The sequence below is a fragment of the Wolffia australiana genome, chromosome 3 (assembly GCF_029677425.1).
Source record: "Wolffia australiana isolate 7733 chromosome 3, ASM2967742v1".
Taxonomy (NCBI): domain Eukaryota; kingdom Viridiplantae; phylum Streptophyta; class Magnoliopsida; order Alismatales; family Araceae; genus Wolffia; species Wolffia australiana.
The window spans coordinates 8,496,635-8,568,723 of NC_135837.1; the positions used below are offsets into that span (position 1 = coordinate 8,496,635).

The 72,089-nt window shown below is 42.4% G+C and overlaps 2 protein-coding genes across 4 annotated transcripts; both read right to left on the reverse strand.

Moving 5' to 3' along the window:
- Positions 1–43,201: 43,201 nt before the first annotated feature.
- On the reverse strand, positions 43,202–48,545 carry LOC144700859 (glucose-1-phosphate adenylyltransferase large subunit 1-like). Of its 3 annotated transcripts, none has more exons than XM_078572416.1 (17): positions 48,392–48,545; positions 48,170–48,274; positions 47,820–48,065; positions 47,619–47,741; positions 47,314–47,487; positions 47,032–47,124; positions 46,863–46,946; positions 46,362–46,417; positions 46,165–46,258; positions 45,748–45,860; positions 45,594–45,666; positions 45,430–45,510; positions 45,266–45,352; positions 44,418–44,522; positions 44,219–44,325; positions 43,667–43,727; positions 43,202–43,421 (listed from the first exon to the last, which is right to left on the reverse strand). In XM_078572416.1, exons 3-17 carry the CDS (start codon positions 48,042–48,044, stop codon positions 43,320–43,322), a joined length of 1,578 nt encoding a protein of 525 aa, XP_078428542.1. In that variant the 5' UTR covers positions 48,045–48,065; positions 48,170–48,274; positions 48,392–48,545; the 3' UTR covers positions 43,202–43,319. The 3 variants fall into 3 exon arrangements, with proteins under 3 accessions (XP_078428542.1, XP_078428543.1, XP_078428540.1); XM_078572417.1 differs by having other exon boundaries at positions 47,619–47,732; positions 48,355–48,541; XM_078572414.1 differs by having other exon boundaries at positions 48,355–48,538.
- A 354-nt stretch (positions 48,546–48,899) lies between these two features.
- On the reverse strand, positions 48,900–55,579 carry MTK (S-methyl-5-thioribose kinase). Its single transcript, XM_078572418.1, has 6 exons — positions 55,193–55,579; positions 53,281–53,590; positions 52,116–52,290; positions 51,836–52,037; positions 50,271–50,482; positions 48,900–49,177 (listed from the first exon to the last, which is right to left on the reverse strand). The coding sequence occupies exons 1-6, from the start codon at positions 55,400–55,402 to the stop codon at positions 49,012–49,014; spliced, it is 1,275 nt and encodes a 424-aa protein (XP_078428544.1). The 5' UTR covers positions 55,403–55,579; the 3' UTR covers positions 48,900–49,011.
- Positions 55,580–72,089: the final 16,510 nt, after the last annotated feature.

Genomic DNA, 72,089 nt, shown 5'->3' on the forward strand with positions numbered 1-72,089 from the left:
ACCTAAGGTCAACAAAGATATTGTCATCATATTGCCTTTCAGGGAAGTGCACTAAAGGGAGGAATATCACATCCATTTGGACACGGGAAGGAGGCAGAGATGTGAGGACTTTGTCAGCACAATGTGGACTGAGGGGGAGACTCATAACGTAGCTGGAAGCTGAGAAGGCACTCGATTGAAGTCGAGGGAGATGTCGGCACCGAGCAAGTGTTTTAGTGTGTGATTACTCGAGATTAGTGTGAGCGATTGTACATTGCGAACAGTTTTTTTTCCCCTCACTTTGCATTTGCCAAAGTGATTAGTGACGTCAGGGCGACTCCTCAGGAGAGGCGCGCTGCAGTAAGGGCAAATTAGTGCCCCAAAGCAGGGTAAAAATTTATTGTCCTTTGAGTGAAGTAAGAGAGATTTAAACAAGGAATCTATATAAGTAAAAAGAAGTGGAACTAATTCACCCCCTCTTAGTCCAACAACTATGGTTCAAAAGCTCCCAACAGTCATACTAGCCCTGGGTGAATTCTGGGAATACACTTCTTTCCACCTTCTCAATAACGATGGTACCACCATCACAGATACGAAGTTTCAACAGCAAAGGGATTGAACGTGGTATCCTTTAATTAATCTGAAATCCGGTTCCTTGATGAAGCCGATGGTATTGAAAAAAGGAAAAAATAAAATAAAATAGAAAACCAGAGACTGGCCTTTGGCAACTAATCCCAACGATCTGACCGTCGACAGTCGGCGGTCATGAGGGCAACCAATGGATTATAAGTCGAGACAACTGAATACAACAACAGAAAGTGAATATAGACCGCGGACGGAGTGATCAATCTTGTCCAATCTTCGATGAAGGCACTGATAGCCCGAAACAATAATTCATAGATAGTGAAATCCCCAACGTGAACATACCTTTTCGAACGGTAACACAATACAATTGTTTAACTGATGACGGACTTTAGGGAACAGGATATAGGACGATTGATTGCAGGTCAGGAACGATATAATTTTAACATGGGAGGGCGCTGATTCAGCCTTTCAATTGGAGTGCCAGGATTTGTCAGGAAGAAAGGCCTGGTAGACCAATCGTTGATTGATGACCGAGAGGGAAGCCACCCTCTTCGAATTTGATGTAGAAGAGCAGTTCACCATTGTCTGTTCCGTTAATGAACAAAGAATCGATCTTCACCAATGCACTCAACCGTCCACTTCTTCTCCTTCTGATACACTTCTTCTTCTTCTTTTGCAACCAGGTAGAACGATGAACAACCAAAGTAACTGCTATAAGCTAGAAAAATGAGATCTGAAAGTTCCTCAACAATACAATCCTCCTCTCCATGTCAACTCTTCCCATTCTGATAACAGGAAGTGGCAGCTGTGGAAGGGGAGGTCGGCCTATTGGGCCCCCTCTTAAGGGGGAGCCTATTGGGCTTCCTTTAAGAGGACTCTTTAGGAGAGGAGAAACCCATCGAGGTTTTCTTCCCCTAAAGATGACACTTACTCATAATTTAAATAAATGAAAACATTAAGGAGGCTGGTACTCACGCAGGAGGGGCCTCCCGATAATCCAAAGACGACGGAAGAAAGAAGGAACGTCAAGATACATGACGCGAAGCGATAAGACGATGTTGCTTCTCAAGCTTGGTAGTGGAACTGTAGATTCTTCACGTCGGCTCAGGCTTCATGATGTGGCTGGCAATGGATCAGGGTGTGACCGACCGGATGGTCATCCATCAATACGTTCTTGAAAGAGTTAGATTGATGATGAATGCTCAAGAAGACAAGGGGTGGGCACAGTGTACAAGGTTGGAAGCTGATGCTGAGCTTCTTGCGGGCTGACAATTTGATGATACAAATATTCTTGAATGATTCCAAGAACTCAAAAGAACGAAGTGGAGTGGCTTCATTGACGGCAGTTCTTCCACGTAGTGGTCTCAACATGGTGAAGCTGGCATGTGCAACGAGGGCACCGTGATCTCTCCTTGATCTAGATTTAGGGAATGATGACTGCTACTCTCTAGAAGGGAAAGATGAGAAAAGTCAAAGAAGATAACTTTCAAATCTCAATGATAGCCTAAGGCATCATTGGGCATGCCATCACTTTATATGGGGGAGGGAGGATGCCCAAATAGGCCAACATAGGGGAAAACCATTATGAGATGATGTTTCCCCTTAAACACATAGATGAGAAAAACAATGGACAAGGCCCAAAATAGGGCGGCCCATCCAAATCGTTCAGAAAAACATAAAATACAAGCAAATGAAATTCAATAGTTACGAGCATCAGCTACGCCGGGTATTGAAGCCAGGGTCACGAACATCAGCTCGAGCTGCGTGGCATGGTTGAAGTTGTCCCGTGTTGAGGCAGGTGCGATAGTCCCCCATCTGATGTGATGATGTCCTTGGCTAAGGTAGTAAATATCCTACAAAAGTTCTTCAATGATTTCCAAATGCATCATTACTTACTTTGAAAACTGATTATGATTTCAAAGTTGTCCTAGAAGCATCAACTAGATGAGGAAATATAAGTATACAGTAAGCGATGACATACAAGTTCCATGAGTGACTCAATACCTAGTCCTTTCTAGCGTCTGGAGCACAAGGTGTACCTTGGCACCCCATGGGCTAGAGAGTCCACCTATAAATTGGCTTAAATCAAACCCATATCACTGATTCTATGTGATGACATTGTCAATTAATTTGTAAGCCCCATAGCGGTAATTAGGTCATGGAGCATGAATAGAGCTCTTAATGGCGATGGAGGAAACTTGAAATACCATTGTAATGGTGATGGAAGAAATCATGGTTTGGATCCATGTCTAGGTGATTCAATTCAATGTTCCCTTGATGCCATTTGGACTCCATTTCAGTCTTCCGCAACAAACTGTTATAGGTTTTCATCCATATCAAGGCCTCTAGAGCCCAAGTGTTTTAAACGTAGTTAAGCTACATGGACCAAATTTCAAAATGTATATTTTCTCACTCATTCTAAAATTTAGAATGGCTTTTTCATATGGTAGAGATCATTATCTAGACATTTACTCGACTTGTGATGTACAAGTTGAGTACTCCTCTCTAGGAGTCAAATGAAGTTGTTTGGTATACTTCTAAATACTATTTTTACTCCCACTACCTCTTCATAAAAGATAAGTTTCTGTCATGAAGACATACATTTTTCCAACCAAACACCTTTTGGTCATCTAGATGACAAAATTAGTATCCAAACTTTCTAACTTGGACATAAATAAAATCCATATCTCATAGTCCCCAACTCTACCTTATATGAGATGAGCCTTACCTAATGGGATAGACTCACTGGATAGATATCTTAGTTCCTTATTGTGTAGTGTAGTATGTCTACCAAAGTACAACTCCACCTTTTTATTCAACCATCGATCTTAGATGTAAGTTGTTGAATTTGGATAACATTATCCAAGATGAACTTTGTGAACTCCACAATCAAGCATTCTTATATTGAAATATAAGAACTTTGAGTACCCTTTCTTGAGTAGGTTGTACTTACATCATTAATCATTGACTCTGATCGGTCACTATCATTTTCTCTACATTTTACATTTTGAGACTTGATAGTTTACTTATACCATATTATTAGTAGCCAAAATATAATTCAAAAAAAAAATACTAATCATAACTCCCATGCATCTTCCGTTTTCCACTTTCTGCAATTTTTCTATAAACATATTAAGATGAGCATTTTTAGATTAAGTGGCTAAGAAATAAACTTAGAGGGGGCATTGAATCAGTTTCCCTATTTATATTTACTTTTTATTTGTTACATAATCTAGGATTTGTCTAAGTAGGAACTGATGTAGAGTGATGCAGGATGGCTAGGACTTTGATAACACCCTAAATTTGGTACTTATGTCAAGATATTAGCACCATTTTATGCATTTAAAGAGTTTAAAATGGGGTTGTTATCATATATTTACATGTAATTAATGTATCCAAGTGATTTCTGATTTTTCCCTAATTTTCTGTTAATTTTATGAATTTTCTGGGATTTTTTTAAGCTTGAAATAGTTTTTTTAAAATGAAAATGGCAGGTTCAAAATTTAATTTCGAGGTTAATTAGTGTGGGGATGAATTAAAGAATTTTCTAGCATTTTAAAGAATTTTCTTGGATTTTTCTGGGATTTATTTGAGGAAGAAATAAACTTTTAAAGAGCAAAAGGATATATTTGTAAAGCAAAAACATGTTTTAAAGTAATTTGCAAACTTTCAGAAACTTTTCGTAAATTCATGTTGCAGTTATATCCCTAAAAACAGCTCTCGATAGGGGCATAGACACAATTATGTAAAAGTTCCAGGGATTTAATTGCAAATTATCATGGTGTTTTTGTGGTTCCATGAAAATTCGTAGGAGAGAGAGTGCGTAAGGGGGCACATACTCAAATACCTTTCGGCGGCATTAGGGGGCAATTTCATACTTTAAAATGGACTTAAATGCAACACTGCAAAAGAGCACTTTCGGGCGATCGACGTGGCCCCATCGCGGCCGTCGGATGAGAATTGGATGGCCCATGAAGATAGGGGCCACTCGGCGGTAAGATCATCCCTGTGTGGTGCATACAACGCCGCACGCACAGGCGATGACGTGGTGCATTTTTGTTTGCCTGCGCAGAAAAAGAAACACACCTTAAGTGCATTGCAAAATGTACAAAGTCTATTTTTCTGACCTTTTCTCTTTAGTTTTTTTTTTCGCCAAGGGATACCGGGCACTCACAGATCAAACCCAAAAAATGAAATTCAAACTGCGCCAGCCAATGAAAAAGCAACATGACATTGCATGTGAAAGAAAAAAATAAAAAAATAAATGAATTTAAATCCAATGGCTAACATTGGTTTAAATTCATTTATTCATAACTTTTGATCCTGAAGTCAGATTGAGATGATTTTTTTATGGATTTTCTCATTTTGACTTCCTCTTTCTATCTTATAGTTGGATAATTCTGATCTAGCATACATTGATGGATAAAAATTAATTATTAAATGAGGGCAGAATGGTAATTTTTACTATGTAACCTAAGTATAAAAGCCGAATTTTGAGAGGAGAAGTTCACTCTTGATGGTACTCTATCACAGCTGCAAGACAGAGAATCCAGCTTGGATCAACCTATTTGGTACCTTTTTCTTCTTTATATTTGAACTTTTACTGTATTTTGGATGATGTTTTATTTTAAATTTCTTCTGCCTTCTTCTTGATCTTGGTCTGAACTTCTAAATCGCTAGGCTTGAGCAAAATGTACAAGCCCTTACTGAGATTGAGAGGAGAGATTGTGAGATTTACCCAGCTATTCCAAGTGCACAGTAAAAAAACTATAAAAAAAAACTTCAATTTCTAGGAGATTAAATTTCCCTTTTTATTATCTAATAGTGCAGTTATTTCTGAATTATCAAACCTACGAAACCAACTAAACCAAATCAAAATTTCCCTCTCAACCTATCTAATTGACCCCTTTGACCCTTCTCTTTAGATCAAAGAAGCCAATCTAGAGCCCTTATTTCTTCTATTCCTCTCTTCCCTTCTAGCCCCCTTTCTAACTTCCTTGTCTACTTACGTTGATTTGATCTTCATTGAATATCAAATTAACGGTAATTGGGGTTAAATTACTCAAGCAGATCATCAAATTGGATTCCTTACTAGCTTCCCTTGGACGATACATTTACTTATCACTATACATCTTAAGTTAAGGTTTTATAAATTTTATTGTATAAGCTGAATTTGACAACTAGAAGGGATTAAATTCTTGGAAAATTTACCCCTGTTTTTGGCTTATCAGACTTATGCAGGTAGGATAGACTAAAGGTCAACTAAGGATGGATAAACAAACAAGAAATCAACACAATTGAGTTTTGAACATTTAAATCTGGAGAAAAGGTGATGGTGCAGCCCCTTCCTTGGTCGAGGGTGAGAGGAGTATCTTACAACCACCGTAGTGACAACAAAGCTCCAAAACCAGTGTCTCGAATGAGCTACTATGTGAAGCCACAAAACCTATTCCACTAGCCTATTCTACTAAGTTCAATGGTGGTGGAACACACAAGAAAACACTGGATAAAATAATGAAGATCACTAAAGGGGAAATAGTGGATCTTTAGTGCATGTGTAGCGTGATAGGGTGATGCAAGAAGTTGTGTACACGTTTGATGGTAGAAGCCATTGATGTGCGCTTCGACGAGGTCATACGCGGACGCCAAATAATTGACTCTAATGAGTTGACGTTTGGGATTTTGTGTGGGATTAGCAGGTCTGGATGTACCGTGCTAAATGTTCTTCCGTGATCCATGAATCATCTGTCAAAGTTCTACCCTGACAATGAACAAGAAACTTCCACACCGTTCCATGCTTGGTGAAGGTGATTACTTCATCCAATATCTCCTAAATGTTTTCATGCCAGTTGGAGGACAATGCGGCACGAGCAGCGGAAGCTGCCCCAGGTGGTCGCACGGACAGTTGTGCAATGCACGGAGGTGCAGGCGCTGCTCAATTGTCAGGTGGCACAAGAGACAAGGTCTTTCCTTTCAGCAGTGGCAGCAACAATCGGTTGCGGCAGAAACACACCGGAGGCTTCGGGAAATCTTTAAAAAGAAAGATTTAAGTCGAAAAATCACCAATGGTCCATTACAGAAATGGGATATTTTATAGGCCTTGGAAGAAAGATAAAATTACTAGAGGTTTGAAAGAAAATTATGAAATACAATCTAATAATAAATGAAATTTGGATCTGGGGTCCGAGGTTGATGATGTCGACATATCATCCATGAGTCATCTCCCCCTTCAGTTGTGGTGTTGCGTCAGATGATAGGGTATGGTTGTGTACGCCACCATGGAGGAAATGAGAGACGATTTCTTTTACAGCGGATGCTAATCCTACTTGCTGTTTGGTGGTATCTTCCCAAAGTGATGATAAGCCTAAACCGTGTTTGTGTGAATGCCCCAACCAAATTACTTGGAGATGGGGCTGAAAAATTAAACTAAAAAAGGAAAAAGTTGGTGAAGCTTTGTTCTCCTCCACCCCCAACGTATTCTACAAAGTGATTTCTTGATCTAGTTCAACTTGGTCCTTGAAGTCTCCTCTACTTTGGCCTCCAAAACCTTCTACATTGGTCCCTAAAGCCTTCTTATCATGGCCTTAAAATCTTCTTCTTATGGTCCTCAAAGCCTTAGCTTGGCTTACCACAAAGATATAACAAGAATAATTTATCTCTACACGATATGAATTTCTCCTCAACAATATAGAGTATAATCAGTCTTCTTAATATCTAGGACAAGGCATAATTTCAGATATTTCAATAGGTATTTTATTTTATACTGGAATTTCTTCACTCAGAGATAGCAATTAATAAATATGATTATGAATTTCCTGCAGCAACACCCCCTTTTTTTGGTCGCTCTTTCCTCTAGCTCGCTTCGCATGATTTCTCCTCTGATGAAATTTGTTGATACATGCTTCAAACTAGCATATCTTCTTTATCCCTACAAAAGTTAATACAATTCCAACTCATATGGATTCCTTCTATAAAATATTCAAAATTGTATAGAAATGATCTCGGGGGGTCAATCTTTTCACATTCTTAGTCAACTGCCCTATTCTTCTCCATCCAAGTTTGAACCCTCACAACTATTTCAAAGTTTGAAGAAAATATGTAATTCCAAGTTCTACAGATTTTTATGAATGTATGAAATTACTAATGGGTTGAAACATGTCCCAGAATTGACCTAGATATCAGACTTATCACAAGGGTTGAAGAGGTGCAGAATTTGGGGGTCAGCTTTCCCTCTTCAATCATCATGCCCACGAGAACACAAGTTGACTTTCTATAGATTCGGATTGATATTACCAAAAGATATCCTATTGAAGAAATGCTGAAACATGTCTCTTAGGCCTCAGAACTGTATATATGGACATAGAATTTTGAAAGAAAATAATGGTAATTTGTCAATACTCGAACATTCATATATATTTATTATGATTAGACAATTTCAAAGAGTAATCATCTTAGTTAAAAAAAAATTATTACAAACTTGTAGTTACCCTTATTTTAAATATATCATTAGATACTAACATGTTTTTGTATTTTATCTTAATTAAATCCTCGCTAAATTCACAAAGCAGCAATCACACATTTGACAACATTATTAGACCACTCAAACAAGGTAAAATCCAAAACAAAATTAAAATATTTAGAGAATGTGTTTATCTTAATGTGATAGAAAGTGCAAGTTCTAAATCCATGATCTGACTTGTTTACCATATGGTTAAAGTTTCTTTACTACAACTATGGATTCCATTTGGTCCTCACTTATAATCAGTCAACTAGTTGATTCAGGACCTATTATGCTTGGTCACAACTCCTTGTAAGTTTGCATTATACTTTGATTATTAATGAAAATATGTATTAAAGTATTTTACAAAAATCCCTGAAAGCTTAATTTTTAAGCCATCTTCGGAGTTATTGTTCTTCTTTTGAGTACTATCACATTGAGGTGGTGGTACAAAATATCCAATACAGATATTCCCTTATGATGATGAAGCAATCGATCGATTTCTCTAGTAAATAAAAATATTATTGGTCAAAATACTTTGGCAATATCCAATTGTATTCATAACAGATGTGATATTTTTTATGTTATAGGAAGATAATAATCTTCCAAAGATACCAGATCTGTCAAGTGAATACTGAAGTTCATTATTTACATAGTAATCATTGTAACCAATATGATATTTCTTAGCCTTAACTTTAGGTTGCCTTTTTCTTAATATTCTTCCACTTTCAGTCATTAAAACATTACCAGGTGTGAACTCTCTCAAGACTATCTTAAACAGCCATTGCATGCAGCTGCTTATCTAGTGACCTTTCAGACTATAGTAAAATATTTGTTGTTGCATTTGTGTTATTATTATTATAGGGCTACGATAATGTGCTTTGTTCCTTATCCTCTTTAAGGACATGGAGTACCTTCTCATTGATCATACCAACTAATAGATCTCAACATGTTTCGTTGTAAGGGTTTATCTTGGACATTTGTTATCAAGTTAAGTATCCATCATGTATAAATTGAATGATAAGGTCAACAATAATATGAAGAGTGAAACATTCTTTGATTAGATCTGATCTCCTTGTTAATTAAATCATCTTCACAACATTGTTATATAAAGAAGCTTCAGAGATCATTTGAGCCTCAAATAGGCTCTTGAGATTGTACATCCGTACGCTACTTGTATGCATCACATATGAATTGAATGATAGGGTCAACAATAATTTGAGGAGTGAACCATTCTTTGAGTAGATCTGAACTCCTGGAAATTGAATCATCCTAACCACATTGTCCTATGTAGAAGATCCATATATCATGTGACCTTGAATTGACTCTTGAGATTCTACTTGTCAAATTACTATAACGTAGTGTTTCATAGCCTTTAGGTACTCTATGTATATCCTAAGATATCATAGAGGGTGCCTAACATTGAACCATGTCCAAATGAACTTTTGATTTTTAACTCTTTACATGTATATCATCACAGAAATTGAATGCCCACTTACAAGGAGCATCCTCTGTAAACGACAAATGCTAACTATGTATACTTCTATAATATCATCAAGTTATTGAACACATCCTAAGCTATCAACTTTTCAAATGATTTGTCTCAAACATGCAATCAAGTCAGATATTTAAAGATGTGTGTTTGTCGGCAAACCAATTACACATTTCATATCTCGTTCAATGTTCAGTTATAGAACACATTCTTCTTAGGGCACGTGTGATCATTATAATGAGGTCGATGAATACATGATCAAACTAGGTGGATTGTGCTGAGATCATGATACATATATCACTAGTCTTTAAGCATGTGTACTAAATACTCTTATTCAAAGGATACTCGAGAAGGACATCACAATATCCACATAGAATATCATTATCTAACCTCAATCATATGATAAGTATGTCCGGTCTCATAGATATTAATGTCGAGACACATAAGTGTAGATAGTGAGTGCTCTTTAGTGGAATGAGTTCACTGAATTGATACTCAAAATTTCTTGAGCGGTATTATACCAAACTATGAATTAGGTTAAATCACATTAGGATTGTGTAAGTGGTCCTTCTACGTAAGTACGTCTAGATTCTACTCATTAGCAACTTGACTCATCTTGCTCAAGGATACAAAAAATTATGGATCCAATCCGTGGACAGGTGATTTGTTTCAATGATTTTAATGATGTCGTTACAATTGCACTAAAAGATTTCCTCTTCATGGAATCCTTATATTCATCTAAATCAAGGCCTCTATAACCCAACATGAGACTTAGTCAATTAGGATCTTTACATTTTAACAGAATTTATTCCGGGTCCCATTAAAAGTTATCATTCCAAAGAACTTTTAAGTGTATGGAAGCAAAGAAATCAACCTTCTCCTAGAAGGAATCAGAATTTAAAAACACATATTCGGACCTGGAGTATAGCCCCGCCAATCACAATACATATTATTCAGCACCCATCTCATGAGACTCCGAACCAGTTCCAATATTTTATCGTATTGTTTTTGTAACACTCATGCAGCCTCAAGTATACTATGCCAAACTGTAAGTTTGGTATGATGAATACCATCATCACTTCAGAAAAATAGACTTACGTGCAGCCATGGAGCATACCCTTGCTAGCAATATTACTAAAAATTCTAGGGGCATACACTACTACTAAACTCCCCCTTTGTGTCCTACACTTGTACTTAGTTCCTCATCCTAAATAACTGAACCAGGAGCCGACTCGGCCAAATCAGTACGAAGATATATATATCATATGACTATATCCAGAGAGAACCAAAGTTGAGTTCGTTCGTCCCACGCTCACACTCCAAGTTTAATTTGAAGGCATTGAGTTGACCTCAAATATACACATGAACTGGTCATTTCTTAAATTTCATCTCAATTCATCTAGGTCATATTAGAAATATAAATGTCTCATGTGTGCTACAATGATTTGAATGTGAACTTACTAGAAATATTACTCAAAATTCTAGGGGCAATATTTCTCTGTGGTGATCAACAGTAGATTAGGGATCCTACTTTAGGTCCATTTCAATTTTTCAAGGTTGTTATATCCTCCAATACACAATAAAAACATTTTGGAATTTATAAAACAATCCAATAAATGCAGCCTTAATTTTTTTTATTCACATTATGTGGTTGCTAAATTCAAATCATGATAATCATGTAAAAGAAATCATGAAGTAACCATTTCAAACGTTCATTATTGAAATCCTAAATTATTGCATTACAATATTCCAAAATATGTGCCTCCCCCGGGTTAAAACATTTTGTTTATACCAAATAAATTAACAGTTAGTTCACTCAGATAAATAAAATGAACTTTAAATATTAACTTTAAATTATTCCACTCAAATGATGTGACATCTACATATCAAGATTATATTACAATTTGAAATTATTTGTCTAGGAATCAACGCAATAGTTTTATAAAGTTATCAGATGTCTAAAAAATCTATAATATAATTATTTTACTTATTTAAAAATTCACTTTTTTAAAGGAGATCAACATATTCTATCTGCAATAAAGTTCATGAAAAAGATAAGTGGGCTAGTTGCAATTTCACAAAAAGACAGGCGGCGTAGTGGGAATAGGCCTAGTGAAAAATTTATTTTCCATTATCCTCCATTTAAAATTAGGGTGTAGTTGAATGCCTGCACATTATAACTCATAGGACGACATTTTTTATTCAAACCTATAATCCTGGAATCTGTATAAATATGTTGAACTTAAAAAATTCTTTTTGAGTTGATTTTACATCAGGGCTTACGTCTTTTTGAGTTATTAGGTTAGTTCTCCAATCAAAGAATATGCACACAATTTAGCAGTCCTAGTTATCTGTCGAATATACAATCTAACCATTCTAAGGCCTTGATGTACTGTCAATTCTCTGGTTTCTCTTTTATTTTTATCTTTATTAACTAAGCGGTTTTATTTACGGTCCATATTTGCTCTTAATGGTAGTTGAGTCTCTTTATCTGATACTCATGTTCCTTAAACGTGCCTTCATATGATTTTGAGAAAGCGGATATGCTGAATGGGCCATTTTCCTTAAAGTTTGTGGTAAATTAGCTATATCATTGCTCATGGTGATTGATAATATTGTGTTCGAGTTCAAAAGTTCTGAGTTATGCAACAATATTTATTAAAAATTCCTTAAAATAGGGCACGTTAAGATCAAATCCACAAGAAACAGGTAATACGATAGTAAATTGCATTTAAATTAAGTATTTTAGGTGATTCAGGGAAAATAAAAAGTCACAAAATTAAAGTAAACTAGTGAGAACTACTTTAAATAAATACAATAAATACTTTTCTTATATTAGGAGTTATTGAGATATAACTTATAAACGCATTTTAGATCTTCTTGGGAGCATTTACGCGAGAAATCCCCCTACCCGCACTTGGGTCGCCGCATCTGGCATCCGACGATCCTCACACGTGTCTCCTTTTTCCTCTAGAGACTCTCACATCGTGGCCTTCCGACTGAAGATCTGGTGATCCGTATAGGTCACTCCCTCAATTTGTGTTGTCACTGTTGCCCCGCATCACCACAGGCTGAGACTATGGAACATCTATTCTTCCATAGTGAGACAGCCCTAGACTGTTGGCATCACATCACACACCCTTGGTGTCCACTCCTTCCCATCCCACTGACCCCCGTTTGAGTGTTTTGACAAGATGTTTCTCTTGCCAACATGCTCTAAATTGAGCCCCCTCCTACACATCACCATAGCTTACTTACCATGGGAGATATGGAAAGGGTGAAATTCTTCTCATTATGCAGGAACTCCCATGTGCGCCGCAGATATCACGCGTCCAGTCAAGCTCTGGATACGGCGTACCCACCATCTCATCTCATCTCACCTCGCGATCGCATCTCAGCCCTCACGTGCGGCTTCCTTCACCCTTGGGGCATTTCGGTGACCCTTGCCCCTGTCCGCATTCAGCTACAAGTCATCCGTTGGGTTTCACCGCCGCTCGGCATCCTCAAACTGAATGTAGATGGTGCAGCCAAAGGGAACCCGGGGCCAGTAGGGGGAGGTGGTATCCTCCGTGATCATACAAGGAGTATTCTCTTCACTTTTTCCTCTTTGTATGGCATACAAACTAATACAGTAACGGAAGCCATGGCGATACATGATGGTTTACTCCTCTGCGAGGAACGAAACCTTCACCACATCGTCATAGAATCGGACTCATAGGTGTTGGCTCACAAGCTTCGTGCAAGTACATGCTCCTAGTGGCACCTACATTGCGTATGGTAGGACATCGTGCGGTGCGGCCCTCGCACAACTAGTATACGTCACCAGCTGCAAGAAGGCAATCAGACAGCAGATGCCCTGGCCAACCATGTGGTACACACACGATCCCCCTCTCTTTTTTTTTCTTGGTAGGCCCTCCCTCCCTCATCTCGGGGATGGTATCGCGTGGAACGCCTCGGATTGCCGACTCTCCGTATGCATCGCATACTACCAAAGGAGGGCCCGTGGGAGTGGCAGATTGCATGCAATACTTGAGGTGGGCGCGCTCAACCTCTCGCCTGGTTGGATGACTTTTACACCGGTGGGGTGGACTGCGCAAACTTCCACCATCGTAGCTCCTCCGCGGCCACTGCACTCTCCGGCCCACTTTCACTCAGAGGGAGCACAGATGGGTGAGGTCGGCACACGCGAACTTCTCTGAGCTCCTGCTAGGTATCATTTATGTATCTTTTCCTTTCATGCACATTCGCATGGATGAGTGGGATCCGAGCGTAATTAGGATATTTGAGCTCGCTCCATGCCTATAAACAATGATAAACACTCCACTTCATATATAAAATCCCCCTATGATGCGAAACGACGGCAGCCGGGATCGAACGGCGCGTTTCACGTCACAAGTGAAATGATGATATGATATAACTTTGTCAAATTTATGGGACTGAAGTTTATAAACGAGCCGATAAGACGCGGACAAGTAAGCGCAGTAGATTGGGACGTGCCACGGAGTAGAATGATCCGGAAATCAGACCCCCGTTGACCCGCTGAATCTACTAGACGACTAGGACGGGAGGGGCGTATAACGGCCCTGGAGAGTTTGATATTTAAGCAATCATAGACAACCCGTTTACCTCAAAGAATCCTGCTCTCGACGTCGGTGGCTACGCCTATTCCGATGTTCGATCCAGAGGTCTTGGCAGGGAACGCGATAGCGGGCGACGGGACTGCAAGCAGTAATAATACTGGAATAAGAGGGAGGGGAGACGAGCAAACCTGATGGTGGATTAGTCCAAGGCACAGCTGAAATGGCGGATCACAGCACGGCGCGGAGTTGACGAGCCGCGGGAGTGACGAGTCCGCGGCGCGCTATCGGGTCACGGCGGGGTTGGCGGGTCCGCGGCGTGCGGTCGGATCACGGCAGGCGCGTGCGTTCACGATGCTGGCGGAATCGCGACGTGACGCGAGGTCACGGGCTGGGGCGGCTGGGGCGCGACGCGGGCTGTGGCGCGACGCGAGGTCGCGGCGCGGGCGGGCAGGCTGGGGGCGCGACACGGGCTGGGTGCGAGATCGCGCGCGCGGGCAGCGGCGCGGGCGAAGTCGCGGGCTGGCGCGACGCTGGCTGGGGCGCGACGCGAGTCGCGCGCGGCGGGCAGCGGGCGTGACACGGCTGGGGCGCGACGCGGTCGCGGCGCGCGGCGGGCAGCGGCGCGCCCGAGTCGCGGGCTGGGCGCGACGCTGGCTGGGGCGCGACGCGAGGCGCGCGCGGGCAGGCAGCGGCGCGGCGAAGTCGGGCTGGGCGTGGACACGCGGCGCTTCGGTCTCGCGCGGCCAATGCTGAGGCGCGGCAAAGAGAGAGTCGGGAAGCAGGGGCCACGGCGGGAGAGTGTAGAGGTGAGGTGAGAGGGTCCAGAACGGGTTTGGGGATCAAGAATCAAGAAGAAGGGGAAGGGAAGGATCGAGGATGGGGTTCAAGAAACGGATGGGGTTGATGATAAGATCAAGAATGACGAAGGTGAAGGGGGGGGGGGGGGAAAAAGGGATCAAGAAACGTTGGGGGAATGAAGGAAGAAGATCAAGAAATGGCGAGGATGATGAGGAATCAGGAGCCGGGGTAGAAGATGGTCGGGGCGATAGTTGAGAAGGGTGTAGGTGGAGGAGAGAATCAAGAACCTTGGCGACAGAGGTTCTTGATCGTCGCGGGCGAGTCTCCTCGATGAAGACAAATCTCCCGATGCAGCGCAGGTCGACGGCGTCTCGTGTATTCAGATGCCTCCAGAGTAAGCTCGATGCAGGCTTCCGTCCGCGCGAGGCGATGCCGACTTGTCGAATCTTTAAACGTGCCGGAGTGATCTCGACGGCACGATTAGCACGACCCGTCCGGAGTGATCTTGACGGGTGGATCGTGAGCTCTAACCACGGAGTGGTCTCGACGTGGTTGGGGCCAGCCACACCCCCTACGCTACGACTACGATAAGGGGAAGCTCTTTGAAAAATTCAATTCATTCAAAAACTTCCAAATGTTCCTTGGGCATGCCCTCCCCTTATATAGGGAGGAGGGGTGCCAAGAGAACGTGGGGAGAGATCGAACCGTCGTGAAACGTGGTTCGGTCTCTCCTTACAAATTCAAATACAATTCTAAAATATAAAATCAAAGACGAGGACGGGCCCTACGATAATGGCCCAATCCATAATTCGGAAAGAAATACAACATGATGATGAAAATAATAAAATGGTAAAGCCTTGCTTACCCGGAGCACTTAAACCCGGATGACGGACGTCGACTCGAGCGCCTCGGCGTGGCTGGTGGCGCGTCATCGTGGCATCCTCGTGTGGCATCGTCGTCGCTGAGCCGCGATCTGCTGGATGGTCCTCCATCACCCTAGGTGACGTCCAAGGCACGGCTGGATCGAACTACCGGCACAACCACAGGGTTGGCCGTACCCGACACTGTGTTTTTTGCTAATACAAAAAAACTTATGAACGCATTTTAGGAATAATTGATAAAATAACTATTTTATTAGTTATAATTAATAATAGTGACATGATTTTTTAGGAATTATTGGGAATTTTTTAGGGAAAGAAATACAAATTTAACGTTAAAGAAGAGCTTCTACCACAATTTGTGGGCGGCAGTGCTCCAAGATACTATAACTTTTGCTACAAGATGAATTCTTGATTTCTTTTTGATGTGTTGGAAAGCTTGAAGTCTAGGCTACCCATTGGAATCTTTACCTAGACAAATATGAGAAAATGAAAATCAAACATTTAGGAGATAACAGAAACCTTTTTGTCAATTCCCCCAAGGGCCAAGTGGTGTTCTTTCTCCGAGAATCTTAATTACCCTTATACACTCTCTTCCCATAATTTTATAGAACAATAATGGATCAGAGAAATCTGATGCACTAGGCCTCCTACATTAAGATCAGAGCAGAAAGCCAAGATGAATTACAAAGATCGGGGAGAATAGAATAGATAGAAGTGTGCTTACTCTCCTAGCCATTGGATTTAATTCCAATGGTTTGGAAGGCTAGGATTTATCGATTTCCAGCCTGGACCCATGTTCTGTCATTCCCATATTTTCAAACAGGCATTTCAAATTTAAATTTTATGTTTCATGACATGAAAAAGTCAAAACTACTTCTTGATTAAAGCATTTTACAACTAATTTATGCAATCAATATTTTAAAAATTTTGGATATTAAGTTTGCAATTCATATATTTATTTATTTTAGATGTAGGTGACCTCGAAATGAGATCCAAGGGATTATTTTAGATGATAGCGATGTAATTTGATTACATGGCTTTAATTCTGATGGAGCTTTTTATGCAAGCTTTTAGGTAGTGGGTTTTATCCTATAACATATGTTACTTGATCAAGAAAGGGGATGATTGGAAGCAAGTTTCACCTTTCTTGGCTTATGCTAGTGATGCATAGTTTGTAGTGATTTGAGAAAGGCAAGATCAACCAGTAATGCTTAGTTTCTAAGCCAAGATCAGCATAAATGTTCAATAATTCTTTGATTTTGGGATTGTATTGGGTGAGACTTCTAAGGCCTCAGAATGAAGTTCTCATATTGAATTTGTAGAAGTTTCAGATTCTTCTATGAGACCGCTAATGGGAGTAATAATTTAAATTGAGTCTTCAAAGTGTTCTTATAAGCCATTCGAGATACTGTGTGGTAATTGTACCTTAACAAGTTCTAAAATTCTAGGGTCTGATAGAAAACTTGATGATTGTGAGTTGCAAAAAGTTTTTTAAGAAATAAGTAAATGTATTTTCATTGAATGTAACATCTTTGGAAATAAACATTTTAGCTGATTGAAACAATTAGCTAAAGTATCGAAATGTAATCCACTGAATCCCAATAACAGTCATCTTTTAGAACGATATGTTACTTTCTGAATAACATACAGTCGTAGGATATGTAAAAAAAACGTCCAAATATTTTCTAAAACCCATAGTCAGGTGCAAGAGAAAGAAAATCACAATGAGAGTTTTAAGAAAAAGAACTCGGAGTCAATGTATAATAATATATTTTATTACATAAAAATATTTAGCTCCCAATTTCTGAGGTATAGTGGAATAATATTATATAGAAAAACCAGATTGGAGTATATGCATCCTCTGATTTTTTGTATCCTGTTGGGGTGTACATGGACAACCTACACTGCGAGAGATGCAATGAGCTTTTAGGTTTTTTGTCGTGGTTGAAATTCTCCACCCCAGTCATCTTGGAATGGTATAAGCTTATGTAATAATTGAATTTTACACTTAACAAAAAATTCATGAAAAATTGTAGTAATGATATCTATATTTTAAGAGCATAGAGTTATCTATACTTACTACAAAAATTGAAAAATTAACAAATATGAGAAAAAATGGGATAGAATCACTGATGTATCCCACAGAGTGGACTAAATGTAATTGTTTAGATAAATTAGAGATAAACCTGTGACTGATACTCTGGGAACTAGGGGTCTAGGTTAGTGATACTAAAGTATCATTAACCTAGGTTGAGTGAGGAGTTCCCTTGATTAAGCAATAAGTTCATATTCCTCACTGATAGGGGAGTAAGGGTCCAACCACAGAGACCATTAGATCAAATCTGAGAGTAGTTAAGCTAAAAATTGGTGTGTAAGCATTTTACAAATTATATTCTATTTTATTTTATTTAAACAAATTATAAACGACAGTGAATCATTACATTATCCATTCAAATGATTTTTAATGAGAGTAAAAAATTCAGGTAAGTTCAGAATACATTTGAGTGATTTCCAGGTACTTTTATAGATTTGTTCCCAATTTGATATTTCAAAATAAAATTGGGAAGAAATTCATAAGAAAATTAATTTTGAATTGTTCTTCTTGAAGAAATATTGGTCGAAAAATGAATTTTGACCAAGATTTTTAATATTCTGTTTCTCCCAACACTTGTGGGGTCTGTGTAGTATTTTGAATGGAATTGAGTATGTTCTTGGGCCAAGAAGACCCAATTCCCACAAGGCAGGTGGTCTAGAGAGAGAAAGAACCACTAATCTTGATTTTCATCCACCTCCACAAGCCCTGGCTGCTATCACTTCTTGGATCCTTTGGCAGCTCCAATGTAGAGAAAGATAGAGGAGGGAGCGCTTCGGAGAGGGAGTAGAGAGAGGACTTCTCTCTCCCACCTAGGCCTTGTCAGCTCGCCTTCCCCTTGTCCCTCAATAACTCTCTAATAACAACCAAAATTTGGTATTTAACTCAAGTAAGTAGCCCAATTTTATGCATTTAAAGAGTTTAAAATAGGGTTTTTGTCATATATTTACAGTTGATTCATGTTTCCAAGTAATTTCTGATTCTCTAATTTTTTTGTTAACTTTATGAATTTTCTGGAATTTATTTAAGCTTAGAATAATTCTCTTTAAATGAATGGCAGGTATGAAATTTAATCTAATGTTAATTAATATGGGGATGAATTACTGAATTTTCTAGAATTTTCTGAAATTTTATTGAAATGTTTGGGAATTTTTTCGAGGAAAAACTGAATTTTAAGTAGAAAAGGATATATTTGTAAGGAAAATATGAGTTTTAAAGTACTTTCAAAAGTCAGAGGGGTTTTCCTTAAGTTTTTGTTCCAATTATGCCCTCAAAACAGTAGTCGGTTGTGTGTGCATGTGTATATATAATATTAAAATAGTTGCAAGATTTTATTGCAATTAATCAGGATTTTAGGAAAAAATGGGGGAGAGAGAAAGCAAGAGGGGCATAAACACAAATATTTTTTGGGCGGCGTCCATCTGCACGCGACCATTTAATTAGAGACTTTTTTGTAAAAGTTCAGAAATTCTCTCTCCTAGCGGTAAGTTCACCTCGCGTGCGATGCATACACAGCACTCACACGCGGGTTGATGTGGCACCCTCTAATTGGCTGGTTGGAGTACAAGCACACCGGTACCTCGACAATGCTATGTATGATGTTTATTTTTATTTTTTCTTATTTATAGGAGGGGTTAGTGGCGCGCCGAGAGAGGAGGCGCCAAATGAAATTGAAATTTTGTAGCCAATCAGCACTCGACACATCATTGCGTGTAAGAAAAAAATATATATTATAAATAAATATTTATCTAATGGCTATGATTGGTAAAAATTCATCTATGAATAAATTTGTATCCTGAAATCTGATTCAGATGATTTTTTTATGGATTTGCTTGTCTTGACTTCCTCTGATGGCGAGGACGCCAACACTTTAGCATCGAACGCATCACCACGGTCAATCAGAGTCAACACACCCGCTATGGACCACGGTCAACCGGAGTCAACTGAAGTCAACACACCCGCTATGGACCACGGTCAACCGGAGTCAATTTAAGTCAACACGCCGCAACCGTCGACAAGCACGTCTCCACCCACGCACGTCCCTACGCGCGTCATGACACGACGCCAGAGGCAGATCCACAACTGCCCTTTGGCGTGACACGGCGCACGTCTTTATTTTCTCGTCATTTTCTCTTTCCTCCAAGGCCTATATATATAGGCCATTGTTTTCAAGAAACATTAGGCAGTCATTATTTCAAGAACTGAGTTTTGTTAACTCTTCTTGGAGGACTGCCCAGCCTCCCCTATCCCTCTTAACCCTCGCCTTCGTCGCCGCCGTCTCGCGACGTCGGCCTCTCGTCTCCTCTCCATTCTCTCTCTTTCTCTCTCTCTCTCTTTTTCTCCCTCTCACCCTCTCTCTCTCTCGCCCAAGGCTGCCCCGGTAGCCCGCCATGGGGCCACCCAGGCTGCCCGCGCACCGCCCGCGCGCCCCACGCGCCGCCCGCACACCGACCATGCGCCGCCTGCGCCGCCTAGGCAGCCTTCGCCAGGGCCGCCCGAGGCCGCATTCCGGCTGCCCCTGTCCGGACACCGTCGGTGCTTCAAGCCGCGCGTGCTGCGCGTGCTCGGGTGCGCTCCGCCTCACTCAGCGCCCGCGCGCGCTGCTCTGCGCGCTCCGTGCGCTCCGCGCACCCTTCGCGTGCTTCACGCGCGCGGGTGTTCGCCCACGCTTGATGTTGCACCCACGACAACCGCACTCAACCAGGGCCTTTCAACGCCCGGAACGTCCAGCCTCGTCCTCGTTCAGTGGGCCGCTCAACGCCCAGATTCGCCCAGTTTCGTCACGATCAGAATTACCCGCAACCTCTTCACGCACTACGGTGCCGAGGTACGCCTGAAATCTTTGATGTCGAAGTGTTCCTCGTTTAGTGTTTTCCGGAGAAGTTTCCACCGCCGTTAGATTTAGATTTGGTTTGAGATTCTATCTCTTCTCTCCTCTTCTTGAGTATTCCCTTGCGACGTGAATTCGGGTATTGATTTCGGTGCTTAGGCATCGTCGCAGTGGGGGAAGACAATACTCCCGCCCTCAAAAAGGGTCGGAGCTGCACCACCAGATTTTCATCGGTTTTTAAATCCGAATTCAATCGTGAATTTCTGTGGACTGTTTTATCCCTACCTATAATCCACCTATTACCCATACCTGTCATCAACCCATCCATCCCCTTAGTCACCTTTTCCTTAGTTGTCCTACGTCATCCTCTTTCTATATGTACAGTTGGATCATTCAGATCAGGCCTACATTAATGGATAAAAACTAATTGCGGATTGGGGGTAAAATGGTCATTTTTACTACTTAATCTGAGTATGAAAGCTGATTTGGGAGAGGAGGTAGTCATTCTGGCAGTGGTTCTTTCACTGCTGGAAGACAGAGAGGAGCTTCATCCTGGATCAAGCCTGTTTGCTACTTTTTTCTTCATTGTATTTGAATTTATTGTAATTTGGATTATGTTTTAGTAAAGTTTGTGATCTTTTCTCTTGAACTTGGTCTGTGTTTCTGAATTGCTTGGCTTGAGCGGAAATTGACCAAGCTACTCCATTTGCACATTAAGAAAAAGTAATAAAAAATGTTTAATTTCTAGGAAAAATTAGATTGTCTTTATGATTTTATAGTAAGTGAATTTGGTTTCCAAATCCCCTGCAAAAAAACTAAGAAAAAATCTTCGTATTAACCTCTCTAATTGACCCCTTTGATCCTTCGTATTTGATCAAAGAAGTCAATCAAGAGCTCCTTGCTTCTTCTATTCTCCCCATCTATTCTACCCCCCTTTCTAAACTCTTCACATAATTAGGGTGATTTGATCTTCTTTGAAGATTAAATTAATTCTAATTAGGGTCAAATTATTCAAGCATATCACAATTGAATTACCTTACTAGCTTCCCTTGCACGATACCTCTACAAATCATTATACATCTTAAGTTAACGTTGTTAGAAGAGGAGTGCATATGATCTAAGTAGGTGGGCTTGGCCCACCTACTCTCTCTCCTCCTTTTCTCTCTCTCTTTCTCTCTCCTTCCATATCTTGATGTAAAACCTAACTCATTCTCTCCCTCTCACAAACGTGGTCACATCACATCTTTCTCTCTCCTCTCGAGTCTTCATCTTCTTCCCAATCTATTTGATTTCTACATGGTATCAGAGCGGTAGGCGCTCAATCCCTACCTCTCCTCTCCTCTCCGGTGGTCGGGATCTCTGGCGAACTCTTCCTTGTTCCGGCGTTCTTACTGCCAGCCAAAAGTTCTTCCAGTCACAACATTTTTTTCCGGCCGGCGCTTCTTCCCGCAGCCGGCTCTTCGGAGCTTCTTCCCATAGCCGGCGGTGCATCCTGCAGGGCGACAACTCCTTCGCGCTCTCCTCACGGCGGCGATCCCTTCTCTCTTTGAATCTTCATGCCAGTCTTCAAGCCGTTTTCACGGTGGTCTTCAAGAAATCTTCAAGACATCTTCTCTTTTCAAGATTTCTTCAAGAATAGAGAATATAAAAGAGAAAAGAGATTTTCAAGCCATTTGCCGTCAAGAAATCTTCACGGCGGCGCTCACTTCAAGACTCCGTCAAGGTTCAAGCAGACAAACATTTTGTTCTGCACACCTCCTCTACACGTCGATCAAGATTCATCAGCGAGATTCACTCTTGCCGGCGCGATGGACTATTCTGCGGACAGCATTTTCTTCTCCCTCTTCTCGCCTTCTTCCGCGATGGAATATTCTGCGGACTCTCCCGCATCTCATCATACGTCTGCATGTTCAGTTGTACTGGACCCATCAATCCATTTATCTCACAGTTGTAGGCGCCATGTTCTATCTTCTCGGGAAGGGACTCCAATTATATTACATGGTCGGCGAGTTTTCATCGTTTTCTACAAATACATCAACACAAGTCCCTTCTAACGGAGGATCCACCATCACCTGATGATCCGCAATATGCACACTGGATTATGCATGATTGTACAGCCACAACATGGTTATTGAAGATGCTATCTCCATATCTCACTGACTCACTCCACCTTATCTCCCCGATGAAGAAGATATGGGACGAGCTCTTTAGAATGTATGGCCCGAAGAGTAACATCGCCTCTATAATTGACATCTTTGAAAGGATGTTTGAACTTAAAGGTTCAGAGGGCTCTCTCGAGATGGTGTATGCTACTCTTCGGGGGTGTGATTCTCGGCTTCATGTTTATCAGCCATATACTCTAGATCTCATGGAGCAACGATGTTATCGGGAGGAGTTACAAGTTTCTATATTCCGTAACTCCATCTCTACTGCCAATAGTACTCAGATACGCGGCTCTATCTTGAGTGGTGCTACTCTTCCTTCTCTAGCTGATCTCTTTAATGCGGCTCAACGAGTGGACAGCCTCACTCCTGCTAGGGGATTTTCTTCGTCCACCCCTATCACATCATCTGACTTCTCGGCATTTCTTACGTTGGCTCCTGCACTTCTAGCCACTATTGGGAGAAGTTTCGGCCCACTTCAACCATCGGATAATCGCCCTTCTGATCGTCGTCTTAGCAAGTATGTTAGCCCTCCTTGCATTCATTGCTCCTGACCGATGAACTTGTCTGCTAAATGCTATCAGAAGATGGGCTATCCACCTAGACATCCTCGTCATGTCCCATCTTCTTCTTCGGCTTCTTCCCAAGGTGGTCCTCCGGTCACCTTGCATGGTGGTTCTCTGGCAAATTTTGTGGCCCTTACCACTGCTACACTTGGCACTTCTCCCGCTGGTCAAAGTACTCCTTCAACTTCTTCTAGGTCTTGGATTATTGACTCTAGGGCCTCACGTCACGTCACGGCTGATGACACTATTCTCTCTCATCTTGCCACACTTCCTCACCTTGAATCTATTTTTTTTGCGAATGGGCGATCTTGTTCGGTTACTAGAAAAGGCATGGCATCTACTACATCTCAGCTTCCGCTGCATGATGTTCTTTATATTATGGGCTTTCCAGTCAACCTTATCTATTAGTACCTTGACTGAAGTTATTTTATGCTATGTGACTTTTTTGGCCTATCACTATGTGTTTCAGGACTTGAGGACCGGTGCACAGATTGGTCTTGGGCGTAAGACTCGGGGTGGTGTTTATGAGCTCATCTCCGTTACACCCTCCACTGGACTTTCCTATCACCTTTCCCATTCCTCTTCCTCTCTTGATTGGCACAGGCATCTTGGCCATCCGCGGATCACCAAGCTACGTCAAGCTCTTCCCTGGGTTACAGTTAAGGATTTTGTTTGTGAGTCATGTCAAATGGGAAAACATCATCGTCCTACCTTTCAAACTACTAAATCTATTAGTCCGAAACCTTTTGATTTAGTTCATTGTGATATTTGGGGACCTTCGCGCGTATCGTCTACACTAGGGTTTCGATATTATATGGTTCTTATTGAGGATTACTCCCGGGTGTCGTGGGTATATCTCCTCACTAACTACACCGATGTTCTTCCGATGATCTGACACTGTATTCAAGAGATTTCTACTCAATACTCATGCGCTCCAAAGATCATCCGAGCCGACAATGTAGCAGAACTTCTTCAACGAGACTTTCAAGATTTGTGCATGATAACTGGTATTATTCGCCAAACATCGTGGCCCCATACTTCTCAACAGAATGGCGTCGCTAAGAGGAAACATTGACATTTTCTTAACATGACTCAGACGATCCTATATGAGATGAATGTCCCACATGAGTTATGGGTAGATGCTATGATGACATCAACATTCCTCATCAACCGCCTTCCTTCTACACCTCTTGGTCGACTCCATCCTGAGCGTGAGCTATTTCCCTTACCACCTTGCATATTTAGTTGCATGGCCTTTGCTCATGACCACTCGGCCACTAAATCTAAACTGGCTCCACAGGAAATTAAGGGAATGTTTGTTGGCTACTGTCTCACGCAGAAGGGATATTGGATCTATCTTCCTGAGAGTTGACGATTTATTGCATCTACTGATGTTACCTTTCATGAGTCGACCCCTTTCTTTCCGACATCTTCATCTTCTTGCAAACATTCTGGAATTACTTCTCCTTCTTCCTTTATTGACTCGGCTACTCCTTCTCCTCCTCCTACCTTGCCCCTTCCACCGCCTTCTACTCCTATCCCAGCTTTACTACCAGACCCTTTGACGTCTTCACCTCTTCCTCTCCTTTTGGCTCCTAGTTCATCCTCCCCCGAGCTCCCTGCTGAAGACCAATCTGCGCCCTCCTCTAGTCTGCCGTCAGATGATCTTCATCTTTTGATTGCTCTTCGAAAAGGTACACGTTCTTGTACCCTACATCCGTACTCTAATGTGGTCTCGTACGCCAGACTTTCTGCTCCCTATCGGGCATTCGCCGTGGCCTTGGCTGCGGAGTCTATTCCTTCATCTCCTGAGGCCGCATTATTGATTCCCCACTGGAAAGCGGCTATGGAAGATGAGTATTCAGCTCTAGTTTGTCGCACTACGTGGGAGCTTGTCGCCAGATCGACTTCTACAAATGTTGTTAGTTGTCAATGGGTGTTCACCCTTAAGTACCATCCTGATGGCACTATTTATCGGTACAAAGCACGGTTGGTTGCTCAAGGCTTCTCACAGGTTCATGGCATCGACTATGAGGAAACCTTCTCTCTAGTGGTTCGACTTAATTCTATTCGTATTCTTCTTTCCATGGCGGTCAACCATGACTTGTATTTGCATCAACTTGATGTCTCTAATGCGTTGCTATATGGCGATCTTTCTGAATATGTCTATATGGAGCAACCTCCTGGTTTTTCGATTGAGGGGGAACATGATAAGGTATGTCTACTTCACCGTGCTCTTTATGGTGTCAAACAGAGTCCGCGGGCCTGGTTTGAGAAGTTCAGTGAACTCATTTTGATGTGTGCATTAGTGGCTTGGGATGTGGAACCCACTGTCTTCCGCAAGACTACCTCGGGTGGATGTATTATTCTCGCTATCTATGTGGATGACATGATCATCACGGGCAGTGATCGTACGTGCATTCAGCATATCAAGACCTTCCTACATCAGCATCTTGATATTCAAGACTTAGGAGAACCTAAGTATTTCCTTGGTATCGAGTTTGCTTCTCGACCAGGTGCTCTTGTCATTAATCAACGCAAATATATACTTGATATTTTACAGGAAGCTGGTTTATCTAGATGCAAGCCATATGCATCTCTGATAGATAGCAAGCCTCAACTTTGGAGTACCACATCTCCACTATATACCGATCCCAAACGATATTGGCCCCCTGGTTGGGAAACTTATTTATGCTATGCTGACTCGGCCTGATATTGACTTTACTGTGAATGTTCTGAGCCACTTTTTGCATGCCCCTAGAGAGCTTCACTGGGAGGCCAGTCTACGTTTGTGTGCATATCTGAAATATGCTCTGGGAAGCCCACCTCCTTGTTGTCATCGCTCGATCCATTTTCCACTAAGTGATTGCTTAGTGACATTAGCGTATGATCTGGGCTGTTTCCCTCTCAACTTTGGATCTTAGCACCCATAAAGTCTGTCTGTACAAACGATGATGTCCTGTATTCAAAGTTTCCCTAGGGTTGGTAAAGCTAAATGGGGCCACCCTAGCCCATTGAGTGCTCTACCTCGGGTCAAGGACTTATCTTCCGACGACATGGTCATCTATAGGTCGTTGGGTACTCAGATGCAGGTTTTGTCGGTGATCGTCAAGACCGTAAGTCTAGGACTGGCTACTGCGTGTACGTGGGTGGTAATCTTGTTATTTGGCGAAGCCACAAGCTATCTGTCCCATCGGTATCTAGTGTAGAGGCAGAATATCCAGTGATGGCCGAGACGTCGTCCGAGATGTTATGCGTATGTAATTTATTATATGAACTTTGTTTTCTGGTAAAAGGAGCTATGCCGATGATGTGTGAGAATCCAGCGGCCATGTTCATTGCCAACAACCAAATCTTCTCCATGCATACCAAGCATATCAAAATCGATTGCCATGTGATTGGCCACCGTATCGTCGGAGGAATTATTTCCACACCTTATGTAGCATCTGCTGATCAACTTGCAGATATCTTCACTAAAGGGCTAAGTGTGACATCCTACGACACCTTCTCAGGCAAGCTGGGCCTATATGACATCTACGCTCAAGCTTGAGGGGGAATGTTAGAAGAGGAGTGCATATGGGCCAAGTAGGTGGGCTTGGCCCACCTACTCTCTTTCCTGTATTGGGCTTGGCCCATATTTCATCTAGTCACTTCTACTCCATCTCGCCTTAACTCCCTGCTGTATTCTATGTAACTGTAAATTATGAAACTCACCCTATATAAAGTAAGATACTTCCTATTATTAATTCTCGCTTCTTCACATTTTATTTTATCTTACTCTATAGTTTCACTCGTTCTGATCACGACCACCACTCATGTAATACTTGTCTCATTTTCATAATTTGGAAGTATCCTTATCGCTGATCACTCACTTATTTCTATTGCTATCTCTTACGCTTTACATATCCCTTCTTGTCATCTGAAATTCACCCTATAGAAAAAGCTATCTCCCTAATATCCTTTCTTCGTGGAGATGGCCCTTGCTATCAATATCTACTCATATTATTGATGAGTAAAGTTTTATACATTTTATTGATTATACTCAAATTCACAATAAAAAAGTTTCAGCCTAGATTTGAGTTTATCAAGCAAAAATAACGGAAGGATAAAGTTTATTTTATTCAATTTTAATTGAACTTTAGTAAACCTGGAATATAACAAAGAGATAGGATAAGAGTTTGAATCAAACTGTCCTGCTTCTACCAGTTATTGGATATTATATAAAAATTTTGTAAATCTAGAATTACTTGTTTTCCAGCTTAGATCTACATTCCCTTCTTCACAAATTTGACAATAGACCTTCTGGATACAAATGGTGGTTTAGTTTGGTAATTATTGCCTTTTGTTCACCACATTTTTAAAGAGGGTTTGGAAGGTTTTCAAGATAGGGCTTCTTGTGTATCTGGCATCTTCCTATTACGTAGTATATTACTTGGGGTTCTACATTTTTTCTATGGCTCAAACTGCGTAGTTAATTCATCTAAGTTTTTTATTTCAAATTATACTCGAAACAAATTAACTTAAAAGCTGAATGTTCGGTTTGGTGCCTTGGTTTGTCCATGGAAAACACGGCTCCACGGATGCGGAAGCATGTCGATCGATTCACAATCGATCTTTAAAACAAAACATTGAAAATACCATTTGGGGAACTAGTTCCACCCTAGACTTTGTTGATCTGAGATCGTTCTAAAGCCGTTCACGCGTCCGTCCTCTAGAAGTATCCACATGATCACTTGGCGCTTGGATCTCCACGCCTTCTTCTTCAACTCTTCTTGAAAATCTTGAAGATCTCCTCACCATGAAGACACTCTTCCTTGGATGAGTGGAGAAGATAGTGGAGAAAGGGAGGGGCTCTCAAATCAGGCTTGCATGGGTGGTAAAATGAGACCCCTTTCCCTCTTTATATTTCACTTAAGGTTTTTATCAAAAACCCTCTTAAGTAAAATATATCCACCAATGCCCTTATGACCTTGTGTGTGTGACCCTCTAGGCCAATGTATCATTCTAGTTAATAACTTTAATGCCCAATTACATTTCTTGACCAACCTTATTAATTAACTATATCAAAATATAAATTAATTATATATTTTGTAGATGATGATGATTAACCTTATCAATCACATGGAAAAGTCAGCCTCAAGTAAGTCAAATTTAAATTTAAATTTAGATATAGATTTTGTAGATGATGATGATTTAAAGTCATATGTGTTAGAAATTTTAGAGAAATATGCAAATGCTAAGAAGAAAACTAGAGTAGAAAGAGAAGAAAAACTGAGAATTATAGAGAGGTTTACAAAGGACTTGGAAAAATTAGAACTAGAGAATTCAGAATGGAAGGAGAGAGTAACTCTACTCAAAATGAGGGAAGTCTGGAAATGATGAGAATGGTATCATTGACGATCTAAAAAAATCAAACTACAAATTAGAAAAGGAGAATGAAATATTGGAAGAGAAAGTCATCAGCCTAGAAAAGGAGTTGATAGAAGTAAACCAGCGATTATATGATGTTGGTACAATTCCAGGAAAGCAAAACCTGTTAGAAAGTAAGCATGAAAAATATGAAAATAGTACAAAAATTTTAGATAAGATTCTAGGATCTCAGCGACCATCATTCATCAAGGAAGGTTTAGGATACAAACCTTACAATAATGGCAAGATGTCGTCTCCTACATCAGGTTCCAAAATATTCAAGAAAAGAGATGAAACAGAAATTTCATCCTATAGAATGAAAAATGCCTTTACCAAAAAGGTAGAAAGTCATAAGGAGTCAGCTAAGATACTAGCTGAAAATTCAAAGAAATTTCAAAAGTGGTCATATCCTAGTAGGAACAACAGGAATCAGCCATATGTAAAATCTTATCCTGTGACAATAAAATATCAAGGATATGAATCTTATCGTTCTAGGTTCTATCACTCTGCCAATACTCAATATTCAAATAGAATCAAGAATGATTATTCAAAGTGGAAATCAAACTTTGATTTTGAGGAAGAATTTGATAGGATATACAAAACTACTTGTAGCAATTCTCCTTCTGTATATTGGGTACCCAAAATGAGTTAAATCTAACCTACAGGGAAACCACGACCAAATAAGAGGTGGTACGTGGATAGCGGATGCTCAAGGCATATGACTGGAGATCTGTCTTGGTTGACTAACATTAGGAACACGAAAGATGGAAGGGTAACTTTTGGAGACAATAAATGCGGTCAAATCCTAGGTATGGGAAATGTTGACTTAAATCATGAAGTTTTAATTCAAAATGTATTATATGTGGATGGACTTCATCATAATTTGATAAGTGTGAGTTAACGTTTCCTGGGAGTGCAACCAAGGGCGGCCTTGGGTGGCCAAGGAGGGTGGCCAAGGGGCAGTCACGGGGCTGCTGATAAATCCAAAATGATAGTAATATATATGTGCAATTTCAGCTAATTTATGTACTTCTTCATCTCTATTTGGATATATTATCAACATTTATGTTAAGTTGTGAAACATCATGAAACAAAATCACCTTTTTTCTAATTTGTAGTTAATTATTATCATTTGTGGGACTAACCCCACTTAACTCAATGAGTTAAGTGGAATGAATCTCACTCTCTTCTTAGTTTATGTGGAAGATGCAGGAATTAGGTGAAACTTTCATGAATAAAGGGGATAATTAAATGAAGAGGAAGCTATTTGGACCAGAGGAGCAGGCTCAGCCACAACCCTGGGTCAAGAAAGAAGGCCCAAAGCAAGACAATTGGCTCTAGTCTAAAGGCCCACTAAGGAAGCTCCACTAAGCCCACTATGAGAGGCATGTTGGGCCAAAGAAAGGAGGGCAAGGGGAAGGTCCAGTCATGATTATTTATGAATATTTCAGGGGCTTAAATGATGATTGGAGGACAACCTTGGACGTGGATCCAAGCCAGAGAAGAAGATCCAGCCATTCAATCCACAAAACATCCAAGGGTGGAGACTTAAAGATAGCACCTTTAATGCTAATTAAGGAAAGAAGCCTTGAACGTCCAGGGGTATTTCAAAGGTCTCAATACTGATTGGAGGACCATAATGGACGTGGATCATGACCCTGAAAAGAAGATCTGGCCATCCATTGTATTAAAAATCCAATGGCTCTCCTTTGCTCTGTCTCCCTATATAAACCCCTTCACCCTATTGTAAAATTCATCTTGTGATTCAATTCAAAGTAATGTTTGGTGGCCTAAGTGCAATTGAGTCATAGATTCATTCACCTCAGTGAGTGCCAGGCTGAGCAGGAAGCATCCAGGGCTGAAGAAGCTGGTGGAAAGGAGAAGAAGAAGTCCCTTGGACCTTAGCGGGTGTGACAAAGAGGTTACCTTCTTATTTCTCTTTTTTCATTCTTTTCTGTTCATCTTTTGTCTTTTGATTAGTCTTGGATCAGCTAGCCAATATCCAGACGGTTCCAGTGCATCCAACCACGCTCTAAAATTCGTTCTAGAACTCATTCTAGAGTGATTTTAGTACAGTCCATTTTGTTCTCTCTCCTCCACCAAGGCACCTTCCCCATTTGGCATCCGGACTTAGCCAAATTTTGACTAAGTCCAGAGCGCCAAACTGTTTCATTTCCTATTTTGTTTTAGCTTTCAAATACTCCTAAAAAATACAAAAAAATTATTTTCTGCCTATTAATATTATTATAATATTATAATAATATTTTATTTTTCTTTGTTATATATTTTTATTTCATTAGTTATTTATTTTCATATGTAGTAAACCTACCTCTAAATTTATTTAAAAAATACATAACTAAAGCACAAATTCCTAAGAAAAAAACCCTTGCTCCCTGTGGATCGACCCTTACTCTCCCTACGCTAGTAAGGTTATTATAAATTTTTGTTGTTTTAATTCGGATAAACCAACGACACTAATTAGTGAAGTTAACTCATCACTAATTACCCCAAAATCTGACTTATCAGCTGCCTGGGGTGACCCTGGCGGGGCGGCCCTGGGCGGACCTGGCGATTTGGCTGGGCGGCCCCTGGGTGGCCCGTGAGAGCGGCCAAGGGGGCGGCCTAGGGCGCGCTTGGGTGGCCTGAGAGGGCGGCCCTTGGGCGACCTGGATGGGCGGCCCCTGGTCGGCCTTGGAGTGAGGCCAAGGGGTGGTCACGGGGGCGGCCTTGAGGTGCCAAGGACAGCGGCCTAGTAGGGCGACCACAGGAGAGGTCTAGGACGACCCTTGAGGGCGAGAATGAGAGAGAGAGGGAAATGGAAGAGAGAGAAGAGGGAGAAAGAAATGGAAGAGAGGGAAGAGGCGGTGACCGGCGACATGACGGCGGCGGCGGCAGCGGCGACGACGGCGGAGGATAGGGTTTGAAGGTAGAGGATAAGGGACGCTGAGCAATCCTCCAAGAAGAGTTAAACAAAAACTCGATTCTTGAATTATGATTGCCTAAGAGTTTCTTGAAAACAATGGCCTTTATATAGGCCTTGGAGGAAAGAGAAATTGACGAGAAAGTAAAGACGAGAAAATAAAGACGTGCGTCGTGTCACGCCAAAGGGCACTTGTGGATCTGCCTTTGGCGTCGTGTCATGACGCACGTAGAGGCGTGCGCAGGTGGAGACGTGCAAGTTGGCAGTTGTGGCGTGTCGACTTTAGGGTTGACTTCGGTTGACCGTGGCGGGTTGACTTTGGTTGACTCCGGTTGACTGTGGTCCATAGCATGCGTGTTGACTGCGGTTGACCGTGGTGACACGTTTGTCAATGAGATGTTGGCATCCTCGCCATCAATATTCATAGATTCAAGATGGTCAATGGATACGTGAGGTAAAGATAGCGATACATAAAAATATTTAGCTCATTATTTGGTTCATGAGATATCTTAATTTAAGGTTGGAGTAATTTGCGCCATCTGATTTTATTTGTCCTTTGATTTTTTCTCTCTATAATTTATGTGGAGGATTTCCAGCGTGGCACAAAATTTGAGTAAGACTGAAAAAGTCAAGAAGCTCCTTAAAAACTATAAAAATAAATTTAAAATTATATGTTATGAATTAAAAAATTATTTTCATGATGTAGGACAGCTAGTGAGAAGGGCGACTGAGGGGATGAATACGACAACGATGGCAAAGGGTGGTATGGAGGGATAAAACAGGCCATAGAAATCCACACGATCGGATTCGGAGTTTAAAACCGACGAAATACTGGTGGTGCAGCTCCGATCCTCGTCGAGGGCGGGAGTATTGTCTTCACCCATCGCGACGATGCCAAGGCACCAAAGCCAATACCCAAAATTTAGGAGAATCCAAATCAAATCAAATCTGATGGCGGTGGAGACTGGACGGAGAACACTTCGACACCAAAGAGTTCAGGTGTACCTCGGCACCGTAGTGCGTGAAGAGGCTGCGGGGAATTCTGATCGTAATGAGATTGGACGAATTCGGGCGTTGAATAGCCCACTGAACAAGAAGTCTGGGTGTTCCGTGCGTTGTACTGCCCTGGCGGAGAGCGAGACGGACGGACAGGCACAGACGGAGCAAGCGGGCGCGGGACCAGTCCTGGGCAGTCTGGGGTGGCTGCCGTGGGTGCCCTTGAGCAGCGGCCTTGGGCGGCCTGGGCGAGGGCCTTGGGCGGCCTAGGGCGGACTGCCCTGGGTGGCCTGGGGTGGTACCTTGGGCGGCCTAGGGCGGGCTGCCCTGGGCAGCCTGGAGTGGCTGCCTTGGGCGGCATTGGGCGGCGGCCCTGAGCGGCCTGGGCGGTGGCCTTGGGTGGCCTAGGGCGGGCTGCCCTGGGCGGCCTGGGGCGGCTGCCTTGGGCGGTCTTGGGCGGCGGCCCTGGGTGGCTTGGGCGGCAGCCCTGGGCGGCGGTCTTGGGCGGCCAAGGGTGGCCTCCTTGGGCGGCCCTGGGTGGTTTCCTTGGGCGAGGGGAGAAAAGGGGAGAAAAAGAAGAGGGAAGGAGAGAAAGAGAGGAATGGAGAGGAAGGGAAGAGAGGAGAAGAAGGACGAGGAGATGGAAGACCAGCGATGCAAGCGGCGGTGGCGGTGGCGGCGGCGGCGGCGGCGGCGGCGGCGGCGGCGGCGGCGGCGGCAGTAGGTTGAGAGGAAGGATAGGGGAGGCTGGGCAATCGTCCAAGAAGAGTTAAAACAAACTCAATTCTTCAATAATGACTGCCTAACTGTTTCTTGAAATAATGGCCTATACATATAGGCCTTGGAGGAAAGAGAAAATACAACTTAACGACGAGAAATTAAAGACGAAAAATTAAAGACGAGAGACATGCTTCGTGTCATGTCAAGGGGAAGTTGTTGATCTGTCATTGGCGACGTGTCATGATGCGCGACGGGGCATGCGTGCGTGGAGACGTGCGTGATGCCGGAGTGTTGACTTCGTCCGATGACAGTGGTGGCCTGTCTATAGCAGCGGCATTGACTTCGATTGACGGTGGCTGAGTGTCCGTAGCGGCGGCATTGACTTTGGTTGACGGTGGTGACGCGTCCAATGACGATGCGTTGGCGTCCTCACCATCATTTCATTATGAATATTTTGTTAAAAACTGCTATGAAAAATAGAAAATAAATAGAAGTTAATTCTAAAAAATATTAAAACCCCTAAAATATTTCAATAAATCTTAATATATATTTTTGCTGAGTCATACAATTCCATAAAAATACTAGAAAATTGATAAAATCAAAAAGTTTATTCTGAAAATATAAAATATCCTTAGAATATTTAAATAATCTAAATTTATATTTTATGATGTATAAGTTTTTTATGAAATTGATGTCATAAAATTGTGTTAAAGGAACATAAAATCTTGAAAGATATGAACTTTGTTACAAGAATGTAATGAATATTTTAAACTTTAATAACACACATTTATGACCATTTGAATTTTAAACTTTAATAAACATTAATTATATGTAATTACTTACAAAATTAGCATGTTATTTTTTTATCATGAAGAGGATACGTGACCACGACTCATGATATCTACATTCTCAAATAGAGATGATGAAATCATAATATATGAGAAGCAAGAATTAGAATAATTTTAGGAAATAAGTGGAGAAGATGTTGAGAAGCGTAGAGATTTGAAAAAGAACAATGCTCGTGATACACCATGATTTTTTTTCTATGATTTTTCCTACTAGAAATTGGTATGACAATTACAGAAGTTTATTTCAAAAATAGTCCCCCAATAAAAAAACTTGCTAAATTTATTCTAAATTTTTGATGCTTTTTTTCACAAAAATGATCATGTATGTGGTTATAAAGCTTAAAATTATCAACATCAAGTATTATCAAAATTATCAAGCTTAAAATGCATTGATCATGGTGGGATATAATGATTTTTAAACACATAGATCCATCTTTCGAGTTATGGTGATGGAGAGAGAGGGGTGATAAGCTTGAAAATATGTATTTATATGTCATTATTTAGGGGGTTTTCCGAACTTAATCACTAAATTTATATATCCCTTATGCTTGAGTAAGGGGTCAAACCCTAGGGAGGCGGTACGAAATATTCAATTTTCTTTCTAATTAGGGTTTTGAATTCGAAATCTAAATGAAATGATGTTTTGATTTCTTTTTTAAATGCTAATACTTGTAAATGTTAACTAACATTCTATCCTTTTGAACTTAAATGGTTTTAATGATTCTCTGTTATTAAATAACAGGGATAAAATCACTTAAGTTTATATTTATATTTTATTTAAAATCTTTAATTTTTTTCAATTATATATTTTTTTGTTCTTTTTAATGAATTTGAAATTGATTTCTCAGGTAGATTTAACTCTAATTTTGTGTATTTCTTTAATTTGTTTCACTATTTTTATCAGATTTACTATTTTTAAAGAATAAAAGAAACTAATTTTTATGCTCTTTTTAGAGCATTTTTATTGCATTTTTATTTTATCCTAATTAATTCAAAATTGCAAAAATGTCCTAAAAGGGCAAATCGTTCACGATTTGCTAATTTTAGAACTATTATATCGTGAATATGATTCACGATTTTTGTGTGATTCAAGGGACAGATAAGATTCAAAATAGGAAGTTTAGAATCAATTAACACCAAATGATTCCAAAAAAAACTAAAATCTACTAATTAATAAGACTAAAATTGGCAATTAAGAAGAAATGGCGAACGGAAATGACATTGCGAAATGGAGAAAAATAAATGCCAATGCAACTGCAAATTGAGTAAAACTGGGCCTAGAGATACCAGAGACAATTAAAGACTCGACATGGCTTGATTCCGCGCAACGAACACACAAAAATTTCAATAAATTTGGCTTGAATAAGCTGGAAATGGCGGCGCCGGATCTGCAGAATTCTTCAAAGATTTGAGCTCCAACTTGCTTCCTGGTTGATTCCTGAGACTTCGATGAGGCTGGGCTTCTTTCCTCGAGCTTGAAAATCAAGAATGAATGAATAATCTTCATTTTTTGCTTTTAATCGCCGCGGAATCGGAATAACTTGTTCTTCCGATTCCATTGTTTTGTTTACTTTTTCGCATTGTATGCAGAGCGTACAACGCACCACGATTGGTTAGTCATGCTTTTGCATGGCTCCACTCCATTTGGTGCGCGACACTTATGTAATTGCGTACGTGTGTGTCGCGCACCGAAGGTGTGAACATGCCTTTCGTATGTGCTGCGCGTTTAAAAAAAAACTATTAGCGTTCAAACAGGCCCTTTAAGGGCCAGTTTTAATAAAAAAAGTTTTTATTAAAAGAAACACTTAAAATTAATTGTAAAAATTGTTTCTAAATGCATAAAAAACTAATTTATTCATTTCGAAAAGACCTTAAATTTTTTAGCTTCTTTTTATTTATAGAAACAGGTCAATTAAAATCATGTAAATTGTTCTAATCATCATTTTAAAACCATTTAAATGTGTAAATTGACCTAATTATTTATTACATGTATTATTAAACTTGAAATTTAAGGAAATTCTTCTTTTAACATAAAATCATGATAACATGCATTACAATTAATGTTTTAAAGCATTAAAAACCCAAAAAATGTGATGAAATTAGCACTTATTTGGCTCCTATTTGCATGTTATCAAGGGGAAAACAAATGAATGAGAATGTAGAGAGCATGTGATGAAGGAAACATGAGAGCACGTGAGAGTGGGGGATAGGAGAGAAATTTTGGGTGATGGAGGGAGAAATGACTAAGCAAGGGAAGGGGTTGCAGATTGTTGAACTAAGAGGGGGTGAATTAGTTCTACTTCTTTTATTTATATCAATTCCTTCTTTAACTCTCTCTTACTTCACTCAAGGGGCAATAAATTTTTACCCTGCTTCGTGGCACTAATGTGCCCTTACTACAGCCGCGCCTCACCCGAGGAGTCGCCCTGACTCCACTAATCACTTTGGCAAATGCAAAGTGAGAAAAACTGTTCGCGATGTACAATCGCTCGCACTGATCTCAAGTAATCACACACTAAAAACACTTGCTCGGTGCCGACGTCTTCCTCGACCTCAATCGAGTGCCTTCTCAGCTTTCAGCAACGTTCTGAGCCTCTCCTCAGTCCACTCTGTGCTGACGAAGTCCTCACGTCTCAGGCCACCATCCCGTGTTCAAGTGGATGTGATCTTTCTCCTGTTAGTGCACTTCCCTGAAAAGTAATATAATGACAATATCTTTGTTGACCTTAAGTCACCTTTTCTCCTAACCCTAGTTTTCTCCTAAAATTCTGTTTTTCAACTTTCAAGTCACAAATCGTGTATCAAATGTCAACTACCAATGGATATGATCAAATGCAATCAAAATCTAAACTTATATCAATTGGTAATAATTCTTCTCAATTGTAATAAGATAGTCCAATGAGATCAATTGATGTTTACTAATATCAGAAATATTCAAAGTAGACAATCAGATCAATCAATATTAAAGATCAATTGTCTTAACTCAAGTTAAATGTGATTTAACAAATATCAATTCAAATAAAGTAATTATAGTGAGTCTGATCGAATGTGATTTAGAAATCTCAAATTAAATCAAACAATTTCACTGTGTAAATCCTGATCGAATGTGATTTAGAAAATATCAATTCAAATCAAATAGTTATATCAATTCTGATCCAATGTATTTAGATGATATCAATTTAAATCAAACACTTATATCAATTCTGATCCAATGTAGTTAGATGATATCAATTTAAATCAAACACTTGTATCAAATCTGATCAGTTAAAACAAAGATATATCAATTCAAATCCAATAGGTATATCAATTATGATCGAATATATATATATGGGAGATATCAAATGTATTTCAATTTGCGAGTTAATGCATTCAAGAAATCGATTTAGATAGTTATTTCAATTTCATCCAATCTAAAATTCAAATTCAAGTTTACAAGATGAATGAATAATTTTCGAATTGAATTTCTTATATCTGAAGAAAACTGAATTTCAAGAACGTTACTTAAAATCAATTAGAATTAGGGCGCCTAAAATATTCCAGTATTTTGAAATCAAATTCAAAACTAATTTGAATTAATCAAAGAATTCAAATACATTTAAAGCTGTCAATATATTCAATAATCAAGAAGTCCAAGAAAGTTGGTTATATGATTTCAAATAATTGCAAACATCAAAATCGAATTGAATTTTATATCAATTAACTATGTAGTAAAAAGTGATTTAATCTTTAATCTTTATCAATCAAGATTTCAATTAGATTTTATATTTGATTTCACATAATCAAGAAACCAAAAGCAACTTGTTATTTAGATTTCAGAAATCCAAGATCAAAATCAGTTTTTCAAATTATGAATGTTCAAATTTCGATTTTAGATTCTAACTTATCAAAGTCAATGAATTTCAAGAACCCTCAAATTAATTTCAACAGAAATCAAGAAATTGGTATCAAGAAACTTCAACAAGATATGGAACAATCTAACCAGGATTTTCTTGAAGAATCAGTAATCACAAACATGCAGATGATGACGTCAATTAATTTCAACAGAAATAAAGAAATTGGTATCTTGATTTCAAGAAATCAAGAAATTGGTATCAAGAACCTTCAACAAGATATGGAACAATCTAACCAGGATTTTCTTGAAGAATAAGTAATCACAAACATGCAGATGATGACGTCCACCAGTCTTGAATTTCCTCACCACCAGCCAGAACTTTCAAGAACTTTCAGTTGAGAGAGAGAGAGAGATCACGATTTTTCAAGAGAAGAGAGAGAATGAGCACCAAAAAGAATACCTTAGAAAGAGGCTACATTGGATATTTATAGCCTTCAAATGTTATTGGGCCCAATTTTCCTTGTCTTATTGGGCTTCTACCTTAATTATAAACTTATTATCCCTAATATACTCCATCACATATTTATCTAATAAATGTCTATATATTACTACTATATTCAACTACTTAATTAATTTCATTAAATATCTATTATATTAAATCATCAAAATCCTTTTCCTAACACAGATGAAAAAAATAAGCACATGAGTAAGTCAAACATCAAGTATGTGATGATGTCACACGGTCAAATCCTGAGCTAGGTCTCTTGCTTGAATCTGCCGTGTGCCGGCCTCAGTGTTCGGAGCAAAACACTGAGCAGCCTTGATCTCTTGCAGCAGAAGTCTTTGCAAATGCTTAAGATCGCATAGAAGGAGTTAGAGGAGATGGTGGGGACGCAGCCTTGTCAGGGGATAGGGTCATTGCATGAATATCATAAAAGAGTACATCATCATTGGGATCATTACATGGGGGAAGACGATGGGTGATACAAAGAATGAGACGAGGCACCTTGCACCAAGGTAGTGTCGCCACACCGCCTCGAGGCCGCCGCTACGTGCGCCCGCCCGCTCTACCGCTAAACAAGTGCCCTGGGCGGGGCGCCGCTGATGTAACACTACGACGGTCGGGATCAAGCGGCTCGTGTTACACCACAACTAATGACTATGAATGCACTAGCGGCTAGATGTTATGATGCAATACTTTTAGAACAACAACAAGTAAATGAATTTCATAGTCAAGTTCGATGAGTAGATAAGTTGGCGAAGTTAGATTGAGCACAATCAACTTCCCAACGTCCCTTTGAAACAAATCCAAACACATAAGACGAGGGTTAGTATTACTATCCCAGGGCGTCCAACGTTCCACGAAGGAAGTAATGCACTACCACAAGGAAAACTATGGCTATTCACTCTCTAAGGTATTAAGACGGGTCTATTAGGTTCCTATCTCTCAAGGCACAGGAAAATACGCGACAAATACCGGAAGAAGTAAAGAACTGTGATTTTGAAAGGGGAACTCCTATGAACCTGATTAATGAGTCTAGAAATTGTCGTTGATGTTTGATGTCATGGCGAGCGGGTGAGTGGCACGTAGGAGCGCAGTGCACAGGGTGCAGCAGGCTAGGCGCGGCGTGCAGGGATGCTGCGAGCCGAGGGCGTGGCGCGTGCGGGGGCACGGCACACTGAGGTCGCGGCGCGTGGAAACGCGGTGCACGAGAGTGTGGCGTATGGGGCGCAGTGTGCGGGGACGCAGCGCGCAGGGCGTGCCGCACAGGGGCGTGTCGCACGGGGATGGGACGCACGTGGCGCAGCGCACGAGGACACAACAGGCAGAGGAGCGGTGCATGGGGGCGCGAGGTGCTGAGAGCGCAGCGCACGGACGGCGTGCTACCACGCGGACGCATGGAGATGGTGCTCTGCCATCAGTGAGGATTCACGGACAGTCACGGGTGGCGGCAGCGCGATTCCTCTGGCAGCTAAGGGCTCCTGGAAATGGAGATGGATGGGAGATTCAAGAGGCATCCAACATTCACATTCTTGGCTGCTTTCTTGAACTGTAACTGTCAAGAACTGGGCTTCTTGTGAAGAAAGAAGACTACGAACAAGAGAGGACGAGCGACTCCATGATGATCCTGTCGTGGAGGGTCGGCCATGTCTCCCACGATCTACGGTGATGTCAAATTCTAAGAGCTATCTGCTAGGCTAAGGCTAAAGAAAGAAACAACACAATACTTGGATTTCCTCAATCAGTCTGTCTGTCCTCTTGGGCATGCCGTCCTTATATAGGATCATGGGCATGCCCAATCAGGCATAACTTGAGGGAACCGTCTCAACACGAGCGGTTCTCTTTAAACACAAGAAAAAAACGGCCCATTCCATAATTCAGCGAGGAAATTACTACGAGAGACATGAAGAAAATAAGCTAAAAACGCGTGCAGCTTCGTCGTCACTTGGAATACTTGAACGTTGCATCGCGGGCGTCAGCTTGTGCTGCTCTTGGTGTGGTTGTCGGTGTTGCTCCATCTTGGTGGCGAGATGATCCCCCATCAGCTGCGCACCCGCAGGCGTGGCGATCACACACGCCACCCCTGCCTTGACGATCACACATGCCACCAGCACCCGTGTCAACACCTTCGTGAGCAATCTATGCAACACTGCTGCATTCGGTGCCCCAAACTAGGCGTTGCACGCCCAGCACTAACCACGGGAGCGCTACGCGCCCCTTGTGCCGCCTCGGCGCTCTCAATGTGCCACATGCCGTAGTCTCCTAGTGGGATATCTCTCGGCCCCGCGCAACGCACACGCAATGCGCGCACTGCCCGCGCAGCCACTATGCGGCAACCCACACAACTCCGCATGCCGCACCCGCGGCACACTGCCCGGTTTGTGCATCCCGCGCCCGCGCGCAGCGCGTATCGTTCCCGTGCGGGGCTTGGCGCTCGCGCGTAGCGTTGGCGCCCGCGCATGGTGCTTGGCTCTGGCGCACGGCGCTTGGCGCGCGCGAGCACACGCCTATCAGCCCGCGCGCCCAGCACGCACGGACCGTACCTGATCCGTCCCGCCTTGTGCGTGGACGGGCACGTGCACCGTCTGTAGTGTATCACCACGTACAGGGGCAATGGCTTAAAAGATTAGGTATTTGGGCATCGCTACCCATAATGACTCAGTCCTTTAATGTCGTGAGCCTAGAACGCGAACACGCCCTCCCAATAAGCACACAGGCCTCTAGGCAGGGAATGCTGCCTAGTTAGGGGCCTAACAGATGAGGTTCGGGCAAGGAAGGTGAGCAACATAGGAAGAGAGGCAATGGGGAGAGGGGCAGAGAAGGTTAGCGAGACATTGATAAAAGTTGTGGGTGGGAGCCAGAGAGCAAGTCAAATCAAGTAGTGACCCAATAGGGAGAATCTTCTAATACACCTGAAAACCCGCAAAATCCTCTAATATATGATTCTGATATAATTTTCAGAAGACCTCTTCTACACCCTTTCAGAGGTAGAGAAGTTATGTTTTGTCTAATCATAATATTTTTTAGCCAAGCAAAAAATTTTGAATGACTCTACATGTCCTATAATCTACATAATGTCCATAATAAGAGATCATCAAGTTTCTGATATTCAATTTTACATTGTTAGTTATATTTTTCATAATGCTTTAAGTTTTCCTTTCAAGGGTACTGTCATTATGTAGGACACAACAGCTTTACTATATAAAGCCACCTTTGAAACCTTGAAGGACATTATTGAAGTATCTATATTCTTTGAGAACCGAGTTCTTTCTTCCGCGTATTCTCTTTGTTAGAGAGTAACCTAGTCTCTGTGGAATCAAGTGTTCAATATGTTAGTTATGTCAATTCAAGCTTCATCTGCTTCAAGTAGAACAAGACTTGTGGTTTCAAGTCTTATTTCTAGACTGTTCTTGCATTTAGGCTGCTTCAAAACAGCGGAAGAATGAGAGGGAAAATATGAGAGAGCGGACATGAGGGTGATGGAGAGGGTGGAACAGAGGTTGAGAAAAAGGGATGATGGGAATGTATAAAACATATTCTGCCTTTCATTTCTTCATTAGAATATTAAATTCAATGATGTGTTTGCCAACTTCTGTGTGATTTATGCTCATCATCCTTCTTTTTCATATATATCAGATCATAAGATTTGGTACCTTGTTCATGAGTTTGAGGAGAAGTATCACTTGTCGAGAAGTATTTTGATAATAGTTGGAATGAAATGAGTCCCCATTTCTCTCTTTTCCCATGTCTGATTATTAAATCCTGGATGTGATGGAGCAAACCTTGGTGAAGTGAGGAAATTTGATTTGGTTCTAGAACATTGGAAGCAGGATGGGAAATGTTTTTTTTTTAACTATGGCAGGATGGGAAATGTGTCACCACAGGATGACAGACAGGATTTCCTCCTCAAGAGGGGATGCCATTTCATCTCACCTCAATGTCTGGGCCACTTGGCAAGACAAGATGGGAAATTCAGACAGCCGATTAAGCCCAATAATAAAATCTTGTTACTTTTAATCAATTTGTAAAAAACTATCTATTTTAAATTGGTAAATAAATAATCACACTAATAATAAATACAGCAATCCAGCATGTTCTACACAACAAATCATCTCAATCTCACAAGGGATGATAAGGGTGAGGGCAGCCCTGGGCAGCCGCATGGCAGGGATACTGTTAGCCACTTTCATGGTGTGCAGCCACATCAGCACATTGGGAGGATGCCACATTAGGGTTAAAGAGAAAGGGAATATGAAAGGTAGGTGGAACTTTGGCATTTAGAAAAGGTAAATTTCATTAGTAAATTTTATTATTTATATCATTCTATTACACATCCGCATGTCACGTCCACCCCACAGGATGGGAAAAACATGGGACATGACTAATGTAACATTAGACTTCACTAAAAGACATGACTAATGGAACTTTGAGTATGGTGCTGCTCTCAACTTTGAATATTAGGGTCCTAGTTTTATTGATTAAAGGACACATCTCTAATCTGAAACAGTATATCACAGCAGGCACCTCTTCCTAATTTCAGAACGGACGGGTCATACTACATGGTTGGACCTCTAAATATACAAATAAAATATACACATACAACTTATATATTTACTACAGGGAGATCTATCATATGACGGTGCCATCCTTGATGGTGCAGTTCTTCAGCAGGATGACTATCCCCGACCTGATATAAAACCCCTCGGGCCCCCGGTCTGCCTCCTCCACTCGCTGGATACACATTGATCCATTCACGTGAGCCACAAACATATTGAGGTTTAGAGAGAGAAGAAAAACAAAGAGAGAGAAATGGTGAGAGAGATACCACGGAGGAAGAGAAAAGAGACATAAATGGAGAGATGAAGGAGATAGATTGAGAGATAAAGAGATAAAGAGAGACAAAGACAGGTAGTGGGAACGAGACCGCGGCTGAGAACCAAACTGAGAGAGTATGGAGATGGAGACGGTGGGCTTACGTCGGAGTTAGCGATGATGACTTTTTTCCCAATGCGCGCGTTCTTGTCCACGATGCAGTTTCTGGTCAGGAAAGGGGAATGACAGGAGTTACATAGGAGAGAAATACAAGGGAGAGAGAGAGGGGAGAGATAGATACAGAGAGGGAGAGGAAGAGGAAAAGAGAGAGGGAGAGAGAGAGATAGAGAGAGAGAGAGAGAGAGAGAGAGAGAGGGAGGGAGAGGGAGAGAGAGGGGAGAGGGGGAGAGAGAGAGAAAAAGATGGAGAGGGAGAGGGAGAGGAAAAGAGAGAGGGGGAGAGAGAGAGGAAAAGAGAGAGGGAGAGAGAGAGAGGGAGGGAGAGGGAGAGGAAAAGAGAGAGGGAGAGAGAGAGAGAGAGAGGGAGGGAGAGGGAGAGAGTGGGAGAGAGAGGGGGGGAGGGGGAGAGAGAGTGTGAGAGGGAGAGGGAGAGCAAAAGAGAGGGGGGGGGAGAGGATAGAGAGAGAGAGAGAGGGGGAGAGGGAGGGAGAGAGAGAGTGAGGGAGAGAGAGAGAGAGAGAGAGAGAGAGGACGCACTGGATTCTGGAGTGCTGTCCGATGCCGATGGGGACCTTCCCGTCGGCAAGTAGCGCCGCCCTCTCCGCCTCCGTCTGGTAGAAGTCCGCCCCCATTACTATCGCATCCTGCCCGCCATCCTCACAGGGTCAACAATCGTGCTTTCTCTCTCAATCTTTCTCTGTCTAATCTTCATATCTCAAACTGTTCTCTCTCTAACCTTCATTTCGACGCCGAACTCGAGGCGAGAGCGGTCCCCGATTATGGAATGCTGGATGTTGCATTGATCCAGGAAGCAACCATGGGAAATGAAGGAATCCTTGATCTGCATTCACACAGTTCATCACTCAAATATATCTAGAGAGAGAGACGCATGGTAGATGATGGAACCCTTTATCTGCTTTCACATATTGTGTAAGGGCCACGAAGAGCCCTCTATCTGCATTCTCATTTGACTTGGTGCTCAAAGAGACTTAGAGAGAGAGCGATAGAGACAGAGATATCATGCGAGACAAGAGAGATCTCTAAGGGAAATGTTGAATCTTTGATCTATAATCCTAGAAAGTTTCATGTTTCGCAGTAAGCTAAAGAGAGATAGGGCCGTGTGGGGTTAAGGAGTCCATGATCTGCCTATGCCCAAGGTTTACTGCCTACAGAAAGCTAGAGAGAGAGAGAAAGAGAATTGGAGAGATGAGAGAGAGACTTGTGGGTGACAACGGAATCCTTGAACTGCATACTAGATCTATGTTTGATCAAGAGTTTCGTGCTCACTGAAAGTTCTACTATCCTATATGGTCAACTGATTCTACAAATCTAGAGAGAGATGACGTAATTCCGTGGTCCGCTATCTTACAGGGTCACATGTTTATAGAAAGCTAGAGAGGGAGAAAAAGCCATGGAAACAAAGGAAGCCTTGGTTTGCACACATCAGGGTGAAGTCTTTACAGAAAGCTAGAGGGAGAGGCCCGTAAGAAGCAGAGCACGACTGCATTCCTAGAAGGTTGTATTCACAGAAAGCTAGAGATAGACATTTTGAGAGAAAGAAAGGGACATTTATGTCTTACGCACCTTACAGTTGTCCATCTTGGTGGGCGGAAGGTGCCGAGGGGAAGTGTAAAAGGGAGTACGTGGATCATGGAACTGGAACCTCGACTCCTGAAAAGACGGTGACATCAGAGGAGATAGAGATGGATAGTGCATGTGACCCATGTCAATCTTCATGATCATCCCACCTCTTTTGCAAGCGCCAAGTTGGCATCAAAAAAGGACTTGATTGTGCCAATGTCCTCCCAATAATCATGGAACATGTGTGCCTGATCAAGGAGCACGTAATTTTAGAGAGATGATGAAGGTAGAGACAGATAGATAGAGAACAAAAATAGAAACAGTGACCCACCCGAACGTTGTATTCGGAGACAGCCGAGGGAATGATCTCGGAACCGAAGTCGTTTGAAGTTGGATACCTCCATCTACATAATCAGAGCTGAGATAACCCGACAAAACCAAACTAGCAAGAAGAAACTCAGAAGAATTTATGATCAATCGCTTGCCTCAAAAGCTTGAGAAGAACGTCCAAACGGAAGGCATATACGCCCATTGATGCGATGTACGAGGAGTCCTTGGCTTCCTGATGAGAGAGCCCAAAGACCGTGGTGTCCACTTTCTGCAGCAGAGCAGTGTATCAATGGATGGATGAATGAATGGAGAAAGGGTCGGCAGATCGACAGGATGGGAAACGCGAGGAATGGATGAATGGATGGACAGAGGGAAGGACAGATGAATGGATAGACGGACTCAGTAAAGCGAAGGACAGGATAGAGAGATAGACGGAGAGAGAGTGGAAACATAGACGGATAGACAGACATGGAGAGATGAGTGGATGGATAAAAAGACAGACAGATAGATAGATAGATAGATAGATAGAGAGTGTGATAGAGAAAAGAGATAGAGAGGTGTGATCAATTTACCATAGACTCCAGCTCATGGCCCTTTGGTTTCTCAGAGAACCGAACAATGCGACCAAATTGATCGATCTTCATCAATCCAAAGTCGGATGCACGGCTGTAAAGAATTAAGAGAAATGGCATGAATAAGCCCATAACTTTTCTCTCCTCTCTCTAACTCGTACAAGGTAAGTAAGATGAAAGACTTTAAGGACATGCACCTGTTGACCATGGGAACACAAGAAACAGTGATATCAGCTTGGGTTCCTGTGTGTTTCTGCAAGAACATGAGGCCAACTGGTTAGCAGCGACTGCCTATTATAGTCGATCATGGCATGATAATGTGATAGGAAACCTTGATGTAGGTTCATATCAAAGAAGGGGAAAGAACATATGATCAGTCTGGGACGAGCCAGCTGAATATCTGGTGAGGCGATGGCAGGGAGGCAGGAAATTTCTGTACTGAGAGTGAGGGAACGAGAAGAAGTTGAGACAAGCAGCAACTTTGGTCACTTACATTGTGACCAAATTAGTGAATTATTCTTCATTCTTGGATGTGTTCCTAAAAGAAGGGCTGCAGCAACTCAAACGGAAAAAACTACCCAGCGAAAAAAGACCAAAATACCCTATATGATAAAGTAGCAAATCTACCCCTGATGGGCATAAAAGTGCCAAAGATATCCCTGGGAGGTGTTGTACTACCATAATGGATATTCTCATACCTTTATTAAGTCCATATAGTCCATTCTGTACAGCTGATCCCCGCACAAGATTAGGACATGCTCAATGTTCTTGCGCTGAGCATCCTGCATCAGTACAGAACATCACTTTACTTAGTGGACATTTATATATTGTCCTTTTTCTAAGTCTAAGGGGGAGATGATTGCCGACCTCAAAGACCCAGATGAACTGCCTTACAGCATCCGCCGTTCCTTGGAACCAGTTCATCCCAGCTTCTCCTGGTGTTTGGGTGGCTGCCAAGACCTGATGATGACAGAAATAAGTGGATCATGATGGCCGACTTATTCAGCATAATTATGATCACAGGTTGAAATTTTTATACTGACTGTAAAGTTGGATTATCCTTTACCAAGAAAGACTTGGCGGCTGTCGGAACATTCAACACAGTATGGTCATGGTTAATAAAAAACTGTTTTTGCTCATGGAGTATACCTCCACAAAACCATCACCAAAGTTGACTCCATTTCCAAAGTTGTAGGTCCGGGCGAGGTGGCGATTGAGGGACCACGAATTGAACTGAGTCATCACGTAGATCTTATTGATTCCACTGTTGATACAGTTGCTCATGGGAATATCAATGAGGCGGTAGGATCCTCCAATGGGCACCTGCAGTGATGAAAGCCGCGAAACAAATCTCAATCCTGTCGATGATCTCCCAAGTTTCCATTTAACCCGGAGAATGTAATCAAGATCTTCACATGAAAAAGGGAAGAAAAAGATGGAAGTTGAACACTTACAGCGGGTTCAGCTCTTCTGCTCGTCAGGGGAAACAATTTGGTGCCTGCACCGCCTCCGAGTATGATCGCCGCCACATTCTTCGCATTTGCTCTGATGTTGTTGAAAAAGGGGGCCTGGAAGGTCTGAAGAGCATGCTCAGATCCAGTAATGGCAGGATCAACAATCAATATTCTCTCTAAACTTCCTCTCCATAAGCTTACCAGAGCATCCTTGCCGATATCCGAAGTAAGGACACTGGAGACAGCGCAAATTGCGCGTCGCCGTCGGCCGGCGGCCGGAGCTCGGGTCACGGGGAAGACGGCACCGGATCCAGCCACTTCACTACCCCAGATCGATCGCTCAAGCACGCCGCCACCCCGGCGGTGATCATAATTTGCAGATCGACCATGGAAGGAGAATTTCATGATCATTCTCCCAGCATCCATGATGGCGGGAGTAAAGAAGATCTTGATAAAGCAAAAAGAACAGCGAATAAATCACCAAAGATAAAGCTGCTGAACATACGCAGAAACGAAGATTGGAGACTTACAAACCAGATTCAAACGCTCACCTCGTCAACAGCCGCTTGCTAAAATATAAACAGATTATAGAATCAACGATCTGTTTAGGCGTACAAACCGAGGCTGCAATTGTCACAAGAAACTTCCGATCAAGCCTGCAAGAACCACAGTCCTAATCAACGACAGTTCTCGGAAATATAGACATCGAGAGAGAAACAAGAACCACCGAACGCACAGATTTCCAGAGCCTTCCACGAAGGCAGTGAGCGAACCTGCAAGAACCAGGGAGAAAAAGAGAGAGAAAGAGACGTAGTTTCTAGTTCTGCTGTTGCAGGCAGCCTTGTTTCCCTGCTCGTGACCCCTTTTATACAATTTGCAGCCTCCATCTCACAGATCTTTTCCACCGTCCGTTCTCTCTTCCCTCTCTTTCTCTCTCTTCTTCCTGTCTCCTCTCGCAGTGTAACTCTCTAGTCTCGCGAAGAGTTCGGGGATCTCGCGGGAGCACTAAATTCGTTTGTTCTCGTCGTCTGACGTGGAACGGCGCGGAGAGAGAGAATGACCACGTGGGCGGCGAGGCTGCTGCCACCTCGGAGACCAAGTCGAAAAATCCCATTCGTCCACGTGGACTACCGTCGCCAGGTGGATCCACGTGGGAGTCAGATTTCGCTCGCGCCCTTATCATATCCGAAGGCACGTCATCGAAAGCGACGGGTGGGGCACGTGGACGGTTGAGATAAGCCCGAAAATTCACGTGCCCCGCCGAGACGAGAGAGAGACGTGAGGAACAAAAATACCGGTACATATTTTTTGTAGGAAACTCAAAAAATAATATTTATACACAACTATTTTCAATTAATTAAGGGAGGATTATTTGACCGAAAAACACGGGTAGTTAACGAGAGGCGAGGGCATCGTTAACCTCTTCGATGGAGCGGAAGCGGCGCCTCTCCTTGAGAAGCATCACGGCGAACCCGAGGGCCCGGCGCTCGCAGTGGGCCCGCAGGCTGACGTCAGCAATTGATTCGAGATCTTCCACGTGAGCGATGCCCACTATTCTCCTGCATGACACGTCACCATGTATTAGCAAGTCCTTTCACCAATCTGTTATCCACGTGGATGGCACGTCATAAACGAAACACGCGCTGCTTTCCTAGTCAGCATACATAAGAAAAACAGAGATTATCTATGGAGGAGAACTCATTTTTTTTATAGGCAGCGGAGAGATAAATTCAAATGTATTTGAATCCATCTTTCCATCATTATATACATAAGAGCTGGGCTGAGATATCTGGGATACCCATAAGAGATGGTATTTTTCGGGCAGGTCTGACTATTCCATTATAGTAAAAACTCAAGAATTTCCATCAATCCATCCATCTATCCATTAATGGATGAATATTATTCTCCAGTTTTGGAATATGTGATGAAGCTTCTATGGATCAGGTCTAATCTCCAATCTACACTAAACTCCCTCATGGACGACAACTCATGGTCCTTATACTTTTGTCGAAATTTGATGAAAACCTCGATGTACGTTTCTGTTGGGGAAGGTGGCTTTTTGAGAAGGGGTAGAGCGGGGAAGGGATCATAGACTGAAGGGACTGAGATGTAGGAGAGAAATTTTGGAGAAAAATTGAGGAGACAATGAATCTTCCTTTCTTAATTCTTGGCTTCTCTCCCAAAGATAAAGCTACATCTATTGAAAGGGAACTAGGTGTATGATCCGATCCAGACAGGCCGCATCAATTAAAATAAAAAGAAAGTTGCATCAATCGAAGAGCTACATCAGTGACTGATCAAATACCCCTTAGCGTCTAGAAAAACCAAAATAATATTGCGGATAAAATAGCCGAAAGACCCAGATGGATCAGAGGTAAAATAATACAAAGAAAGTTGCATCTGTCCACCCGTCCATTTATTATGGATCAGAGGTATTTTCCAGGCAAGAACGAGACATCCTGCAAACCCATGATAGGAATCCACTTCTATCATCTATTTATGACTCATTTCCAGGTAAGAACCTTGATCAGGATAGAAACTATCCAACCATTCATAATTCTATAAATATAATCTATAGCCATAGGGGGGAAAAATTGAAAAACGAATAAGAATGATGAATTTAAAGAGAGAGTGAGAAAAACGGGAGCTAACCTGATCATTTTTGCAGCGCCAAAGCCAAGGCTTTCATGGAGCAAATCTTTAGTGTACTCACTCTGAACTTGCTGTAGAAGCTTCGGATCATTGTATATTTCTGGGGGGTAGGCCTCACCGGAGCCGAAGTGCTCAGTCCACAGAGATACGAATTTCTTCTGGAAGAGATTCCATGTATCTACAACCATCTTCAAGATCCATTTTTTGTATTGCTGCACGAGAAAACAACTTCATTGTTAGCAATCGTAGTGCAATAATAATTCTAATAAAATTCTACATATAAGTATAGGGAAAGATATGGGCAGCCAGTGGAAAAGAAAGGAGAGCTGATATTTCACCAGCGGGTAATTGCTCATCAGAATAAAGAGGGGAATGACCTCACTGTTTTCTGTCTATGTTAATTCCATTTTCCCTATTATCAACGTAATGGTACAGATAAAATAAGAATGAAATAATTCCCCGGATCAAGGTCACACAAAGTCGGTGACACTTCCAAGCATAAAAGCTACATAGTTGAGAAAGGGAAAGCACAGGAGATTTTCTCTTATGTTCTCTCTACTTGTGACCTTCGCTTGGCTTCTTGTTTGTAATGCTTTTGTGCAAACAAGAAGCCACGCAAAGATAATCAGATGGCAAACAGAGAAGTGCGGAAACTCTCAAGTCTTTCCTCCTAATATCAATAATGCTTCTGTATTTCCTTTTTCCTCAAATTTCCTATAGCTTTATGACAATTAAATTCTAATTTAGCGATAATTAGGCCATTTCAATGATTCATTGCAGGGTTGTCTTTTCAACTGTCTTCTAATTCATCATTGTCTTTTCAACTGTGTCTTCAATCAATGGGTGACATTTGATGATGATGACGATGATCATAGTGCCACTTTTCAATGATTCACTTTAGGGTCAGCAGAGGATGGCCAATTGATAAGTACTACTTAAGATATTCCCAAAGGGGGAACAAGAGAAAGATGAGTCAACAACAGGCTGGCACGTGCGTTGACTAGTGGGTGGAACCGCTATAAATAAATGGAAGAAGAATCCGAGGACTTACATTTCAGAAGATTCAAGATTGACAGTTACGACACTCTCAGGGTATGGGGAAGCAAGACAAGCCTGCAGATCCACGTGGGGCCTCTATCAAGATTCCCTACTGTTATCTCTCTCCTCCACATCTCTTTCTATCTCTCTGGTGAATGTACGGAACTACTCAGAGATCAAACTCTGATCCACATTTGATCATTGGTTAGTCTTTGTCCAGTTAATGTCAAGGAAAGTCTTGATACAATTCATCAGTATCACCAATTCACCCAGCCATTTTCATTCCAAATTTCATCATTGTCATTATCACCCGTGTATATATTCAACACGATGGTAATAAGGGCTTTTGGAAACCTAAAGATGCTGATGATGATTAGTCATCAACAGATGGATGATGGTGACAGAGACGATGAAACAACAGCTCCGTAGAAATCAGATAACGACGACAATGATTATTTGTCATTGTCATCATTGACGATAAATCCTAATTCATAATACAGATGACGCATTAAAAGATCTCTTAGTACCTCACGATCTGCATCCATCTTCGCATGTCCATCTTGTGCGAAAAATGCCAACATCAGATTTCCAAGAAACGCTCCTATATCAAATCCCATTGGCCCATAGAAAGCGAACTCCGGATCAATGACTTGGGTGGAATCTACAGTCACCATGATGGAGCCAGTGTGGAGATCTCCATGGATGAGGGCTTGAGATCTCTCACAGAACCTGGCCACAGGAAAGTAATAAATAAGATTCTATGCGTTTTGAATATCAAAGATAACTGAAGGATTTGGCACTTCATACATTGATTTCAGGCCAGCAATCTCCAACTTTAAGCTGCCATCCTCTCGTATTGCACGGGCATCCTCATCCAGATGAGGAGCAGTCCAACGGTTATGCTGTGTCACCTTATAAGGGTCAGAGAAAATGACTTGTTCTGTCAGCCTGCAGAGTTCCACATTTCCACAAAATTCTGCCACTGAAAACGAAAATGATGTGACTGTCAGCGTTGAGCAACTGTAGAATGTGAACATGATCAAACTTTCATGACAATGTAATAGAAACTTTGGCATGAATGTTTAAATAAATAAACTATAGGGGGATAGCGATACACATTTATTCTTCTCAAGGAGTTATTGAAGAAGACTGATGCAGAAAGCCGATCAGGAGACAACACTTGGTTCCAAATTCAGCACGTGTGGGAACATATAAATAGCACAATTGGGGAAAGAGCGAGGATTGTCATTTTTTATCATTTCAGGATACTGGTTTTTTTTTTGAAAAGTCATTTCAGGATACTGGTTGGGGGAAACAACAAAGAGGCTGGCTCAGCAGGATCGAGCCTAATGTCCAGAGGGGAGATCTCAACCATAAAAGAAAGAGATGACTCTTTCTATTCTGTTCCTCTGATCTCTCACTCTCTCTCGTTGTTTTTCATCAATCTTGGATTCTCTGGACCAATCAAGTGGTTTCTTGATATGAAAGCGATGAAGCAAAACTCCGTTGATCAAATTGCTATTGTCAGCTGTTCTTGTCAGGTAGCAATGGCTTCATTGGAAGCATCCCTCTTGTGGACCCAATTCAACAACTTCTTGTTTATCCTATAGACGGAAGGGCTGCACCTATATAAATGAAAGTTTCCTACTTCCAAATGACAAAATAAACCCTGAAATGGGTTGGGGATCATACCATAATGACATTGAGACTAATGTGGACAACTGAATGATAAAATATTTATACATTGCATGAAACTTAAATAATGTGAACTTTCATGATAATTTTGAGAAGAAACACAGTGAGCAAGATGCAGGAAGGCTCATGACATATGTAAAACTGAAATTTTAGCAAGACAAAAATACTCGTTATTAAAAACCTTAGAAAAGCAAAACGTTTAACTTTGCAATAAACTGGGCCCATGTGCCTCTATGTCTTAAAAAACAGGTTACATGAATTGTTAATTGTCATCTACCTCCGCGTCTATGATCTGTTGTTGAATTATAAAGGAGAGATGTGAAGAAAAGTGTTCTCGCTAAGAACTCTGACATATGTTCTGCAAGCAAAGGGTACTCGATGCAAGCAATGAGTCCTTTTCTGAGAATGATGTGTGGAGGCTTGAGGTAGCGCATTGCAATCAGTGCCATAGTTCTGTCAAAGAAGAAAACTTCAGGCACATGCCCTGGGCAAATTTCACCCTGTTTCTTCAACCCTAGCATCTCATAATAAGCCCTGTCCTTAGACATTGGCCAGGACTCCCCTACGCAACGGATGTATGGTAGAGCCTGTTCAATAAAGAGAAAATAGAATAACATAAAGAGGAATTAGTGACTGTTAGACAAAGAAAATTATGATTTCCCAAACTAACGGCTATAGAAACTTAAAATTAGGGTTCGGCACATCCGACAATGTTGATGTTTTGCTGATGATGGTGTCAACTTCAAGAGCCACTAAAGACGAAAAAATATTCTGTCAGCATCAAAGCCAATATCACCTAGGGTGGTTGACATTGACATTGACATGACCTTGATGGAGTTGACAATTTTCAATAGAAGTTTACTGAGTGGATGGCTGACATTAACCACGGGATATCCCATCAGCCATTATCAGTAACCTCGTCAATACTAACGAGGGTAGTTCACATTGAGGTTGGATGAAACCTGTCTAAATTGTGCAGGATAGACAAGGATAAAGAATAAGAAAAGTTCAACACCATATTCTACAGTGATTGAAAGTTGTTAAGATCCTAACAGGGAGAAAAAATGGAAAGAAAACAGATGCCAAAACATCTAGTGTAGTTTTGATCTCATGGTTCTCCGCAGAACATGTAATGAGTTTCGCTCTATTTTAATGCAAGGTGGATTTTCATAGCAGAATTAAATAGTTTTAGGAATTGAGTTTTTGACTCTCCATAAAACTTTAATAATGCTTATATATGCAATACAACTCTGGAGGACGGAGAGTAAGAGAGGTGGTTCTCATAAAAGGCTAAACATACTAGAGAGATAACTGTTTTCAGATTTGAGTGTAAACTGTCGACAACTTGTCCTCGTAGAGTTAAGGATAGGGAAAAGAAAGCTCAGAAAAGATTTTGGAGCCAAAAGTTGAAAATATTTCCAAATTAAAACGATAAAAAATATAAATGGTAAAAGAGAATACTCTATCGTCTGAAAATGAGTGTTTGATGAGATATAAAACAGATTGAGGCCAATGTATAGAAATGAAACTGAGATTCCATTCGGACTTTTTTCCCCTCTAGTTCCCCTCCCCATTGTTATATCCTCAAATGCTACTTATAACATCTGACTTTAGACTCTTTTCCTCTGATTATTCTCCATTCCATGTGCCCTATACAGTAACCGAATCAGCTGAAAATTACCTAACTTGGTTTCTTGACAAAAATGGATATAGAAAGCCATAAGGGAGATTCTTTCTTCTAATTGACAGAAGGCTTCAAGATTTGGTCGGCACAAGTAAACAGGTGGTGCTTTTGAGGCGAAATGTCACAATGCGGAAAAAAGAGTTCAATTTTATTCAGTTTTAATTTGAGATGATCTCATCTGTGCGGCGTCCCCGATTCCAAGTTGACTTCAGTAATGGCGCCCTTTTTATGTATTTCGGGAGAAAGAATTCTGGGTAGTGCTCGCAAAAACATCAAGAAGAAAAATTTCGATTGATTTTCAATCGATTTAACATTTCTACCAATCATCTGTCAGACTTGATCGACCGATCGAATTTTCTGATCATTCAGGATTTTGACCGATGGGAATTGATTGATACAGGCGATCGATCATCCACATCGGTCGAAATCCTGAATGATCGATCATGCTCGACTAGAGTCAGAAATAAAGAAGAAGAAAGCGAGTGTCAAGGTCGACGAACTAAACCTGCTTTACGACGACCGATCCAGACGGTCCAGCGACGATGTAGACGAAGTTGAGGTTGCCGTCTCCGACCTCTTTTACGTCGATTACTCCTTTCCCCGAGTCAAATCCGATCAATTCTCTAATCACCAGCGTCGATTTGATGTAATCCACGAGTTGGGTTTCATCCAGGGGCCTGAACGGCCGATCTGGCGACAAAATTGTCTGTGGCATCTTGAATCACCTTCCACCGCGGAAGGATTTGAACATTCCAAGGAACAAAATCGGCTGGCTTCCGACTGAACTCGTTGGAATTCGATCTCTTCCGCTATTCTAGCGGGATAATTCTTAGCCCCATGATCGCATCATAGACCTGGCAGCAAATTCTTTGTACCTGGCCCATATTTTGCTGGACAATTTCACACCCGTCATCATTCCCACTCTTCTTCATGAACAATGGGCCGTGTAAATGGGCCAATCATATCCGTATGCGTTATCCGTAATCAGGTAATGCGTTATCCGTTCTCGGAAAATTGGGGAGCGCAGCCGACATCGGTATCAGATATTGGTAATGGATATTGTTATCAATTACTGAACGGATAACCATTCCAGATATCGTTAGCGTGAGAATGATATCAGATGTCGATATCATTAAGAGGATAACGGTTATGTTATAGGATACGATATCGGAACGAATAACGGATAAGGATTATGGAATAATTCACTCTCATTTTTTCTGTCTTCTCCTCTCATGGCAATAGAAACATACCCGTCTTAGAGTTCAGATCCAGCGCCTTCTAGAGTTGCAATTATATGAAGTTGTCTGCAATATCCGTAGTAACTTCCTCGATTTTAAAGACTCGCAATTCGTTGCCCATGAGAGCAAGGTGCACCTGTTTCTGTGAGGGCATCTGGAAAAGGGTAGCCGCCATAAACAAGCAAAAAAAAGGTTGGGAAGTCAACCAAACGTACAATTTGATGTAGGACAGCTAGAGAAAGAGACGACTGGGGGGTGGATATGACAATGACGGGTGGGGGGTACTGGACGGGTTGAAGGAATGGATAAAACAAATCACAGAAATCCACGCGTTCGAATTCAGAGTTTAAAATCGGTGAAATACTGGTGGTGCAGCTCCGATCCTCATCGAGGGCGGGAATACTGTCTTCAACCACCGTGACGATGCCGAAGCACCAAATTCAATACCCAAATTCACGTCACAAAAGAAACTCTCAAAGAAAATTATTGGAAATTCCAAACAAAATCAGGTCTGACGGCGGTGGAGACTTCTCACGGAGTACTGGACGAAAAACACTTCGACACCAAAGAGTTCAAGCGTACCTCGGCACCGTAGTGTGTGAAGAGGATGTGGGAAATTCGGGTCGTGACGAGATTGGGCGTTCGGGGCATTGTATGACCCACTGGACGAGAAGATCTGGATGTTCCGGGCATTGAACGGCCCTGGTTGAGATTCGGTCTGGGTACTCGGTGGCCGGAGTGCTTGAGCGTAGGACATCGTTGGGGGGACGAGTGACGTGTGCTACGACAGGGTGTTGCGGATCCAATTGTGCGGTCAGTTGGCGGTGGGTCAAGGGGGGAGTCGCCCCCTTGAGGGGTGCGGGGCAACGCCCCGACACCAAAACGGTATGCACGACGTCCTGCCCCAGCGATGGCGTCTGGGGTGTGGGCTGCCGAGTTGGAGGCCTGCACGGCATCGCTTGCGCGGGCAAACGGTGGCGACGCCAGGGGCGTTGGGTGGCCTAGCGCCTTGGCGAAGGGCGGCCAGGCACTAGGGCACAGGGTCGGCCTGGCGCTAGGGCGTGGGGGCGGCCTGGCGCTAGGCATTGGGCGGCCTTGCGCCTGGGCGCGGGGGGGCCTGGCACTTGGGCGCGAGGCGGCCAAGCGCGTGGGCGATGGGCGGCCAGGTGCTTCGGTGCGAGGCGGCCTGGCGTGAGGGCGCTGGCGGTCTTGCACCGGGCGCTAGGCGGCCTGGTGCTTCGGGTGCCGGGCGGCTTGATGTGAGGGCGATGGGCGGAAAGGATGAGGGAAGATAGGAAGTGATAGAGAGAGAGAGAGACGAAGGAAGAAGAAGAAGGGAAAGCGGGAGGGAGGCCGGCGATGACGACGGCGGCGGCGGTGGCGGTAGGGGTGGAGATGGAATAGGGGAGGCTGGGCAGTCCTCGAAGAAGAGTTAAAATAAACTCAATTCTTGAATAATGACTGCCTAATTGTTTCTTGAGACAATGGCCTATACATATAGGCCTTGTAGGAAAGAGAAAATACAACTTAACGATGAGAAAATAAAGACAAGAAATTAAAGACGAAAGACGTGCTTCGTGTCACGTCAAGGCCTAGTTGTTGATCTGCCGTTGGCGACGTGTCATGATGCGTGAAGGGGCATGTGTGCGTGGAGACGTGCGTGATGCCGGAGTGTTGATTTCGTCCGATGAGAGTGGTGGCGTGTCTGTCGCGGCGGCGTTGACTTCGATGGTGGTGATGCGTCCAATGTCGATGCGTTGGCGTCCTCGCCATCAATTCCCCCGGGGGTGCAAAGAACTCGAGTAAGCGTCTGAAAACTCCAGCGGGGTCACCAATTCGTGGCGCAAGCGAGCCAGGTCCTCTTCCGTGATCGATGTGTCGTCCGTTGATGCTTTGCCCTGCCAGCGAACAAGAAGCATTGGAAGTTTTTAAGCAGGGAACGAAATGGGCCATCTTCAAAAAATGATCCACAACCACCATGATAGAATCATAACGTTTGTTCGTTCTTGGAAGCCCTAACACAAAGTCGATGCTCACGTCGTCCCAAGGTTTTTGAGGGACCGGTAGAGGGGTGTATAGGCCGGTGTTTTGTTTAACCTGCTGGGCGAGAGCACATACACGACATTGGGAGATAATATTAACTACATCTCGCTTAAGGGATGGCCAATAGAACCGGTGCTCGACCATGGCAATTGTTTTATCTCTCCCAACATGTCCACTAAGGCCTCCAGCATGTGTTTCCCAAACCAGGAAATCCATAAGAGAGGACTGTGGAATGCATAAGCGACGGTCATAAAAGAGGAAATCTCCTTCAAGGATATGGTCTTGGAGTTCCAAATTTGGTCGCTCGTTGCCGGTCCGGATAATAGGCGCAAAGTCTGGGCAATCAGAATAGAGGTTCTTCATCTGATCAAATCCAATAACCTCAACTTTCATAACATTCAGTAAGTGGACTCGTCTACTCAAGGCATCAGCGACCCTATTTTCAACACCTCTCTTATGTTTGAGCACGAAAGTATAGGATTGGATATACTCTATCCATCTAACGTGTCTGGGGTTAAGTTTCTGTTGGGAGTGGAGATATTTTAAAGCTTCATGGTCAGAATAGAGAACAAACTCCTTAGACAATAAATAATGACGCCAATGACGCAATGATTGAATAATGGCATAGAATTCCTTATCATAGGTGGAATACCTTAGTTTGGCATCGTTTAATTTCTCACTGAAGAATGCGATGGGGTGATTCTCCTGAGTCAATACTCCACCAATCCCGAACCCCGACGCATCACAAGCGACCTCGAATACTTTATCAAAATCAGGTAGTCGGAGGATGGGGGCTCGAGTCATTTTCATCTTAATTTCGGTAAAGGATTTCTGAGCTGCGGTAGTCCACTCAAAAGGATTCCCTTTAAGACATTCTGTTATCGGGCCCATGATGGTACTAAAATTGGAAATGAATCATCTATAAAAGGTTGCTAATCCGTGGAAGCTACGAACATCATGGATACTTGATAAACTGAATTTTTGAGTGATTAAGATGCCTTAATTACTGTCATTGTGAAATTCAGATTATGCAATTCAATTTATAAATTTACCCCAATACTTATATGTATAGTGTGAATATCAGGGATCATCCAAGAGAGGCTTAGTAGGTAATGAGATGTTCAATCTGATTAGTGGATTTTGAGCTGAAGTTGGGAGAGGAATATATAGGAGCTAATAGGAGATAATAGGATTTCTTGATCTTGTCAAGAAAATTAAGAACCTCAGGATGGTAAAAATAAACTAGGATTGTATTTATGAGAAATCTATTTAGGCCTCTTGATCTTGAAATCAAGATCAAGAAGTCAGAAATAGAGTAGGGACTAAGATAATATAAGTGGGAAGGATAATCTATATAGGAGTTGATTCAATTTTCTCAAGAGTTTTTAGGAGGTGTCTAAGTTTTAAACCAGAAGGAAATGAAATCTATCTAATATTTAGTTCATTTTTGTTTTCAAGGCTCAATATTCATCTCAATCAAAATCAGATTTGATTCCTAGAAAGGGCCAGAACATTTCGCCCAAGCCAAGGGGATTTAGAAGAATACAATCTAGAAATCAAGACCAGAAAATGCAATCAAATAAACTCAGAACCTTGTTTGATCCAAGAACTTCCTCCTCTGTCTGCTCAGCTGTGGATGGAAGACTCTAGAATGGGCGGAGAGAAAAGAAAAAAGGTTTAAGTACCTTGGGTGAAAGGGTAAAGTCCTTTCCCGTTTGCCCTCGGTCGTCCCTTCATTACAAGACCTCTAGAGATTTTCTGGCAATTTCCACCGTTGGATTGAAAGTATATGAAGTGAACAACCCACAATCAAAATTTGAGCATGATCCAACGGTGGAGTTGCGAGATATGATGGTTCGAAATGGGCTGTCTCCCGACTTTACCATTTTCTCTCTCCTCCGCCTCCTCATGTTCTATGCTCGTTTTGGCTCTTCTTCTCCGAATTTTTCCCTCCAAAATTGTCCAATCTCCTGCTGAAACATATCATCTAAAATATTTTGACTCAAATAAGCCTTTTGTCAAATGTATAAATATATTCTGATATCAAAATGTATTGGAAGAATACCAAAAGAAAATCAGAAAAATCATATACTTGCCAAATTAACTTCATTTTGATTTAGTGCTCAATAAGTGGTTCTAATGCAGATAAATGATAATTCCATATGAGAATATGCATTTAAACCACTTTAATACCCCCAGATAACACATATTTATATCATTTTACAACTGAATTTGTGTGTTATCATACCCCCACGCTTGAATCATTGCTAGTCCCTAGTAGTGGCATACATGAAGTCCTTACCATACCTTTTGATAGCCTTTCATTTTGACACCATGCATCTTTGGGAGATGGGACTTAGAAATCCAAGGCCAAGAAACTCATCCTCGGTCTCACATACCAGCCTTTAATGATAGCCCCCTTAACCATTAGAGTTTTCACTCCTCAACAAGTCTTCCAACCCCACCATGACAATGTACTTCCTCTCTCCTCTCCAACCCCAATCACCATCCTTCAGTACCTCTGTTTGGCCTTGAGATACTCATGTCTTGATCATTGTTCATGCTTAATCTCTCTCAATAAGCTTCCTTTTATCTGAAATAGTAGGGTGCCATTCTCCTCCTCCTGTTGAGTACCCTTGCATGGTGAAGCAATAGAGACTAGGTGGGTGCAATTGCTAAGGGTATAGTGGAGAAATGGAAGTAGTGAGAAAGACAAGAGGATGTGGCTGATTGATATGGTGGTAAAGCTACTTTGGACAGACAACTCCCAAGATTTTAGAAGAAATGGGGAAGGTAGAAAGGGAAAAAATGATCCTCCCAACTTATCGTCCAATGTGTGAGAGAGATTTTTTCCCACAACTCGATGATGTATGCTTTGAATCTTAAAGGTTGTGCGCCAAGAGAAATGAAAAGGGAAAAGAAGAAGATGAGACACAAGGATCATAACCCCAGATTTTCATTTTTTTTTATAATACATACTTTTTCCTCTTTTTTTTGTAATTTCCTTTTTTTATTTTTATTTTTTATTTTTCAAGAGGGGGTATATACATGAGGAAAGAGAGGGTATGGACTAAGACAGAGAGTAGTGGACATCCCTGAAGTCTTCAAAAACAAATGAGGAGATCGAGCACTTGTAATTGTCATGATCATCAATGCTCAATGACCTAGAGTCGCCTTCTCTACTGCAGGGAAAGATGTGCCTTCAACCATATACACTAACATATTGAGTTCCAATGCTTCTCTTTGAGAGAATATAATGGTCGATTAGGAGGATCAGACAGAGAATAAGGTTGAGAAGATGTAGATTGAAGGTTGGAAATAGGGTTAAAAGAAGAGAAGAAGAGAGTATCATTGTGATACCATTTTTTTTTTTTGAAATCAGAGAGATAGATGGACTTGGGAGATGAATGTCCTCTATAACTTAGGATAAAGGTACCTATAGGTTGAGCGATGTAGAAGTGAAATGGTGTAGGACATGGATGGGTGGTTATACGGTATGGGTAATAATGGTTGGTTAAGTAATTAAAGATCATGTGATAGCATAAGGCACATGGACTTGGAGAGATGGCTCTTTCTATCCAACATAAGATTGGCCTACCAAGAGAGTAAGCTCCCTTTTGCAACTCACCAGGGCTTACAGCTATATACCTCAGGGTTACTTTAGAGAGTCCTAAGGGTGAGAGAGAGTGGCTGGGGAATTGAGAAAGAAGTACCCCTCTCCCATCTGAGATGAAGAAAAATTTAGGGTTATGGCTCTAAGAGGGTTTTGGGTATTCACTTCTAAAGGCTACCTGTGGGCTTTTGGAGAATTATATGGCCCAAACTCACATAAACCCTTCACATCCAGAATAATGGCAAAGGGAAATAGTGAAAGATATCCCAAGGTATGATAAGTTGTGTGATTAAATGAATGATATGGATGAACCACGTAAATAATGATGCATGAAGGCTAGAATTCAGAATAATATGCTGAAGAGTATTCATTAGTGCAAGAAATTTTCCACAAAATTAAGCAATATGTTATCATGAAATGATTCCCCCCCTACTATCACATGCATGGTCCACAATGCTTAATGTGGAAAGATAATATCATAGTTAAGGGAGAGAATGGCAAACAGTGGGAGGCCGATAATTTTGGAGGCACATATTTTGAATGATAATTGTGTATTGCTTGTTGGATTGACGATGAGGGTGAGGCATGATTTTCAGTCACCTAGGCGACCATCAAAACTCCGGAGTACCTTCATTTCATGTTACCAAATTTTGGTTTGTTCTTGGATCTTAACCTGCATTTCACAAATAACAAAGCAAACCCCCACAAGAAAAGAAACAAAAACTAAAATCAGAAAACAGATCCAACTGCCTAAATGCCTTAAGAATGAGATGGATTAGGTTCCTCCAGATCTAGCTCCTCATTCAAAGGTGGACTCTCGTGTTCTAGATATGGCTTCACTCTCTGTCCATTCACTTTAAATTCGGCACCTGTCTCGACATTTTGTAATAATTATGTGCCATTATCAAAACATTTAATTATAGTGAATGGACCGTCCCATCTAGATCTAAGTTTTCCAGGAAACAGTCTTAGCCTTGAGTTGTACAACCAAACTTTTTGGGAGGGGTAAAGAGTTCTTCTACAAATATATTGATCATGAAAGGCCTTCATTTTGGCTTTGTATATTCTGGAGTTCTCATAGGCTTCATTTCTAATCTCTTCCAATTCATGCAGTTCGAGGAGCCTCTCTTTTCCTGCCTCTTCCAGAGAGAGATTAAGTTTTCTGATAGCCCAGAGAGCTCTATGCTCAAGTTCTAGGGGTAGGTGGCAGGCCTTACTGTAGACCAATCTATAAGGTGACATTCCCAAAGTGGTCGTATAGGCGGTTCTGTATGCCCAAAGGGCGTCTGTAAGCTTTGTGGCCCAGTGTTTCCCATCAGGTTTAACAATCTTCATTAAGATTTTCTTAATCTATCTATTGGATACCTCCACTTGCCCATTGGATTGAGGGTGATAAGGGGTAGTGAGCCTATGTTGGACTCCATACCTCTTTAATAATCTTTTGAAGTGTTGATTGTTAAAGTGGGTTCCTCCATCACTTATGATGGCTCGTGGACATCCAAACCTTGAGAAAATATGTTCTTGGACGAATTTTAAAACTATTTTGTGGTCATTTGATCTAGTAGGAATGGCCTCTACCCACCTAGAGACATAGTCCACCCCAACTAATATGTACTCATAACCATATGAAGCAGGGAAAAGTCCTAAGAAGTCAATTCCCCATAGATAAAAAATTTCTACCTCTATAATGGGCTTTAGCGGCATATGATCTTTTCTATTATTATTGACTACAGCTTGGCATCTTAAACATCTTCTACAATATTCATAAGCATCTCTATGCAGATGTGGCCAATAAAATCCGCATTGTAAAACTTTAAATGCAGTTATTTTGGAAGAATAATGTCCACCACAAAGTGATGAATGGCATGCTTCTAAAACAATCCACTGTTCTTCTTCTGGTATGCATCTTCTATAGATTTGGTCAATACCTAACCTAAATAGTTCAGGCTCATTTCAATAATAATACCGGATGTCTTTATAAAATTTCTTTCTATCCTCGTAAGTCCAGTCATCAGGAATTTGACAAGTCACCAAATAGTTCACTATGTGCGCATACCAAGGTAATTCTTGGCCCTCTACTGCCAGGATATGCTCATTAGGAAATTCCTCAATAATAGCATTAGGTGAAGGAATGGATAGGCGAGATAAGTGATCAGCAGCACCATTATCAACACCTCTCCTATCCTTTATTTCTACATCAAATTCCTGCATAAGCAGGATCCACCTCATTAATTTGGGTTTTGTTTCCTTTTTACTCAACAAAAATTTTAGGGCAGCGTGATCAGAAAAAATAGTAACTAAACTACCTATTAAGTAACACCTAAACTTATTCAAAGCAAAGATAATCGCAAGCAATTCCTTCTCAGTCGTAGAGTAGTTCACCTGTGCATTTTTAGAAGGAACGAGATAGAATTTTCAAGATGTTCTCTATTAGCATATATATAGATTAGGAACTATATCTTCCTAGACTTTATTTTATTTTTTAGCAGATTTTTAATTGTGATAGTAGTATTTAAAATGGTTTTAAAAAGGATAGATTTAGAAACGACACACGAAGTGTTTGAAGAATTGTCTCACAGGCGATTTTGGATAGTTTGAGTTTTTGCTCGAAATCGATTCAACTCAATTTCGAGAAAAAAATGGATAAAAGGTGTGTTTAGTTGATTATGCTAAAATCTAAATCAATTGAACTTCTAAGCTTAGAACAATTGAAATACTTACCGGATTTTTGCGCCGACTCCGAGTCGCCAACGGCTTCAGACTCCGCTCCGATCGCGTCATCCTTCAGGTAAGGATTTCTTCTCCGTCTTCTTCCTTTCTCTCTTCTTGTCTCCCTTCAGGTCACGGCTCTTTCACCGTCGTTGACCGAGAGACAGAGGAGAACGATAAGAAGGTGGAGGATCTTCTCCTCCGACGATTAAATTTCAAAAGCTCAATTCAATATTCCAGTGGCAAAAGATATATTTCTTTACAACTCTTTGCTATTTTATAGGTCATGAGTGGTCCTAAGACCATCCTGACCGGTATGGGATATCTCCGGCGAAGTCTCCGGCGGCGAATCAGCCGAAATCTGCCTTCTCGTCACCGAATTGGCTTCGCCGGCGATGGAGATGGTGGTCTGAAGAAGAGGATGGTCGACAGTCATTCTAACCGTCGGATCTCCCATTTAGAATGTCCAACGGCTACGATTAAATCGTGGACCCAGTAAGTTTGGTGGACCCTTGCTGTGTCAGTGGCGCCTCATCAGCGTCGGCTATCTACGTGGTCCTTTTCGATTCGTCCACGTCGGATTCCGTGCTGAGCTGTCCGCCTGAAATCAATAGAAAGAAAGTTAACAGATGATCTTGATCATTCGATATTCCGAAGGAAGATCGACGGTCAAGATTATAACCTAGTTTTTAATAAAAGCCCAAATTAACGCGGGCTTCAGGCCAGGATGGCGCGAATCCCGATCGGGTTTTCATCTTCAAATTTATTTAAAATTGCGGCTCGATGGGCCGCGATCGTTCTCATCCCATATTGGCCCGGCCCGATTGCATGTGAGATATGGGATTTTGCAATCCCATAACGACGATTTTAAAAATATCAAATTGTATATTAAGTTTGCACTTCCATTAACATTGAATATAAACTCGCATTTACCTCTGGGCGCTGATGTCTCCTTTCTAACTTTGACGCGTGGCCGTTGGCTGGGCCTGCGCTTCGCGCACAGCCTGCAGTTGTGGCCTTTGCTGCGGGCAGCGTGTGCAGTACTCATGGCCATGGCTGCACCCTGGCTTAGCTGTGGTCATCGGCCCTTTTTTTTATGTTGTTAACATTTTTTATTCTATAATTTTTATTCTTGTACTTAAAAATCACATGTCTTAATATGTTTATAAATGCAAAAAGCATAAAATGTGAATTTTTACACAATGAGTGGGTCTTTTCATAAAAGTGGGATTTTAACCTAAAAATGCATGTTCATTTCATTTACATGTATAAAAGTGGGATTATAACCCCTTATTACATGTAGTTTTTTCACACATGAATAGTGACTCATCCCTAGGTGCGTTCGATAAACCAAAGGGCATGACCTTCCACTCATATAGTCCATCTTTGATCTTAAAGGCGATTTTCCACTCGTCTCCTGGTTAGATACGAACTTGGTGATAACCGCTTTTAAGATCAATCTTGGAGAAAATTTTCAAGCCTGCCATCATATCAAACATGTCGTCAATGCGGGGAATATGAAACCTATACTTGACCATAATCTTATTTATAGCTCTACTGTCTATGCACATGCACCAACTCCCATCCTTTTTGGGGGCCAGCAGTGCGGGTACAACACACATGCTGAGGCTCTCTTGGATGAATCCCTTGTCCAAGAGTTCTTGGACTTGTCGCTGTAGCTCCTTGTACTGGTGGGGTCCATCCGATAATGAGGAAGGTTGGGTAAAGATGACCGCGGAATGAGATCGATGGCGTGCTAAATTTCACGCATGGGGGTAGGTCATCGGGTAAATTGTTAGGGAAGACACTTGCAAATTCTTTGAGTAGCTGAGAAACCTCGGGTGGTGGAGTGGTGTTATCCTCGGAGGAGTGATCAGGAATCACAGCTAAGCACATAGTCATTTCACTATCTAACTCCTTTTGAAATTGGTGACTGCTAAGGATACACAAGCCTAAGGATGGAGGTTTTGGTGAAGGCTTTTGTGGACTTTGGGTACAAGGATGCCGCGTAATTTTCTTTCCCCAATGGATGAATGAACAAGTGTTGCTCCTACTGAAAAGATGTACATCGTTATCATATAGCCAAGGGCGGCCGAGGATAATGCTGCCCACCTTCATGGGTAGCACATCGCACAATACGTCTTCTTTGTATGACTGAACCTTCAAAGGAAGACGTCATTGGTTCTTTACGGGAATCGAGGTAGCATCAATACAAGATACATAACGGGTTAGGATGGTCGATTAAAGGCAATTCCAAGCGTGACGTCATGACATCGGATACGGCGTTAATACAACTGCGACTGTCTACGATCGTTTTACACATCTTGTCACGAATCTTGAAATATGTATAGAAATATGGACGTCCTCAAAGCGGAATTATCGGTCGAAGGCTGGGTAAGGGTACATCAAAAAATTCCTTTAACAGATGTAGAAGGATCCCCACGAGGAAGGGTTGGTGGGCAGTCGGTGATACCAATGAAGCCCACTAAATCTTCCTCGTGTATGAATTCATCTTCAACATAGCTATCTATTCTATATTCTTCCTCGTCGATAGGTTGCTCATCTAAGGAGGGGACATCACCGGAGGGTTCCTAACCTATATGTAAGGCTCATGTCGGGGCATTGAGAAGCTCTATGACCGCGTCCCTGGCATCTAAAGCAAGTCAAGCCAGAGGGGCCAATATGTGCGGAATTGGGTTGAGGAGGAGCCCTAGCAGTGGAATCGAGGGAAGAGGATGGGTGCGTGTTTGGTGTAGTGGAGGACGGTGAAGGAGCTGGAGGACGGTGCTTGGTGGTAGTGTGAATTTTAGTGGGAATGGGAGGTGGTGCCGGGAGAGCTAATGGAGGATTGCGCTAGGCCACACGTTTGGAATAAACAGCATTTGATGAGTGTGTTCGGTCGGTGAGAGTAGGGCGATTGTATACGGGAGTATGGTACAAGTTTTGACATAGTTCTAAGTCCTCTACAATCTGATAGGCCTGCTCGAGTGTGGTGGCTTTACGGACAAGCAATTCTGTCTCTAAATAAGGATTAAGAACAGTTCTAAAACGGGAAATAATGAGTCAAGGGTTCTCATCAACTCAGCACCTTATATAGAATTCCTCAAATTGAGTGATATATTCGGAGAGGGGACGTCTACCCTATTGTACTTTGTGCCATTGGTCAAGAAGGTTATCTAAATAAGGAAGTGGGACATATTTCTCACGCAGTTTGTCCTTCATATGGGGCCAAGTATCTATGGGTGCTTCACGACGGTTTTAAACAAAAAATTCAAGATTTTCCTAAAATATTTTTGCTTGTCCCCCTAATCTCATCTTGACGTATTGGACTTTCTGCCCTTCTAGCATATTGTACCACTTAAAATAACTATTCAATTTGGAATCCCAATCAAGATACTCTTTAGGGTCCCTAGATCCCTCGTAGTATGGAACATCGGCTTTGACGTTATGCTGAATTTGCTGCCACTGGTTGTCGTGAACTGCATGGCAGTGATCGCGAGGGGGAGTCACATCCTCGGGTAGAAATAGATCGTTCCTGTCTGGACGATTCCCATTCCAACCACGGTGTCTATCATCTGGCGAATAAGGATCATTCCGAGGGGGTTGATTCCTATCACGCTCTAGGATCCTCTCCTCTAGTAGATGGTAATCGTCTCGTGGCAAACAATTTCCATCATGTACCAGGTCTCTATTGACAGGTGGATAGGGATCGTTACGCGGGGGATGATTCCTATCTTGGCCTGGTGTTATAGGCTCAGGCAGATAGTAATCGTCTTGAAGATTCCTATCCCAGACTGGAGTTCAAACCTCCAGAGGAATCAGATCGTCTCGCTCAGGAAGATTCTAATTTCGACTCCTTGATCCATTCTCGGGTCGTATGGGATCATTGAAGTCATGATGATTCCTATGACGATCTGGAGGTATGGGTTCAGGCAGGTATTGGTCTTCACGTTCACGTCGATTTTGATCACGACCTCGATTCTCAAGTTGATACATCCGTTCACTAACCGCATTGATCGAACAAGTTAAACGGTTGTCCATGTTGGTTATCCGTGTATTCACATCACAAAAACCGTTGTGGACAATGTCTAACACACGATCGATGTCCCCACGTGAGGAGGTTGGTGGGACATATGAGGGTAACTCGTGGACGGGGACGGACACCTCACGACCATCTTGGGTTTGGTCAGTCATTGGAGCAGAGACGCGTTTGCCTGAATGCAGATGCGTGCAATTGAAAAGATGAATGAAGATGTCTATGATGGCGGAAACGACTAGGCTGACACAGGTTAGGCTCTGATACCAATTTGATGCAAGAAAAGTAGGGGAACTGATAACTAGGAAGATGCGAATGATAACGATGGGAGGAGGGTGCCAAACGGGTTTGGATAGAGGGACAGATTTGGATACAGGGATAAACAGACCACAAAATCCACATGTTCAAATTCAAAAACTTAAAACCAATGAAATAATGGTGGTGCAGCCCCGTTCCTTGTGGAGGGGGGAAGTACTGTCTTTAACCACCATGACGATGCCGAAGCACCAAATTCAATACTATGAATTCACGTTCACATGAAATCTCAAGAAAGAAAGAGTGTGGGGACGTTCCAAGAAAATCAAATCAAATCTAACGGCGGTGGAAGAATCCTTCTGGAACACTAGACGAAGAACACTTGACACCAAATGGTTCTGGCATACCTCGGCATTAGAGTACGTGATGAGGCTTCGGGAAATTCTGGTTGTATTAGGGCTCGGTGATCCGGCCGTTGCATGGCCCACTCGACGAAATGACTGGGCATTCTGGGCATTGGTTGACCGTGGAAATGACGTGGGGGCAGCTGGCAACCACAGAAGATCGGCATGCACGGGCGCTGAAGGCTTGGTGTGCGAGAGCATTGGTAGGCGTTGGCGTGCGCAGTGCTAGCGGTGCTGGCTTGCACTAGCGCTGGTGGTCATTGGCGTGCGTTGGCACTGATGGGTGCTAGCGTGCGCTGGTGTCGACTGGGGCCGGCGTGCATGGCACCTACGGGCGCTGGTATGCGCTTGCGCCTACAGGCCCTGACGTGCACTTGCGGTGAATGGCACTATCATGCACGGTGCTGACGGCGCTGGCGTGGGCCCTTCACCGCCTCTGATGGATGATAATCGTCTCGTGGTGGATGATTTCCATTGTGTACCAGGGCTCTATCCATAGGTGGATGGGGATCGTTCTGTGGAGGACAATTCCTGTCCTGTCCTGGGGTTCTAGGCTCAGGCGGATAGTAATCGTCTCGACGATTCCTATCATGAACCGGAGTGCGAATCTCTAGGGGAATCAGATCGTCTCGTTCAAGATGATTCTGAATTCGAATACTGGACCTATTCTCGAGTCATATTGGATCATCGAAATCTTGATGATTCCTATCATGATCTCGAGATCTGGGTTCAGGCAGATAGTGGTCTTCGCGATCATGGCGATGTCAATCATGACCTTGATGCTCAAGCTGGTAAGTTCGTTCACTAACCGCATTGATCGAACTAGTAAAACAGTTGTCCATATTGGTAATTCGTGTATTCGCATCACGGAAATTGTTCTGGACAGTGTCTAGCACGCGATTGATGTCCCCACGAGAGGAGGCCGGTGATACGGACGAGGACAACTCATGGACGGGGACGGACACGTCATGACCATCTTGGGGTTGGTCTATCATTGGAGCGGAGACTCGTTTGCCTGAACGCAGATGCATGCAATGGGACTGATGAAATGACGATGTCTACGATGGCAGAAACGATAGGGCTGACACAAGTTAGGCTGTGATACCAATTTGATGTAGGACAGCTAGAGAAAGAGATGACTGGGGGTGGATATGACAACGACAGGAGGAGGGTACTGGACGGGTTGAAGGGATGGATAAAACAGGTCACAAAAATCCTCGCGTTTGAATTTGGACTTTTAAATCGGTGAAATACTGGTGGTGCAGCTCTGATCGTCGTCGAGGGCAGGAGCTGAGGGTGGTGACACGTCCAATGTCAATGCATTGGTGTCCTCGTCATCACAATGTAAAAGTATAAATGATCCGTAAACATAACAAAGATCATAGGCTTTTATTCCACAAGCCATCCTTCTCCCCATCGCTTTTTGGTGATGCATGTTGCCTTTTATAGAGGCTATGGGTGACCCAAAACTTGACAAAGTTGATCATTGGGGTGAATGATGGGGGATGTGATACGAGGAGCATTTCGAGATCAGACGGCTCGTATTATGTCACAGTAAAGATGAGGGTGACTTATTAGGTAATTAGATGAAATGAATGTTAGTGCAAAACCCCTTGGCGAGCAATAATGGACGACTACAAACATGGATCGATGATCAATGACGTTCATTGAGAAGATTTTGATCGGATTGGACTCCCAATGACCCGTCAGGACCAACTAGACACCTACGAGTGAGGGGTGTGTGACGGGCCTGGGTTGTTCAACGTCTAAGGGTTAACAAGTAATCGTCTCCACAAGAGATCCTATCTCTCGATACAGTGTGATGGCGCAGCCCCGGCGACAGCCCTGGACACGCCTATGGAGACTTCACCGCCGCCCTCGACAGCACCAGCCGTTCGCGTTAAGCCCGCTCGGCAAGCCAAGGCAACGGTACGCACGGCCGGATTCAAGTATTCCGGGTAATGGACACCGTATCGCTATCTTTATGTCTTTCCTTTACTCGTCGTTTGCTTTAGTCTTCGTTAGTCAGCGTTTTAAACTCATCAGGTCCACATGTAAGGCGAGAGGACAACCGTGTCTGGATCCCCTCTCCCTTACCTCTCGTTCAGTCCCTTCTTCTTTGTTGTTCTATCCCCTTGGTCCTAAGTCATAGGGTTTCCCTTTATGATTTGGCCTTGGGTTTCTTGTCTTCTTTTGGTGTATGCAGGTCACCCCACTTCCCCCCTATATAAGGGAAGAGGGTTGCCCTAAACCAAGGTACGCTGTTTTTTTGATGAATTCTAAAGTATCGTTGTTTTTTTTCAAAGAGTTGGCTTTCTCCCGTTGAGCTAGGGTTATGATCTGCTGAAGAAGAAGAAGAGGAAGAAGAAGAGGAAGAAGAAGAGGAAGAAGCAGAGCAAGGAGGAGAAGAAGGATCAGGGAGGAAGGAGAAGGCAGGAGGGGAGAAGAGGGTCGCCGACGCTGCGCCCCTGTGCTCTTCGCGCCCGCCCGCCCGCGCGGCCGCGCGAGTTTTCGCACCGTGGTGCGCGGCCACGCTGTAGCGCGCGCCTGCGCCGCCGAACGCCGTTTCCGATCTCCCTGCAGGAGCAATCCGCTGACGGACTACAATTGCACCGGCCTCCGGCGATTCCTCCCGCACTTGGGTGACCTCTGTCTCTACCCGACCGCCAGACTGCACCACCTGCTCGGGAGTCTCCCTGTCCCTCCACTCGCCCGTGATCTGCCGTTCCCGTTCCAGAGCCGTCGGTTGCACCGACTGCCATCATCAGCGGTGCCTTTGCCTGTCCTGGACGCCGAGTTGCCTGTTGAGCCCCGGAGACGATCCGAGTCACTGTCGCCACCGAGCTGACCGGCCCCCGACCAGCCGTGATCGCCCCTTCGCCGAGTTGTCTCGCGGTGCAGTGCCGCGATTCCGCGACGTGTAGAGTCTTCGCCGCGGGTCAACTGCCGGGGTGGTCATTGAGTTAACTCCTTGCGCGAAAGCCCTCGTCGCGCCACGTCCCGTTGCAGTCTTCCCGTCCATTCCCTGGGTGATTCTCGTCTGCAGGCTCCAGACAACGAACCCCGCCCTCTCGCGCGCGAGCCGCGAGTGTGAAATTGTGGGC

Excerpts from the sequence above, each read along its gene's own strand:
- LOC144700859 (XM_078572416.1), bottom strand. The coding sequence starts at position 48,044 with ATGGATGCTGGGAGAATGATCATGAAATTCTCCTTCCATGGTCGATCT. Across the intron at positions 45,511-45,593 it reads TCTCCGAATACAACGTTCGG|GCACACATGTTCCATGATTA; the intron begins GTGGGTCACTGT and ends CTCCTTGATCAG. Across the intron at positions 45,353-45,429 it reads ACTTGGCGCTTGCAAAAGAG|GAGTCGAGGTTCCAGTTCCA; the intron begins GTGGGATGATCA and ends CCGTCTTTTCAG.
- MTK (XM_078572418.1), bottom strand. The coding sequence starts at position 55,402 with ATGCCACAGACAATTTTGTCGCCAGATCGGCCGTTCAGGCCCCTGGAT. Across the intron at positions 52,291-53,280 it reads AACAGATCATAGACGCGGAG|TGGCAGAATTTTGTGGAAAT; the intron begins GTAGATGACAAT and ends TTTCGTTTTCAG. Across the intron at positions 50,483-51,835 it reads AGATGGATGCAGATCGTGAG|CAATACAAAAAATGGATCTT; the intron begins GTACTAAGAGAT and ends TTTCTCGTGCAG.